The sequence below is a fragment of the Meles meles genome, chromosome 2 (assembly GCF_922984935.1).
Source record: "Meles meles chromosome 2, mMelMel3.1 paternal haplotype, whole genome shotgun sequence".
NCBI lineage: Eukaryota > Metazoa > Chordata > Mammalia > Carnivora > Mustelidae > Meles > Meles meles.
Window position 1 is genome coordinate 204,631 of NC_060067.1, and position 70,369 is coordinate 274,999.

Genomic DNA, 70,369 nt, shown 5'->3' on the forward strand with positions numbered 1-70,369 from the left:
CTCTCTTGTGATTTCTCTCTGTCAAATAAATAAAATCTTTTTTAAAAAAATGTTAAACATAGAGTTAGCATAAAACTCATCACTTCCACTCCCACTCCCAAGAACTGAAAACACATAATCACACAAAAATTTGCATAAGAGTTCACAGGAGCATAATACGTTATAACCAAAAAAAGGAAACAACACTAATGTCTATCAGCTGATAAAGGGACTAAAACATATGGTATATCCATCCGGTGGAATATTATTCAGCCACGAAAAGGAGGGGAAATGTGTTAAGTGAAAGAAGCCAGACACAACAGGTTACATACTGTATGATTCCTTCTGTATGAAATGTCCAGAATGGTCAAATCCATGGAGAAGAAAGTAGACGGTGATTTAGAGTGACTGCTGAATGGGGTAATGAAAATGTTCTGGAATTAGTGGTGATGGTTGCACAATCTGGTGATACACACAAAAAAACACTGAATTGTGCACTTTCAAAGGGGGAACGTACGATATGAGAATTACATCTCAATTAAAAAATAGGATAGATTGATGGAAGTTTGGTTAGATGGATAGACATATGGTAGAACAAACATAGCAAAATGTTCATTGCAGCATTTAGATGATGGTTATATGGGTGTTCACTGTATAATTCTTTCAGCTTTTCTATGTATCTGCAAATTTTATAATAAAATGATAGAAAAATTATGAGTAGTTAACAACTTTTGAGATTAGTCTACCAACAAGTAACAAAGGCCTTTTTAAAAAAAATAAAAAGCAAAATACAAGCAGAGGCTAGGTGACAGAGAGATAGATGATAGATACCATAAGTCTTTGACCCAGCAAGTCTGCTTCAGCAACTTACTCTAAGGAAATAATCATACCTTACCTGAAAAAAATAAGTGTGTGTGAAGAAGGTTCCCAAAATGTTGTTTATCATAACAAAATGTTTGGAAATAAATGAAATGGACACCGTGACAGAAAGGAATCTCAAAGCCTACACTGAGGTATGTACTAAATATAAAAATTCACTAGCATTTTCTACGATTTTTTAAAAATATTTTATTTATTTGACAGAGAGAAATCACAACTAGGCAGAGAGGCAGGCAGAGAGAGAGAAGGAAGCAGGCTCCCTGTGGAGCAGAGAGCCCGATGTGGGGCTCGATCCCAGGACCCTGGGATCACGACCTGAACAGAAGGCAGAGGTACTAACCCACTGAGCCACCCAGGCGTCCCTTTCTACAATGATTTTTATTCTGAGCCCGTTCCATAGAAGGGGTAAATGCAATCTCAGTCGATGAAGACGTTTCCCTCTTCTGTCGTCAGATCCGAGTTCTGGGCTGCACACAGGGGGCAGGCAGGGGTGGGCGGCACCGGTCCCCGGACACCTGCCCCCACCCCCGGTGTCAGCTGGAACTGACATTGGTCCCTCTGCCCCTTGGTGACCTGCAAGCTCTCTCTGCCCGTTACAGCTTCATCACTATTTTGAAACACTTACTGTGAAAAAGTTAGTTATATCTAAAAATCCATTCACTGTATCAGAAGATTCCAGCCTTATCTTGGCCACGGAAGAAAAAGAATTGCTGTGAGAGTCTTTTAATGCAGTAAGACTGCTTTAAAACATTGAACATTGCCAGAGCACCTGGGAGGCTCAGTCACTCCCGCCGCCAACTCCTGATGTCAGCTGGGGTCAAGCCCCAGGATGGGCTCCACGCTCCGCGGGGAATCTGCCCGAAGAGTCTCTCTCCCTCTGCCCCTCCTCCACCGAAATAAATAAATAAATAAATAAATAAATAAATAAATCTTTTTAAAAATTGAAAATTGCTTATTATCTACTTGTGTGAGCAAAATTTTATTAAGAATTTGGGGGTAGAGTGATGGGTAAAATGGGTGAAGGGGAGAGAGAGGAACTGGCTTCCAGTTAGGGGATGAGTAAGTCTCAGGAATAACAAGTTCGGCACAGGGATGTCATCCGTGGTGTTCTAGTGGTGCTGTGCGGTGACAAGTGGTAGCTACCCTTGCCGTGGACCTGGTGTAACATACGGACTTGTCAAATCCCCGTGTTGTACCTCTGAAACTAATGTAACACACTAATGTAATGAAACTAATGTATTTCAAGTTAAAAAAAAAGGGGTTCGAAGAGATTATCATTTGAAATTTTTCATCAAGACGGCGAACAGCCATTTGAGACACAACCTTGGATATTAAAAGTTTTGTTCATGAAATCAAACTCCAGTCTTTTGTTTAAAAAAATGGAAGAGACAATATGTGGAAGTTATTTAGCAAACATAGGCTCTGCATTTATTTTTCTTATCGTAATTATATAACATACAAAATGGAAAGCATTTCTCACCAAGTGTGTATATAGATTTCCTCCGAAGCATTAGCTTCCTGCAGAATGCCCTGCAAATGCTGTAGTTGTGTGTGTGTGTCCCGATACGTGCCAGGTCGGGAGCCTGCGCCAGGAGGAAATGTTACCTCTCATGCACCTCATACAATCTCCTTCATGGATTTAGGGTTAGGCTTTTGGAAAAGAAAGCATTTTTTTCTTTCCCTTTTCACCCCCTCCCCCAGTCCCCGCAATGAGCCTGGCTGACTACTTGTTCGAAAGGGAAGACCAGAAAGAAAAACGAACATAGAGAGGTTGCTGAAAGGTTACAAATGTTCAGCTATAGGATGATGAGGTCCGAGGATCTAGTGTGAAACACGGTGACTACGGTCAATAACGCTGTATTGTATGATTGAAATCTGCTCAGAAAGTAGACTTTAAATGTTCACACACATGCACACAAAGATAAACACGTAAAGTGATGGATGTATTAATTAATTAGACGGGGGAATTTTTCCACAATGTATGCACATATTAAGAAATCACATTGTAGGGCGCCTGGGTGGCTCAGGAGGTTAATTAAGCTTCTGCCTTTGGCTCAGGTCATGATCTCAGGGTCCTGGGATCGAGTCCAGCATCAGACTCTCTGCTCAGCAGGGGGCCTGCTTCCCCCTCTCTCTCTGCCTGCCTCTCTGCCTACTTGTGATCTCTGTCTCTCTGTCAAATAAATAAATAAAATATTTTTTAACAAAAGAAATCACATTGTATACCTTAAACACCTTATTTTGTTGCTATTCCTCAATCATGCTGAAATTTTTAAAAAAATGTTAAGAACATAAGCAATATCTATAAAACAACAGTGGTCCACAGTCCATGAAAAGTCCAGACAGCCTTGCAAGGTCAAAACTCTTTCCACGATAATACATAATAATTTCCATTTTCCTTCTTGCCTTAGAGTACAGAGTAGTTTTCTAGAAGTTACGTATGTAATGTCACAACACATTAATTACAGAGATTGATAGGAGAATCCAGCTGTCTCCTATTAAGCTACATATAAAAAAGACCGACAGAATGTAGAACAAGGCCGCCCTCCACAAATGTCAGAGACTGTAGCTAGGGCTCCTGGTGGCTCAGTCAGTTGGGCCTCCGGTTCTTGATTTCTGCTTATGTTATGATCTCAGCGTCATGAGATCCTGCATCAGGCTCTTCCCTGGGTGTGGGGACTGCTTGGCATTTTCTTTCTCTCTCTCTCCTCTGTGCTCGCTCGCTCTCTTTCTCTAAAATAAATAAATAAATAAAAAGGAGAGAAGATACGGCTATCTCTCATAAAGATTGTATTTATATTAATATCCAATGAGTTCATTATAGTTATTTTTAAATTAATTATTTATAAGTTACTAAGTTTTCTAACAATTCTATTTATTTGAGAGAGAGAGAGAGAGCGCGCACAAGCGAGGGAGGGGACAGAGGGAGAAGCAGGCTCCCCGCCGAGCAGGGAGCCCAGTGTGGGGCTCGATCCCAGGACCCTGAGATCATGACTGGAGCCAACGACAGACGCTTAACCCACGGAGCCGCCCAGGCGCCCTAATTTATCAGTTTAGTATTTAGTACATTAGACATCACAGATATACTGCACACACGCACACAAATTCTTTGGTAATCTTGGTAATTTTTAATTGCATAAAGGGGTCCTGAGACCAAACGCGTTGAGAACGACTGCCAAAGTTTCATTCGGCCGCACATCTAGTATGGCAGAGACCTGGGCAGTCATGGAGACGGCATGAAAACGTATTCTCCGAACGAGCAGATGCCCTCTTTACCCCGTCTTTGCTAAGTGGGTACGATCCCAAATTTCATTAAGACCGCGCGCGCGCAAGGAGAAACGCAGGAAAGAAGCGGGTCCGTTAATGCTGTTGTTTCCGGGCTGCAATCGTGTGGAGATACTTTTTTCCTTTTCTGGTCTTTTTCTGTGTGCACTAGCTAAAATGCTTTTACTGTGGTAAAAACGTCACATGAACCCGTTTCAACTGTCTTCACCTCGGCCGCTGCGGACCGACCTGCAGGGCCTTCCCACTGGCCGGTCTGGGCCTCGGCGGAGCAGCCCTTGCCCAGCCCCTGGCGGCCGCCGTCCCGCCCCGCAAGTCCGGCCGCGGCTTATGTCACTCGTCTTGCTGTCGCGGGTGACGAGGCGCAGCCGTCCCCCCGGTAGGGCCTCACGCCTGCGCCGTCGCCCTGGACGGACGTTCGCGCGCGTCTGGACCGGCTGAGGCCGAGCACAGAGCAGCGTCCGCGGTGAGGAACGAGACAAAGCCGTTGCCCTTTCGGCCGGGGACAGCGTGCTTCCCGGACACACGGGCGACAGAGCCGCCACGCGCGTCGTGCCCCCGTGGCGCTGCCGCGACAGTGGCTCAGCCGCAGAGGGTCTGACGGCGCCCCCGCCCGCGCCCTCTTCCTCCTGCGGGGCGTCCGCGGGCCCGTCCCGACTGCGCCTGCGCCCCGGCCTGCAGCCTGACGGACCAGGGCCGCGGACCGGCGGCCACCACGTGGCTCCGGAAGGTCGCAGGAACTGGCTTGACGCCGTGAACTATCCGTCTCGCCATCGCTCCGTCCTGTCTTCGCTACCGGAGTTCATTGGTCCACGTGGCAGTTCTGAGGCAGTTGCCAGCATTTGGAACAGGTTCCTTCGCAAGTTTCCCTTCAGGAGGAGACGCGCACGGGCCGCCTGCGTGGGCAGATCGGTCCCTGCCAGCGCCCGGGGACGCCCACCCGCCCTCGGATGCAGGGACCTAGGGAGACGCGTGGCTCGCGCCTAGGGTTGTCCGTTTTCCTCTCGCGATCTGCCGGCAAAGTCTAACCGCGCTCCCGCCTGAGCCCCTGGTCAGTAAAAGTTGTAGAAGCAATTGCTTTGCCCGCTCGGTGGCGCCAAACAGGCGCCTCCGCTGCGGCCGGGCGCAAACCCTCGCCCTGACGGGCCCAGTCACCCCAGGACGTCGCTTCCACCGCAAGGACCAGCTCCTTCACGTCTCACCTTCCTGCTAAGCTTTTCACCGCGAGCGCCCGGAACAGGACAAGCTTTCTTCTCGCGTTACAGCCCGTCTTTCTCGTCTTTCTCTTTCAGGGTCACAGTGTTCGTTCCAGTGCAGTTAGCGGCGCGTCCTGATGAGCGCCGGGACACGCAGCGGCGCCACCGTTCTGTCCCTCTCCGGGCGCGCCTCGGGGTCAGCACACTCTTCGCTTCCTCGCTTCCCCGGCTCGCCTCCCCTCCCGGCCGCGAGCCATTTCCAGTAAGTTAAGAGTCTGTCTCTCCGTCTCTCTCTGCTTTTACTTTGTTCGTCGTTTTGTTTCGTAAATTCTGCACATGAGTGAAATCCTGTGGTATTTGTCTTCCTCTGACTGACTGACTTCACTCAGCACAATCCTCTCGAGCTCCGTCCGTGTCGTTGCAGATGGCAAGATGTCATTCTTCTTTGTGGCAGAGTCACTCTCCGCTGTGTGTGTGTGTGTGCGCGCGCGCCACTTCTTCCTTACACACTTATTTACCAGCGGACGTTCCGGCCGCTTGCATAATCCGGCTACTGTAAGTGATGCAGCCAAAAGCAGGGGTGCACGTATCCTTCTGACCTAGTGTTTGGTGTTCTTCGGGCAAATACAAGTAGCACTTGTCCTTTTTTTTAAGATTTTATTTATTTGACAGACAGAGATCACAGTAGGCAGAGAGGCAGGCAGAGAGAGAGAGGAGGAAGCAGGCTCCCTGCTGAGCAGAGAGCCCGATGCGGGGCTCGATCCCAGGACCCTGAGATCATGACCTGAGCCGAAGGCAGAGGCTGAACCCCCTGAGCCACCCAGGCGCCCCCATAGCCCTTGTTTCTCAAGAGAGTCCAAACTACCCGATGCTGGGTCAAAGTCAAGAACAGAGAATCTTGCATGTAAGTGTGTTATGTGATGTGTGGAATAATGCAGTACACGGTATGTGTATTCTGGAACACCTAACACTACGGTAGGACTCCTGCTCCCTCTTTCCCCGTCCCAACCACTTCCCTATTTCCAGTGCATTTCCTGGAACTCTTCCTTTTCTGCCCCATGTTTATATTGTTTACACTGTTTACAGAGCCTGGAGGTAACAGTGAATAATGTCCCACTTAATTCACTTTATTGTGCCTTTTTAATAGGTTCTCCAGGGCCTTCATCATCCCGGAGACAGGAGACCAAGATTGGGCAGTCAGCTCTCCTCTGGGGACTTTTGGATAATCCCTCAGCCTACGCCATAATAACCTGCCTGATTACTGTGTGTGTGTGTGACCTCTGGAACTTGTGAGTCCTTATTCTAAGGACATTTCCTGCTTTCTCCGACACACTCTGGCTCACTTACTGGATCCAAGGAGCCACTTTCCTACAGACACAGAGAAATACGTATGTATAGGATATATATAAACATAAAGTTTTTAAAAAGATTTTATTCATTTATTTGAGAGAGAGAGCATGAGCAGGGAGGAGGGGCAGCTGGAGAGGGAGAAGAAGGCCCCCCACTGGGCAGGGAGGCCCCGCCAGGGGCTCCATCCCAGGACCCTGAAATCACTACCTGAGCTGAAGGCCGACACTTAACAGACTTAGCCACCCAAGCACCCCATAAACTTTTTTTCTTAAGATTTATCTATTTAGAGAGAGAGAGAGAGAGAGAATGTGAGCGGGTGGAGGGACAGAAAGAGAGGGAGAGAAGCAGACTCCACTGAGCCCAGAGCCCGATGTGGGGTCTGATCCCACCACTCTGAGATCGTGACTTGAGCTGAAACCAAGAGTTGGGCACTAAGCGGACTGAGCCATGCAGGAACCCCAGATATAAACTTGATAGAAGAGAATGTAAGCTACTGCTGCTTAGCTGAATGCTTGGCACTTGGTAGGCTCCCAGTAAATATTCGAGTGACCAGACGAGTAGACAAGTATGTGCGAGCAGCTCGAGGAACAGCAGGCACGATGCAGGTTAACATCCTTCTCTCCGGACTCCGGCACGTACTTGCTTTCAGTGTCCCCTTGTTTTACAGTATAGTTTGAGAACCAAAAAATTCAAACTAAAATTTAAATTTAATAAGTCTAACCCAATATCTCAAAACAATGCAGTTTGTGTGAAATATTTAGATAGCCTAAATGGAACAAAAAATGCTTAGGAAATTACCCCCACTAAGGGATTTCTACATTAAGAAAAAAATTTAATTTTCTGTACAGTTGAGTAAAACAATGATTATTTTCTGAAGACACCCCGAAATCAGCCTGTTGTCTCATGAGCATTTCTAGTTGAGTAACTGTTGACCACTTGTTGACCTTGTGTGAGTCCCTCAAAACACAATGCCACTAGAGAAAATCAACCCAAAGGCCACATGGAAATGACACCATTTCATAATTATTAAATGATCCACATGAACTGTCCTAGTTCATTTGAAGTTCTTTTTTTTAAGATTTTATTTATTTATTTATTTATTTGGTGGGGGAGGGGCATAGGGAGAGGAGCAGAGAATCTTTTTTTTAAATATTGGTTGATTGATTGATTTTAGAGAGCACATGAGTGGGAGGGGAAAGGGGAGAGGGAGAGAGAATCTCAAGCAGACTCTGTGCTGACTGTGGAGCCAGACATGGGCTCAGTCTCGCAACTGTGAGGCCGCCACCATGAGATCGCGACCTGAGTGGAGACCAAGAGTCCCATGCGCAGCCAACTGCACACTCAGGCCCCCTGAATATTTTCATTTCTAATTCATTCTCATCACATAACTTGGGAGTCACCAAATCTGTGTGACACGGTGGGAAAACCCTGGACTTGGAATCAGAAGACTGAGTCTAAATCTACTGTACAAGGTTATTGTAAGGATTAAATGAAATATTACTACTGATAAAAACATCTGTTGAACACCTACCTCATATTGTATATGGCGCTAGATGTGTTACATACATTAAGTAAATTCTCGAAATAAGGGTTGTGAAATATGCAGCCTTATTGCCACTTTACAGATGAGGAAATGGGGTTCTGGGAGGCGGAAAAGTGGCCAAGTTTCCACAACCTTTCAAGATGTGGCTAGGATGCATATAAGGGGCTCTCACTAGCGTGTGTGTAAACTGGAGCTTGCCATAAGAATGTGGGTGTCTAATGACCAAAGTGTCTCTGAAAGGATCATTCCTATTAATATCACTTCTCTGGCACAACAGATCAAACCAGCGTAGGTCCAGGAGCCCGACGAGCATCAAATCTCAACCACAGACCATCATATGTGCAAGTTTCTTTTCTTTGCTTCCTCATTTATGTCTTCCCAGTTTCCGTATGAGTGACTTCTTTCTGAACTGCATTGGCCCACATCTCAGGATGTCACGAGGCCTCACTGTTTAGAAAACTTGCAGAGATCCACTTTTCAAATCACTCAAATATTTGAAAGAAACTGTTGTGAGTTTTGTCCTTTGAGGCGGCATCTGGGTCAATGTCATGGCAAAGGCAGAGAAAGAGCCTAGGCGTCTGCTTTCCCACCCCATGTCAACCACCGTATCATCTCCTGGTGTTTACTATGAATTTTTTTCTTAGGTACTGTTTCAGGATATAAAGTTGATTCCGCGTGTAAAATAGTAACGATATACCACACAAACTCCAAACTGTCCCTATATAGTTAACTTTTAAGTTGCCTGAGAATAGAGCTATGCAAATTAGATAGACATTTCAAAACAATCCATTCTTGTTTACCCATTTTTTTAAAGTAAGCTTTGTACCCAAAGTGGGGCTTGAACTCATGACCTTGCGGCCAAGAGCTGCCATACTCTGCAGACTGAGCCAGCCAGGTGCCCCCAGTTCATTCTCATTTATTGCTCTACAGGTGGCGCAAACGCAGTAAAAAACCTTAAGGGTTTTGGTGTCATTCGTTTAGTCCGCAGAGCTGTACTGGGCGGCCACGAGGTGCCAAGCACGAGCCCAGGAACTTGCGCGACAAAGGCTCGGGGCGCAGGGAGAGCCGTCGTGGGGCCTTCCGGGCACAGCCGCGGTCCGGAAGCTGCACTTGAGCCGAGCCGAGCTGCCGCGTGCCCGGGTTGTGCAACCGTCGCGTCCCAGCTGTGGCCCCCGGACACGTCCCTGCCTCGGGGCCGAGTCCGGAGCGTGACGCGTGGCGCCCGGAACCGACGGAAGCGGCGGCGGCGGGGCAAGGGCTGTTCGCACGCGCGCTGCGCCCCGGGGCGACGAGGGGCAGCGGCGGGGTCTGCCCGCGAGGGGGGGGACTTCGCGGGGGGGGGGACAGGGCAAAGCTCCGAATCCGGGAGACCCGCGCGGGCTGCGCGTCCGGGGAGCTTTGAGGCCGGTCTCTCCGTGGCGGGGGGCGCAGTGCGACTTCGCGGGCGAGAGGAGACGCGGGTCCGAGGACGCGGGACGACGTGCTTCAGCCCGACGGGGCGGCAGCAGCGACAGCGCAGCGTCCGGGGACCCGGCGCCGCACCTCGTGCTCTGGGGTCCGTGCTCCGGGGTCCGTGCCCCGCGCTCGCCCCCGGCCAGGCCCGACCCTCCGAGCGGGTGGGGGGTTCGCAAGGGGGCGGGGCCGGCCGCGAGGGCGAGCGTTCAGGAAGTGGGAGTGAGCGGGGGGCGGGGCGGCGAGGAGAGGGAGCGGAGGGAGGGGTGCGGGGCGGGAGTGGGAGGGGTGCGGCGCGCAGTGGGAGGGGTGCGGGGCGGGAGTGGGAGGGGTGCGGGGCGGAGTGGGAGGGGTGCGGGGCGGAGCGGAGGGGTGCGGGGCGGAGTGGGAGGGGTGCGGCGCGCAGTGGGAGGGGTGCGGGCCGGGAGTGGGAGGGGTGCGGGGCGGAGCGGGAGGGGTGCGGGGCGGGAGTGGGAGGGGTGCGGGGCGGGAGTGGGAGGGGTGAGGCGCGAGGGAGAAAAGGGCGCAGCGGCCGGGCCGGAGGCGCGCGCGGTCTTGGCTGCGGGGCAGGGGTGCGGCCAGGTGAGCCCGAGATGCTGCCGCGCTGGAGGCCGGGGCTGCCGCTGGCGCCGCCGCTGCTGCTCCTCCTGGGGCCGCTCGGCCCCTTCTCCCCGGGCGCCCCGGCGGGACCCGCGCAGGCCGAGGACGCCGCGGAGCTGGACTTGGCCACGGAGCGGCCGGTGCAGCGGGTGAGTCCCGCCTTCCTGTCCTTCACCATCGACGCCAACCTGGCCACGGACCCGCGCTTCCTCGCCTTCCTGGGGTAAGCGCCGGCCTGCCCGCCCCTGTGTCCTGCCCTGCTGACACCCGCGCCCGCGAAGCTCGGTCTCCCTCCTGCCCCCTCCCTGTCCCGGGCCTGCCGCCCCCAAACCGCTCTGTCCCGCCTGCGTCCACACAGCGGGTGCTGCCTGAGCGCCAGCCAAGGCCAGGTATTACGGGCAGTTTGGAAAGGAAACTTTCCACCTGCCCCAGAAATACGCCTGGAGGAGGGGACCCAGGCAAGTGCGCCTGAAGGGCTGTGAGCCCTCGAATTCGCAGTGCAGTGCAGGACAGGTTAGATCGCGGACCAGGCTTCCCTCTCGTAAACTCTGTTAGGAAGGTTTAAAAAAAAAAAGTCAGCTGAAAAAGGTCTCAAAGGAAAATAAGTGTGTGTGTATAAACTATGATTTTATATATTTTAAAATAAACTTTTGAAGAGCAGTTGTAGGTTCGTAGCAAAGGTGAGCACAAGGGAGAGATTTCCAGTATTATACCATTTTTTAAAAAATCTAAGTATTAACTAAATGAGAGGAGACAATTGCAGTGAACTCCCGGGCCTGAATAAAAAGATACTTTTCCAACATGAGGCTGCAAAACCAGCCGTAGTTTTTTTCTCGCCCAAGAGAGACAGACTAGTGCTTGTTCACTGGCCGTTGCCCCATGAGTACGGGCTGATCCCAGGGCAGGATGCTGCAGGGACCGTCCCGGGTCATCTGGGCCACTCATCTGGGTCATGAGAGCCTCCAGAGATGGCCACACCGCAACCAGCCCAAACAGCCGAGAATCTCCTCTTTGGCAAACACCCGCACGCTCTCCTGCCTGCGCCCTCGCTGTCAGGGGCCATTGCTAATTTTGCTCATTTATTCTGTAAAGAAAAGCAGTTAGCCTAGTGGTGAAGACACTGGAGGTCAGACCACACCAGCTTGATTCCCAGCTCCACCCAAGATGGGTGGCTTGGTTGTTACAAGTAGCTTGGCAACTCCCCGCTTGAGAGTGGGAGAATCAGGGCCCAGACCTCTGAGGTGTTCAACAGAGGCCTGAGCAGATTTCATCAGATGGCATGGTTCTGGTGTCCCATGATGGCCAAGAGATGTGGTTTTTCTCTTTTCCACATTTGCTATTAGAGAACGTAGAGTACACAGAACTTAAATGCCAGTGATAGAACATTCTAGAATTGGAAAGGAGCATCTTTTCAGTTTGCCTTCTTCCTAGAGGTAAGTAATCAACAACCCAATCAAAAACTCCTTGTGCCTGGGGCGCCTGGGTGGCTCAGTGGGTTAAGCTGCTGCCTTCAGCTCGGGTCATGATCTCAGGGTCCTGGGATCGAGCCCCGCATCAGGCTCTCTGATCAGCAGGGAGCCTGCTTCCTCCTCTTTCTCTGCCTGCCTCTCTGCCTACTTGTGATCTCTCTCTCTCTGTCAAATGAATAAATAAAATCTTAAAAAAAAAAACAACTCCCTGTGCCTGACCGTGGGCATGTTCACCTCCCTGCCTCTCTCATCCTCCACTTCCTTCAAGCTCTGATCGAACCTCCGCCTCAGCACTCTCAGCCTGTGGCCACGTTTCTCTTTCCCAGAGCAAATGAAGTCAGTGGACAAGAACTTCCTCTTCTTGCCACCAAACCTGCACACATACCACGGCCGTGTCTAGCTTTCTTCCTTTCTCTGTCCTCAGGCCAGTGTGTCTCTACTCTCTGTCGTCTCCTGCCTCCCGGAAGACTTTGCTCTGTCCGTCATCTGTTCTCTCCTTTGTCTTTAACCTCTGTTTGGACTGAGTCCTTCCTCACGATGTGGAAACCTCCTCAAGTCTTTCCCATCTCCACACGTGTGCCTGTGCAGGAACGGCCCCTCTTTGTCTTCTCCCCTTGGTGGCCTTCCTTACCACCCACTCCTTCCTTGATCTGCGACCACGATGTCCCTATCGTTGTGTCATAAAATCCATCTCTCCAACATCACCAGTACCTTTTATTGCAAAATCCAATGAACACCTTTCTGTCTGGTGTCCGTCATGGGTTGCCTTCCTGGGTGCTGCCCCCACAATTCACACACTGAAGTCCTCACCCCTCTACCTCAGCGTGTGAGCTTAACCGGAAATAGTGCCATTGCAGATACAATTGGTTAAGAACTAGTTGTAGTAAGGGGCGCCTGGGCAGCTCAGTGGGTTAAGCATCTGCCTTCGGCTCAGGTCATGATCTTAGGGTCCTGGGATCGAATCCTGTGTCAGGCTTCCTGCTCAGCGGGGAGCCTGCTTCTTCCTCTGCCTGTAGCTCCCTCTGCTTTTGCTCTCTTTCTCTCTGTCAACTAAATAAAAGTACTATGGAGTATTATGCCTCCATCAGAAAGTATGGATACCCAACTTTTGTAGCAACATGGACGGGGCTGGAAGAGATTATGCTGAATGAAATAAGTCAAGCAGAGTTAATTGTCATATGGTCTTACTTACTTGCCGAGCATAAGGAATAACACGGAAGACATGGGGAGATGGAGAGGAGAAGGCAGTTGGGGGAAATCGGAGGGGGAGACGAACCATGAGAGACTGTGGATTCCGAGAAACAAACCGAGGGTTTTGGAGGGAGTGGGAGGTTGGATAAGCCTGGTGGTGGGTATTGTGGAGGACACGGATTGCATGGAGCACTGGGTGTGGTGCATAAACAATGAATTCTGGTACACTGAAAAGAAATTTTAAAAATAAATAAATAATTTTTAAAAAAGTCCTAGTTGTGGTGGAATGGAGGTGGCCCTCATCCCTTCTGACTGACGTCCTTACAAAAAGGGGAGATGTGGAGATGCCTACGCACAGAGAGAAGGGGTGTGGAGACCGAGTGGTGGGTGCCGGGCTGCAGGGAGCCACCGGAAGCTGGGAGGGAACCTGGAACAGGTCCTTCCCTGTAAGTGCAGAGGCGGCAGGGCCTTGCCCACACCTGGGTTTCGGATTTCTGGCCTCCACTCCCATGAGAGAGTACGTTTCCTGTCGAAGGCCCCACTCTGTGGCATTCGGTTCTGGAGTCTCTTGGAAGCATTTGGCGAGGTTGACCGTGAAACTTTCTCATCCCTCCGGGTCTGGGTCACTTCCATTTCCGGGGGTCCCCCCACCTCTCTAACACCTCATCACCTCTTTCTCTAGCTTGTCCTCGATGTTGGATGTCCCTCAGACGTCCGGCTTGGGCCTTCTCTCCACGTCACATAATCTCCTGAGGGGTCTCTCCTGCTTCCTGGCGTGAATTGCTGCCCTGTGCGCTCCGACCTGTTCAGCGACTGGCTCTGGGGAAGAAGGGAGACTGGTTTGGGTTTGATTTTTTTCTTCTTTTCTTTTCCTTTTTTTCCTGATTTTTCTGGTTTCTGTGGTATAACACTCCCACCCCAGGTGATTTCAAACCGCCCGCAGCTTAACAGCTCCTCGTCAGAGCCTCACAACCGGCTGTCAGCCCGCGGGGGCGGGTGCCAGCTGGCGGCCTGCTTCGGGCGGGAGAAGCAGCTTGTTTCCACACAGGAGGTAAAACTGAAATGCCCGCAGACTTTGCTTTCCCCTCGCAGACCGCTCCGGGAGCAGAGTACCCGCGGCTGCTTTGATGTGGGTCTTTTTTTATTTGCGTATCGGCTCCTCTCGCGGTGGTGGTGGATCCCCCCATCTCCCCCCACCTCCCCCCACCAGCTCCCCCACACCTTCCCCCTCTCCCTCCCCCCCACCTCCGCCCACCGCCCCCCCAGCCGCGGCGTGTGCCCGAAATAGTGCACCTTCGATGGGTGCTACATTTATGACACGTCTTGCAGCCGTCGAAGCCTGGAGTTTTGCCGGAGGGCATCGCCGTTGTTGCCTCAAAACGAGAAAATGCTCCCTTGCAGAGGAGACAAACAAAAAGGTCTTTAATACCGATACCTTTGAAACGTGATTTCCTTTACTTGGCTGGTGCCGGAGCGTCGGGTTTGGACTGTGTTCGGAGACAGACAGGCTTTGTCTGGCCCCCTGGCCCTTCCGTCAGTCAGGGTGGACTGGCTTGTTCATTCACGTAAGGAGTATTTATTGAGCACCAGCTGTGTGCCCGGCTCTGGCCTCGGTGCTGAGGAGACTCTGCTCAACTGGAAAGACAGAGCGTCCGTGGCCCGGGGCATCGAGAGGGACCCCGCAGTGCTAAGGAAGCGACCTCCGGAGTGCGGAGCGACTGGAGGAACATCGGAGCGCGGCAGTGCGACTGGGAGCCCTGGAGGTGCTGCCCTCACGGCCTCGGGGAGGCTCGGGGGCTCTGGGGTCTGACCCAGCCTGGCCGCAGACGCTGTCCTGAGGTAGATACAGGCCCTCGCGTGTGGTGCCAGTTTTCCTTCCGTTGCCCGGAGAGCATCCGCCGCTGTGGCAGCTGCACAGAAAGTCTGCACGAGCCTCCTCTGTCTTGAGACGCGGTCACGGCGCCAAGGACGAGTCCTGCCTGACCCGGGGCGGCCCCGAGCCAGCGGGCAGGGACTGGGGGAAGCTCCTCGTGGGCCGGGGGTTACCAGTCACTGACTTTACACCGAGGACTCCTCATTCTGCGTCTCCGGTGTGTCCCTCGGCTCGGGCAGCGCACCCGGCCAGACCAGGTGGCAGCTGTCTGGGGTCGCTTCAACACTGGCAGTGTGACAAAGCGGAGCCCCTCCCCGGCCCTCCTCCCCGCCTCCGGCCGTCACCGGTTCCTCGTCCCAGCGGGTGTCACCGGCCTCCGGGGGTAACCTCGGCTCTCCTGTAACCCGATTCGACACCGGGTCCCGTGTTGCTGCGTCCACGGGTGTCTCGAGTTCCCCCCACGGCTGTCACCCTGTCTCAGCCCGTCCCGTCCTGCGCAGGTCAGCGCGACCGCAGTCTGAGTCCCTCTGTCACTTGTCCGCACGGCAGGTGGACTCCGTCCTCCGAACAGAAGCCTGGCGAGGCCCTTTCACTGCTCCCAGTGCGTCCGGAGCTGCACGGCGCCCTCATGTCCCTCACGCGAGGCCGGACTTGGGGGCTCCCGCGGCTCCGGCCGCATCTTCTGCTCTTCGGGGCCGGTTTCTCTGCCACCCCCTTCTCTCCCTCACCCAGAGCGCTGGCTTCCGTCCCACCCCGCTGGCTCTGGCCGGATAAGATAACCCCTAAGCACCCCCTACCTCCAGCCCAGAGCTCGGGTTAGGGTCCTTCGTGCGTCCCCTGGCACCACTTCGGAACGGCCTGTGCACCTGCGGCAACACGCGTGTTTGCAGGGGGGCGCCTGCGGGGCTCAGTCGGTCAGGCGCCCGCTCTTGATCCGGCTCAGGTCACAATCTCAGGGCCCTGGGATCGAACACCACCCCCTTCCCAAACCGGGTTCTGTGCTGAGCAGGGAGTCTGCTTGGGGTTCTCTCTCCCTCTGGCCCTCCCCCACTTGTGCAAGCTACCTTTCTCTCTTTCCCTTAAATAAATACATAATACTTGTCAAATTAGGAATCAGAATCTTATCTAATTCTCATTCATTTGACTGAAATTCAGAAGGATGGTTTTCCTTGAAAGCCAGTGTTAGGGAGAAAAGGAAGAATCTTAACTCTTTTATGAACTTATCTGAGAACATAAACTTTTTTTTTTACATTTTAAAAAGATTTATTTTATTTCATAATTTTTAAAGATTATTTATTTATTGGGTGCCTGGGTGGCTTAGTGGGTTATAGTCTCTGCCTTCGGCTCAGGTCATGATCCCAGAGTCCTGGGATCGAGCCCCACATCGGGATCCCCTCCCCGCCGGCCTGCCTCTCTGCCTACTTGTGATCTCTGTCAAATAATAAAATAAAATCTTTAAAAAATTATTTATTTACTTACTTGAGTGAGAGAGAGAGATTGAGCAGGAGTGAGGAGGAGAGAGAGAAGGAGGCTCCCTGCTGAGCAAGGACTCTCCCCCCTCATGTGGGGCTCCATCCCAGGAGCCTGAGATCATGACCTGAGTCAAAGGCAGGCACTTAACTGACTGAGCCACCCAGGTGTCCCAAGATCTATTTATTTTTGAGAGGGCATGAGCGCAAGTTGGGGGGTGAAGAGGGAGAGAATCCTGAGCAACAGACTCCCCACTGAGCATGGAGCCTGACATGGATCCATCCCAAGACACCAAGATCATGACCCAAGTCAAAATCAAGAATCTGATGCTTAACCTACTGAGCCACACAGGGGCCCTGAGAACATAACATTTTTGAAGACAATCTATTTTTCAAAGAAACACAGAATCTTCTTCAGTTTCTTTCATGACTGTTCTGTAGTTCCTTGAGTACAGATCCTTTACCTCTTTGGTTAGGTTTATTCCCAGGTATCTTATAGTTCTTGGTGCTATAGTAAATGGATTCGATTCTGTCATTTCCCTTTCTGTATTTTCATTGTTAGTGTATAAGAAAGCAACTGATTTCTGTGCATTGATTTTGTATCCCACCACATTACTGAATTGCTGTATGAGTTCTAGTAGTTTGGGAGTGGAGTCTTTTGGGTTTTCCGTATGAAGTATCACGTCATTTGCAAAGAGAGAGAGTTTGACTTCTTCACTGCGAATCTGAGTATCTTTTATTTCTCTTTGTTGTCTGATTGCCGTTGCTAGAACTTCTAATACTATGTTGAACAAGAGTGGTGAGAGTGGGCATCCTTGTCGTGTTCCTGATCTCAGCGGGAAGGCTGTGAGCTTTCCCCCACTGAGGATGATATTTGCTGTGGGTTTTTCATAGATAGATTGGATGAAGTTGAGGAATGTTTCCTCTATCCCTATACTTTGAACAGTTTTTTTTTTAAGATTTTATTTATTTATTTGACAGACAGAGATCACAAGCAGGCAGAGAGGCAGGCAGAGAGAGGGGAGGAAGCAGGCTCCCCGCTGAGCAGGGAGCCCGATGTGGGACTCGATGTGGGGCTCGATCCCAGGACCCTGAGACCATGACCTGAGCCGAAGGCAGAGGTTTAACCCACTGAGCCACCCAGGCGCCCCACTTTGAACAGTTTTCATCAGAAACGGATGCTGTGTCTTGTCAAATGCTTTTTCTGCATCAGTTGAGAAGACCATGTGGTTCTTCTCTCTTCTGTTACTGATCTGTTCTGTCACGCTGGTTGGTTTGCGAATGTTGAACCACCCTTGCATCCCAGGGAAAAATCCCACCTGGTCATGGTAGATAATCTTCTTAATGTACTGTTGGATCTTGGAACACTAGAAAAATAAAATTAAATTAAAAAAAAATAAAATAAACACAGAGTCCTCTTTCCTATAGTGCTCACTCTTTTAACCTCTTTCCTTCCATCCATCATAAAAGGTTATGAGTATTTTGAAAGTTCTGAACATTGTCCTACTTGTCAAATTAAAATATAAGTTCTTGCCAGAGTCAGAGCTCCAAGCCGCCCACAGGCACCTAGACGTGTGACCTTGCCCTAGAAAGGTTCAGGCTGAGAAGACTTCCCTGGTATAGCGATAGGACTTCTCCCTCCAGGCCCCATACAGCTACATGTTAAGAGATAGATCTACCTCGAGAGTCAACATGTTTGACTGGATTGTCCTGGAAAACATACCTTTAGTTTCGTGCTTATCTCCTAACAGTTCTCCGAAGCTTCGCACTTTGGCAAGAGGATTGTCTCCGGCGTACCTGCGATTTGGCGGCACCAAGACGGACTTTCTCATTTTCGATCCCCAAAAAGAACCGACCTTTGAAGAGAGGAGTTACTGGCAGTCTCAAGTCAACCAGGGTGAAACTTTAAAGATTCACAATATTTTCTAATTCACTTGAGTCAGTCTTGAGCGTTCTCAGAGCAGTGTTCCGGCTGACATCTAACCAGTAGTAAGAAATCCAGGGCTCCCGACTGCCCAAGGCGGCACTCTCACAAAAGGGGGGAGCAGGGGGCAGGTTTCCTTCCAGTGTTTTCAGGAACGTGAGACTCACACAAAAAATTGTAACTGAGAGTTAATTGTGCTGTAAATAGAACAATGATTGTAGCTGAAGGACACGGCTGCTTAGTGAGTGTGGGGACAGAAATGTGTCACACTGAAAAGAGTATTTCCAGCTGAAGACACAAGCAATGGATTGAAACCCATTTATTCTGAAAATAGAATGTGAATGGAAGGTACGAGAAGAGGGTGCGGAGATACGCTCTGCTGCGTAGAATGGATTTTACGATTTGATTTGTTGGGCAGTGATTGTCAAACTTTGTTGACCATCGTAGTCCCCTGGGGTGTGTTCAAGTATTTGAGTTCTGTGTTCCAACCTTAGACTACGAGTTCAGCAAGCTCCTCGGGGGATTCTGATATTTGGAAGCCTGTTGGCTCCCCCTGAGAACCTGCTTTAGGGAGCAACGAGGATTTGCCCTACATCTTTCATAAGTGCTATGCAGACATCAAGTGGAAGTTAAATCATTATTGTAGCAATTATGAAAAGTATGCTGTATATATAGTTGAATTATAATGATGTATGCACATATATTAGTGAATAATATTTCAATATTTCATATATTACATACTCTCCTCAGTTAGGAAGTGTCCAGAATAGTTAATTGGTAATTGGGCTAAACTTGATAGAAGAGTAATTAGAAAAAGTGAAAAAAAAAAACGGGAGAATTCTCTTAAAACGACATATTGGAATAATTTATGTTAGACTTGACCATTCCCATCAGTCATGTGTTTGCAGGGTCTCTTCAGTTCAGACAGGAAACTCTCCTTTGCTCATCGTTTTCCTCATCCTGTGTGTATATGTGGTGGGTGGTGGGGGATGTCAAGTGCTTCTGAAACATCTTCTTGAGCAGGGATGGATGAGCACAGGCTGCCAGAGGCCAGAACGTGCCGCTTCCCAGAAAGGAAGCTGTTGGCGGGTCAGCCTGCCCTGCAGCCAGCGCCCAGCAGCTCTGCGGCCTTGTGATAAACACGATCTGCCTTATGGCACAGTGGTTGCCTTGTCCAGTTGTCCGTGTTGTGGTCTCAGAAGCGCTGAGGATACGATATTTGAAGGGAAAAAAAACAAATCGATATTTCCTGTCCCACCATTATGGAAAGAGGAAATCATCACGAAGCAGATAGAGTCCAGCAAAACAAATTTCTGTGTATTTTGAAAGTGAATCTTAAGAGAATTGAACTATGTTTTCTTTGGTGGGGTTGTCTAGCAATTTTAAGTTTCTGAGGAGCCTTCTGAATTGTTAAATAACTTGAATTTATGTCCAGTGTGTCTGTGTCCAGGGTATGTCTAATGTTTCTTAGGAAAACTGCCCTTTTCAGTGTGTGTGTGTGCACGCACGCGTATGTGTGGTGATTGATTAGCCAGCAAATTTGACGTGTGTAACAGAATATATCTTTCTCTGACCTCATACCTAAAAACCAGAAATGTAATTATCCTGCTTTGGTCACATAAATAGGTAATAAAATAAATGTATGGGATTGCAGCCTTACCCCTGTGAAAAGAGATTCTCTAAACTGTTTCTCCCACTTGTAGATCTTTGCAAGTCTGGATCCATCCCTTCTGAGGTAGAGAAGAGGCTGCAAATGGAGTGGCCCCTCCAGGAACGATTGCTGCTCAGAGAACAGTTTCAGAAGAAGTTCAAGAACAGCACTTACTCAAGTAAGGGATGATGTCCCAGCCCCCAAAATACATGGGTAGCTTGAACTTGGGCTTGAACCACGTAAGCCCTATAGCAGTTGTGTCAAGAGTTATGGGAAATCTCGAAACCAAAACTTCTGATTTTTTTATTTCTTCCCATGACTTTGCCTATTAGCCATGAAGTAAAATCTAGAAATCATACATTCATGAGCTGATAATGACCTTTACTGCTCTGAGCAACTAGGAAGCCAGGGGGAAGACACGGATACGTTCCACGTGTGAGAATAAACTACAAAAGTATGAAGAGTAAATAATGGGGGTGCCCGACTAGTTCAGTCAGGAGAGCCTGTGACTTTTGATCTCAGGGTTAGGGGTTCGAGCCCCATGCTGAGTGTATAGATTACTTAAAAATAAAAATAAATGGGGCACCTGGGTGGCTCAGTGGGTTAAGCCGCTGCCTTCGGCTCAGGTCATGATCTCAGGGTCCTGGGATCAAGCCCCGCATCGGGCTCTCTGCTCAGTGGGGAGCCTGCTTCCCTCTCTCTCTCTCTCTGCCTCTCCATCTACTTGTGATCTCTGTCAAATAAATAAATAAATAAAATCTTTAAAAAATAAAATAAATAAAATAAAATAAAAATAAAAATAAATCTTTAGGGGAAAAAAGAGCAAGTTGTGAAAAGCATTCACACATCGTCATCCATTCCATCTCTTCTCCCTAAAGCAACCCCTATGACGAGTTGCTGTACCATTAGGCAGTGGAAGCCTGAGTCATACCAGACAGTGCTGGCCATCGAGCATCTCTCTCTTTTTCTTTCCACTGTGGCTTTGCAGACATAGAACTAGATTGATGAACCAGGAACAGGAATTTATTTCCATTCACTGAAACAGTTATCGAGTCTTCAGAATGGGATGATGTTGTCATGTAGGGCTTTAAAACAACGGAAACAAGCAATCCTTATTTATTTAACTATGAAAAATATTTCTATCTGCAAGTTGATGTTTTAGACCCAACTAAGGGATGATGTTGCCCCAGATCTCAGTTAAGGGTATAACCTGCTCAGATACCCTACAACAGTCTTTTGATTTTTTAAAAATAAATTATCTCGTAGTTAATTTGAGTCACTCGGCATCTCTAAGAGCACATTGTTGGAAGTAGATTATTTGTCTTTGTAAGGTTTTACTGTATACTATCTGGATTTCAACGTATCCAGTGGGTTTTTTAAAATATTTTTTATTTATAAAGTACAGAAAAGATGTGATACCTAAGAAATCAGAAAATGGTTTACATGTTAATAGATATTGCAGTCCTCTAAATTATTTATTGTATTTTAAAGGGGGAAAGGTGAACAACTCTGACACTTTAATAACATGATCTATGATTGAATGGAATTTTGCATAATGCAGGGCCGTCTCAATCCCATGAAGGGAATGACAAGAGTACAAGAGACCATAGCAGTAAGCCGTCACCTATAATAAATCCTTACGATACAGGTCTGCTAAGAGAGGACTACCCTGGTATTAGGTAACCTATTGATTTCTACTTTATTTTGCATCATGTTAAATGTTATACCAGTTTATCAGTTTCCTACTTTACACAGTCTTTCTGGAATCAAGATGGTAGGTTTCCACATCTTACCCTGCCTCTGGGACTAGGACCTTCATAGTTCCTACACCAGAAGAAAATTCCTTCACTAACTATGTAAGTAGGTCATTATAACTGCAGCCATCCTGTTGGCTAAGTATTTATTTTTTTAAATTATGTTATGTTAGCCACCGTCCAGTATATCATTATGGCTAAAATATTTAACAAATATGGATAGTTTATTTATATTTGGAGACGTTTGACTCCTGGTTTGAAATTCGTCATTTAAGCATACATGTCTTAGAAACATAGATAGGAATGTCCTGTGTTTAGTGTAGGCACCAACTCATTATAGGGAGAAGTATCTCAGAAGCCTGTAGGTGTTCCCACACAGTGTTCTGCCCTGATGGCTGAGGTTGGTGATGCCTGAGGAGCTTGAGCTGGCATTGTCCAATGGAAGAGATTGCAGACGTCTGTGGTGGCAAGGACACTGTCCTCAACTGTGTCTATCACGGCACTGACTAATTGCTTAGTCAGTGACCCACACCCTTAAAGCAGGTGTCCTAGAAGATATGGGTAAATTTTCCAATTACACGACCCATTGGATGATGGGTTTCTCCTAAGTAGAAGATGACAAAAACATTTGTCACGAGACTGTAACTGGTGTAAGCCTGTTTGGATAGGAAAAGGAAGCAATGTTCCAGATGTAATTGTGGGTGTGACTGTAGGAAGAAACTTCCTTATTCAGATACTTAATGAGCTAATTCTTGGCTCTCCTTCTCCACCCCTCTTCCGCATGACCTGACTCCTCCGCCTCCATCAGTGTGGATACATTTAAGTAAACAGACGTGGAAAGAATCAGTGCCAGTTTTAGTGTGTCCTTTAGATTATCCTTGTCCCAGGGATCTTTCCACCCTCTTGTACAATAGGGGTAATGATTGGGAATTGGAAAATTAGCTGTGAGTTTTCTTTTCTTTTTAATCTTGTTTTTTATTTGTCAGAGAGAAGGAGAGAGAGAAACAAGCAGGGGGAGTGGCAGGCAGAGGGAGAGGGAGAAGCAGGGTCCCCACTGAGCAGGGAGCCCACTGCAAGACTCAATCCCAGGACCCTGAGATCATGACCTGAACCAAAGGCAGAGGCTTAACCCACTGAGCCACCCAGGCGCCCCTTAGCAGTGAGTTTTCATATTGTTCTTATTTTGAGGACCGAGTAGGCTGACTGGGTTGTTTTTTTTTAAAGAGTGGATTCCAACTCAGTAATTTTTAGCCCTTATTCTAGGAGATGTTACTATTATGCTGTAGGAAGCATATAGTAGAATTTTAAGCCATATAAATTCCAAGTGCGTTTGGAAAAATGAAACCAAGAGTCGAGTATGAGTTGAATAAATACTCTGAAATGCAAGCATTCTAGGTTTTTTGAAAATGCCACAAAGGGACTAGGTAGTGACAGTCCCTAATATCTGTGAAGGTTTTTATGGTTCACAGTGGGTTTTGATCCATATCGTTTCAGCCTTGGTTTTGTGAGTAGACACCTCTTGGTGCTAGTGCCAGGATCGTGGATCCGTGGCTGAGGCGGAGCGGACAGCCCCCGTCACCAGATCACATGGTCTGTAAATGGGAGAGTGTGTCCTGGAGCTCAGGCCTTGGGATTCCTGATCCAGGAAACTTCCTAGAGCATGGTTTTGCAGTATGAAGGTCTAACCTCGAGCTGTGACAGGACAGTCGAGTCACCCTTTACAGCAGGCGCTAGTGAGCACGCTGCCACCAAATAGCTTGGTGGCCTTGGGCAAAGTACCTCCTGTCCTTGGGTGTCAGTTTCCTCGTGGGAAAATGAGGGTGACAGTTTGGGGAGAACTCAGCAGTCCCAAGGCTCTGTGCCTTCCCAGTCGTGGCTCAGGATCCAGTAGAAGCTGGGCCACAGGACTGGAGAGCTTTTCCACCCTGTTGTCCGTAACTGCTCTGCGGATGTGGGTGACACAGCACACCCCTAACACACCTCAGACGACTCGCGAGGGTTGTTCCTGCCTGCCAGCCTCCACTGGCAATATTACATTGAGGGTCGCTCTACTACGCTTGCCCAGTAACTCGCTTAGATTGTTTTAAACGAGGAGAGCTCAAGAGTGGATCTCCAGTCAACAAATAACTCTAAATATACGTGAAAATTATAGGCTTATTGTGCATATGATACCCAACTTGGTATAGATGATATTCAAACGGACATCGTTGCCACTCTCAAGAGGTGACTTTAGACTAGCTGATGGTTAGAAAAGCTGAGTTCAAAAGTTCCCAAGCCTTTATAGCACTGAAGTGACTCTAATTTTTTAAAATTTTTTAATTTTAAATTTATCTTACCTAGTCCCATGTAAATACCTAAGAGTTTCAGTTATTAAGTTGTTAGGTCCAAGAACCTATGAGTAATAGTTCTTGTTGTGTCCAACAAAGTTGATGTTTCCGTTGCGCATCGAAAGCTATTGTGTGAATAGCTGCTTGGTTGAGTCTGAATTTCAGAAAAACAATTTTTTTACTGTAAGTATTTCTCAAATATCGCATAGACATAGAGTAAAAATTATTCCTCGTTTATCCGAAGCCCAAACTAAACTAGTTGTATTTTCATTTGCTGAATCGGACAGCTGTGTGGCGAATTTCTTGAGGCTTGCCAGGATGTCTTGGCACGCATGTAGTTTGGAAACCACAGATCTGTTGCCCTAGGCCAATTTTTTAATGTCGAATTTTACTTATTTAAGGGGCGCCTGGGTGGCTCAGTGGGTTAAGCCTCTGCCTTCAGCTCAGGTCATGATCCCAGGGTCCTGGGATCGAGCCCCGCATCGGGCTCTCTGCTCCACAGGGAGTCTGCTTCCTCCTCTCTCTCTGCCTGCCTCTCTGCCTACTTGTGATCTTTCTCTCTGTCAAACAAAATAAAATATTTTAAAAAAATTTTACTATTTAAGATTAATAAACCTAATACATGAATTTTCAAAAAAAAAAAGTTTTAAATATAGTTAAACTTACCAAAATATTTTGTGACTGAGTTTGTGAGCAGAGATGTTTCAGTTATGAACAGTGTGGCTTACGCTGACTAATGACTGACTGTCTGGCCTGGGCTTGAGTTCCCCTGAGGTCATTTGAACAAAACCTAAGGGCCAGACCAAAGTTTCTGATACTTTATATGGTTCAGCATGGAAAGTTGAGTCAACAGCTGAAGTAAATGAAGTCCTATTGATTTTTAATTATTTAATTTGCCTGTCCAATTTTTGTCTCGTATTTATAATTATAGTCACTCATTAGGACTGTAATTCCTTCAGTTTAACAACCAAAATAGTAGTTCGCTGGAGGACAAATCTAGAGGCCTTCAATATTGTAGTGCTGACCCAGCCATTAAATTGCAACATTTTTCTTCTAGAAAGCTCCGTGGATATGCTGTATTCTTTTGCAAACTGCTCAGGACTGGACTTGATCTTTGGGCTAAATGCTCTACTACGAACAGCGGATTTGCAGTGGAATAGTTCTAACGCTCAGTTGCTCCTGGACTATTGCTCTTCCAAGAATTACAACATTTCTTGGGAACTAGGCAATGGTAAGTGCCCCCAGGAACATTTTATTAGCAAGGAGATTCCCCTTTGGCTTAGTTCTTCCTATTTATGACAATCTTTTTAATATTAGCAAACATGCTTTTGACTCAGCACACCTGTAGCAGTGCTCAACAACGCAATTCTTGGAATTGCTTCTGGCAGAACACTCCTTAGATATCCTAGAACCTATTGTGAATCCTAGTTTATGTTGTGCTTGAACTGAAGACAACTGGTTGGACCCAGATACTTCCACAGCTCCTGGGCTCACTTGACAGTTTCAGGATCGCTTAAACCTATTACGGTTGGCAGGCTAGACTCAGCAACACTGGGAAGCAGGCACTTTGGCCCTTACCTTTCCATTTATTTCTCTGTTTCTTACATGTCAGTTAAATCTCAGCAACTCCATCCCAACCATCATGCTGTACTCAAGCTACAAGTTCCTAGTACAGAATGCGTCAAGCTCCTGATGGTTTCCTTCTTCACTTTTTGCAACCTGAGGTGAATTCTCACTGAAGTACTAATGATTAGCCGCACTCATTTAAACATGAGCCAATGGAACTGAAACGAAAATGGGAAATGAGACGTAGTAATACAATGAGCACATACTACATTCTAGGCACTGTTCTGCACATTTAATAAGTATTATTTTCTCTTTATAACCACCCTGGGACAGATACACTTATGGCTTTCATTTTACAGATGACAAAAGAGACACAGAGATGTTAATTATTGGTTAGCTACTTAAGTTTAGTTTCGCTATTTAGCTATTAGTTAGCTATTTAAGCTGTGTGATGCTGGTCTAACAACTGGAGGACTTGGGGTTTGAACCCAGGAAGTCTGGCTCCGGAGCAAGGTCCCTGCTTTCTTGGGAGTTCCGTTCTAGAGGAAGGGAGCCAGACCGACAAGAGAGCAAACAAAGAAGACACATGTCTGTGGGGCCATGGACTACAGTGATGTCTGCAGGCAGATCTGGGGATGAGGCTGCTGCAGGTAACTGGCAAGGGAAGCGCAGAACACCACATGGGGCAGAGGGGATTGTACCTTAGCGAGATGCTGAGTGACTTCGGATAACAGCAACCACATGCATGACGGATCACCTGAACCTGTCCTTACCTGTGTATCTCCCTCCCTCCCTACTTTCTGCTGTGCCCATCCCCCACTCCTGCTCTTCGGAGGATGGTACAAGAGCCACGCCATCATGTTTCCCTCTTCCTCGGGCCCTCTTTGTGGGGAAAAGGTCTGCTTTCCGGAGAGAAGGAGGAGGGAGCAAGGAGCCTGTACGAGGTGTTTGGGGAAGCAGACTGAACAGTTCTGTGCCTCCCTCCCATGTCTTCAGCTTGGCTGCTTCCCGGCTCACCTGCAAAGACAATTTGTGAATAAACAGTCCCAATAAGGCTTTTAATGGCATTGTAGAAATCGGTTTTTCAACGTCTTCCCCTCCTACCCAAACTTTTTCTCCTTTTTAAGGAAATCACTTTATTAAATACTGGATGTAGACTATTCCCCAAGTATCCATTAGTTTAATAGTAAGTTTAATAATAATAATAGGTTTAATAATAGTAAGTTAATAATAAGTTGTAATACTCCCTCACACTTTAGTAATGTCAACTGCATTTGCGTTTAACTGAAGTATCTTTTTCATAATGCGGGGTTTTCCTTTCCTTGCCTTTGAATTCTTTTTTTTTTTTTTTAATTTCATTTATTTATTTATTTGACAGTGAGAAAGGCAACACAAGTAGGGGGAGTGCAAGAGGGAGAAGCAGGCTTCCCACTGAGCAGGGAGCCTGATTCGGGGCTTGATCCCAGGACCCCGGGATCATGCCCTGAGCTGAAGGCAGACGCTCAAGGACTGAGCCGCCCAGGCGCCCCTTGCCTTTGAATTCTAAGTTTTTGTAACTGGGAAATGTTTTTGTGCTCTTATATGCCATTTTAAATTTGTTTTCAGATATAAAATTCTTAGGTACGTGACTACCTTGAGAACTGCTGTCTTTCAGAACCTAACAGTTTCCGCAAGAAGGCTGGTATTTTCATCGATGGATTGCAGTTAGGAGAAGATTTTGTCAAGTTGCATAAACTTCTAGAAAAAACCACTTTCAAAACTTCAAATCTCTATGGTCCTGATGTTGGCCAGCCCCGAGGAAAGACTGTCAAGATACTGAGGAGGTAGGAACTCGAGGAAGCAGAACTACTCTTTGTAAAAATAGTATTTCTCTCTGGTGGAGAATTCTCAATCCATTTGCTACCGAAGCAGATGTTTTCCCAAAAGAGGAGACATTGACTGGCTCCGAATACCAAGGATCCGAGGGCCAGTGGAACCTACAATATAATTTTATCAGAATTAGGAAGTTTGTGTTTGCCTGAGGCTAAGGCAGTAATCAGCCCATTTCTAGGAAATAAAACCTTGTGCATATGAAGATTAAGTAAAGGTCATAATAGACTTTTTTTTCTAGTTTCCTGAAGACTGGGGGAGAAGTGATTGATTCGGTCACATGGCACCAGTAAGTACGTCTCCTGCTCTTAGCGCTATGAAGCTAGTGCTAGTTTTACTTACTCTTTAGCTTCAAAAAATTATTTCCATTTAACTGCTAATTGACATAGTTCAAGTAAGAAACAAATAATCTCTCAAGCAACACTGTACTAGTCTTTGAATGTTAGTAAAACAAAATTTTAAACTTTATTTTAACTAATGTAGTTTCTATAAGATCAAGGCACACTATCATTGAAATCATAAAGCAGATAAGTAGCTAAAATCAATGTGTTTGCCGAGGGACAGGTAGCCCACAAGCACCTGCACTTTCAGTCTTTTCAAGAGGAATAACTGAGGGGCGCTGGGGGGTGGGGGTTGGCGCTCAGTCCGCTAAGCCTCTGCTATGGGCTCAGGTCAGGTCAGGATCCCGGGGTCCTGGGATCCAGCCCACGTCTGGGTCTCTGCTCAGCAGGGAGCCTGCTTCTCCCTCTACCTGCTTCTCCCCTTGCTTGCACTCTCTTTCCCCCTCTCTCGGTCAAATAGATAAATAAAATATTAAAAAAAAACAAAAACAGAATAGCGGGTCCTCTTCCGTCTTGGACTCTTCTTGCTGGAACTGCTGCCTTTTAAAGATACTCGTGCGTGTACCAGCGGGGTGGAGAGGGGTCAGAGGGAGAGCCTGATAGCCGGATAACTTAAGAGCGGGAAGCACGGTTTGCTATTTTGTTCTGAATATTTTCTGAATGACTTAGCTACTACTTGAATGGACGAATGGCTACCAAAGAAGATTTCCTAAACCCTGACGTGCTGGACACTTTCACTTCATCTGTGCAAAAAGTTCTCCAGGTAACAGTCTTTTTTTTTTTTTTCCCTAAAGGAGAGTGATCCATTATCTCTAGAGGGTATGGCCCAAGACCCTCAGCAGGTGACAGGAACCACAGATAATATCAAACCCTATAAATACTTTTTCCTACAGGTACCTTCCTATGATAAACTTTGATTTATAAATGAGGCACAGTAAGAGATTAACAATAGTAATAAAATAGAACAATTTTAACAATATACTATAATGGAAGTTATGTGAATTTGGTCTCTCTCCAAACACCTTATTGGACTGCACTCACTCTTCTTGGGACATGTGAGATGAGAAGGCGCCTCCGTGATGCGAGGAAGTGAGACGCATGACAGATGTATTGTGACATGGCCTTAGGCTACTAGTGACCTCCTGGTGACGGTTGGAAGGAGGGTCATCTGCCTCCAGACCACAGCTGACCGCAGGTGACAGATACAGCCGAAGGCCAAACCATGGATGAGGAGGGACGTCCATGAAGCCAGTTTTTATTCCGTGGTCTCGCCGATTCTGCGTTCCAGCCGTAGACACGGTTCCATGTTTCCCTTGACTCACTCACCCTCAGTCCCCGGAGCATCAGTCCTCACCCATGTGTATGGATTAAAAATTAAAAACACTTCCAATAGCCCTTTGGTAGAATTAACTCTCCAAGGCCATAGGAAGGGGATGATTTCAACTCCTTCCACACTGAGTATTCGAATAAAAGTAAACTGCCCGAGACCTGAACGACCACGAACGTGATCTGTAACTGTATCGGACAAATCGGTCTGGGAACACAAGGTTTTGTTTTTTTGTTTTTTTTTTTAAGATTTTATTCATTTATTTGACAGAGAGACAGATCACAAGTAGGCAGAGAGGCAGGCAGAGAGAGGAGGAAGCAGGCTCCCTGCCAAGCAGAGAGCCCGATGTGGGGCTCGATCCCAGGACGCTGGGATCATGACCTGAGCCGAAGGCAGAGGCTTTAACCCACTGAGCCACCCAGGCGCCCCAAGGGAACACAAGGTTTTGAACATCATCAATCTGCAGCACCACAGCTGGTCGGCTTGTTTGCAGATATAATGGGGACTGTCCTGTCCACAGGTCGTTGAGGAGACCCGACCCCACAAGAAGGTTTGGTTAGGAGAAACGAGCTCTGCGTACGGCGGGGGAGCGCCCTTGCTGTCCAACACCTTTGCGGCCGGCTTCATGTGAGTGCATCGGTACCCCCATGGGACAGGCTGCGACGTCCTCCTGGCCCTTTATCAAACAGCTTCTGCTGAAGCAGCTCATCAGCCAAAAAGCTGATCAAAGACGGTTTTTATGGCTGAGACCCATAACTCATGCCAGATTTTGCAAGGACATGTTTACTCACGTTTGTTGGGCATCTCGAACGGCTGTCCCAAATTAATCACTGTGTGAATGAGTTGCTTTAGAAGTGCTGTTCCTAAATTATGGCCCATAAATACCCTAAGGGTTCCATCCTCTGAGAGAGATCATCAGAGTGCCTCTCGAGGCTTGAGTCTCAGAGGGATCCTTAGTACACCTGTAGCTCTCTTCAAAGATTCCCAAGGCGCTTAGAGTCTGAAGTGTGAGGTCACCCCAGGGGAGCCACTAGTGAGTTTGAAGACTTAACTAAATCACCCTCGTCATCCAGCCACCACAAACTTGCTGCCTTTAAACAACTGGTTTACTTACATTCCATAACTCGATCAACAGTCTTAATCAATAGTTCTGTCTCCTCACACAGAGACTTTTTCTTGCCCCTGCGCCTAACCTCATTCTTGTGAATCCAGAATAAAGAACAAATCCTTTTTTCTCATGGGGCCGTGAGGAGGAGAGTTAAGAATCAAGATGTTTGTCTTGCTGTTAGCCAAAGATGGAGGGCGTGCAGGGAGATGGTCATGAAAGTCTAGGTGTGATTCTACTTGCTTTATGTTTTACTCCTGGTGACTACAAACTGCCTTTTCTTCTTCAACATTTTCTTCCTCACGTGGGCGTGGGGGTGGGGAGGTGGGGAGAGTATCCGGCAAGATGGAGAGTGACTGCCTGTAGGGTGAGAATTTGTCCACTCTGCTTTGCAGATGTTTTCTTACCCTGAAAGAAACTCCTGTGGCATATTAATAGTATTCTAGGGTTTGCTATCATGCTTGATGTGGGAACATGCGAGGGGAAGGGCAGTCTCCATTTCATTGGAATGGCTTGTTTATAATTATTAGCACTTTTCTGACTTCCTGTCAATTCCTCCCACATAGATGAGTCTATCAGAATAGCGTGTAGTTAGAACTGAGTTTTTTTGGCTTCCAAACCTAAAGCGAGCTGGGCCGCACTCTGTTCCAGGTGGCTGGATAAACTGGGCCTGTCGGCCAGGATGGGCATAGAAGTGGTGATGAGGCAAGTGCTCTTCGGGGCCGGAAACTACCACTTAGTGGATGAAAACTTCGAACCTCTCCCTGTAAGTGACCGTTGTCTCCCCATTGCCGCGATAGCCTGGAGTACACTGAGCACCCCTGGTACCAACCTCCAGGAACAGTCAGTCCTCTGGGTAGTTCAGCAGGTAGCCAATCCGCGGAATGACGAATTGGAGGAAACCTTAGTGGCCATTGGTTTTCATACTTGTGTGTCCCAAAAGAAGAAACTGAGAGGCAGAATAATGTTTTTAATATGGGCCACTTGGGATGTAGTATGGGATTTTAAAATTCAATTTAATTTTATTTTATTAAAGACTTCATTTATTTATTTGAGAGGTGCGGGCATGGAAGGGAAAGGAGCAGAGGGAGAGGGAGAATCTTGGGCAGACTCCACACTGAGTGAGGAGCCGAGGCGGGCTCTGTCTCACGACCCTGAGGTCATGACCTGGGCTGAAATCAGGAGTCAGAAGCCCACCTGAATGAGATACCCAGGCCCCCTACAAGTCTTTTCTTGTTTGATTTGCCATCCTGGACGCTGGCAAGGCAGTGTCTTAGATCCATTTTTCAGATGAGGAAGTTCAAATTGAGACAAGGTTGGGTAATTAGGGGAGGTCACACAACGGTCCCATGTCACTCTAGAATCCCAGGCAAATCCTAGCTCTGAGGCCCGAATGCTTCCCACTCTAACAGTCACCAAACCACACTGAAGTTAGATCTCCTTTGTAAATGCTTAATTCATTCTACTCCTCTCCAGTGAACGAAAAATTTGAACGTAAGCAGAGAAACAAAATGTGCTTGCCCTGCTGAGTCTACATTTCCTCAGCTGAAGAAGGAAGATTTGGGGTATAAACTGAGTAGCATTCTTTAAAACACACACACACACACACACAAACCAGACACACAATTTTTATTATGGAAAGTTTCAAAGTAGAGAGAAAAGCATCTAAATCCCCACTCGTGTTTAATCTCTAGTCCTCCCCACTCCTCACCTCCCAGCCACTGCATTACTTTCAAGCTAATCTCAGCCGTATCACCGTCAATAAGTCAGTGTGTATCTCCTTCACACAAATGTAAGATATTACCCTACTGTACAGTGCTCGCACTCAGCTCTCAGTATCACGGGATGCTTAGTGAGTGGGCGTTGCACCTTTTCCTTATCGTCTCAAATATTTTTAGTCGTCGGCTCGTTCACATCAGAAATCGAACAAGGTCCATAAGCTGCATTTGACTGAAACATCTCTTAAGTCTGTTGGTTTGCAGGTTTCCCCTCCCATCCCCTTTTCTGTCCTGTGGAATTTGCTAATTAAAGAAAGGTGATTTTTTCTATAGTGTTTCCCACGTTCTGGATTTTGCTAAATTCATTCTCGTGCTACCCTTTAGCAAGTTCCTCTGTTTCTTGTAAACTGGCAGTTAGACCTAGAAGCTTGAGCTCATTCAGATTTTTGGTTTTTGTTTTGGTTTGCAATAATTCTTCACAGGAGATGTCACACGCTTCCCACAAGAGGCACGTAATGTCTGGTTGTCCCTCTCTCGCTCTTCCTTTTCTGGTTTTTTTTTTTAAGTCTTGATAGCCGGTAATGACCGTTGCCTCATCCATTACTTTACTCAGGAAGGGGGCTTATAAGCTTCTAAAGTCATTTTAAAGCTGCCTGGCTGACTCAGTTGGTGGAGCGTGTGACTCTCGATCTCATGTTATGGGTTCGAGCCCCATGTTGGGTGTAGAGATTACTTAAATTTTTCTTAAAATCTTAAAAAACAGAAATTATTTTAATCTCTTAAACTGGTAGATGTTTTATGGTAAACACTTGCCTTTGTGTGTGTATGTGTGTACATGTGTATATCTAAAAGTTCTGCTTTGAGCTTTGCTTCGAATTCTGGGATGATAGACAATAAAGAATATTTAAACTCCTTCAGCAATGAATTACATTCTTGAGGTATATATCCTAGTGGTCATGGCCCTCTGAATTGTGCAGATATAGTCCTCCAATGACAAAAAGTAGCAAACAAGAAAATGCCTTCAGGTTCATGGTGGGAACACAGATCAAAAAGATAGTCATTTAAATCCTCTAGGATAATAGACACAGTCTTTGTAGGATTAACTATTTGCTCACACTATTTTTGTTAAATAAAGAAATTTAAGTAAAGGTCTATTTTGGAGGATGTCTGGGTGGCTCAGTGGGTTGGGGGTAAACATCTGCCTTTGGCTCAGGATCACAGGGTCCTGGGATTAAGTCCCACATTGGGCTCCTTGCTCAGTGGGGAGCCTGCTTCTCCCTGTGACACTCCCCCTTCTTGTGCACACGCGCGCTCTTTCTCTCTCTCTGACAAATAAAAAAATAAAATCTTTTTTAAAAAAATCTATTTTTATTCCTCTCTACCCAACCACCATGACTAGGATTACTGGCTATCTCTTCTGTTCAAGAAACTGGTGGGCACCAACGTGTTTACGGCAAGTGTGAAAGGTCCGGACAGAAGTAAACTTCGAGTATACCTTCACTGCACCAATGTCAACCAGTAAGTATGTGTTCACGTTTCTTTCCGTAATACGCTCTTCCTGATAGGATGATGCTAAAATAGTAATTCTAGTCAAAGTAAAGCCACCCATGATTTCTGGTGAGTGGGAACTCTTGAAATACTGAGGACCCATAGGAAGTAGGAGAATGGTTTGGATGGAAATTCTGAAAAGTGTCCCTAGATTTAATTTTCTTACTTGTTTTAGTTTTATCGTAAGGCTAGGAAAAGCTCCTGTTTACATGGCTTATAATTTGAATTCCTAGGAATCCACAAAGTTTGTTGTTTATTACTTAACCCCCCTCGGTTTGAATAGGGCTGACTAGCTTCCTAGCAAGTCAGCCTGACAAAGCAGCAAAGACCTCAGAATGTTCTCACCCAGAAAATGGTAGCATGAGGGGCAGCAGTTTCAACCGTGTGTTCAAATAGGCCCACGTTAGCTGTCTAACGTAATCATGAAAGGAAGGATAAAAAGAAGGCCCAGCATCATTACAGAGACTAATACTTAGTATCCATGATTATGTTTGTAATTAAGTTAGATAAATATTTTTAGGGAGTTAATCTATTTGCTTTTAGCCCAAGGTATAAAGAAGGAGACCTAACTCTGTACGCCTTAAACCTCCATAACATCACCAAACGCTTACAGTTGCCCCGTCATCTATTCGACAAACCAGTGGACAAATACCTCGTGAGACCTTTAGGTCCTGACGGATTGCTTTCCAAGTGAGTAGTTTTCCTTTTTCATTTCAAACTTTTCCCAAACGGACTGGTATTTATCAGAATAGAAGGTGTTGCAAGGGAGGAAAAAAAAAGTCAACTATTTCAAGATCTAACAATTCCTAATATTCAGGAAGTTTATCTATGAATATTTATCAGTACACATATAACTCTCGCAGAGTCCAAAGAAGAACGATATGAACACAAATTAGGAGTTATCTTAGGGAATAGTGTGCATTTCAAAACAATTTGATAGGTCAAGATGCCCTCAAGGCATTTAGATGATCTCCTCTACAAAAACTTATAATTCTTGGTAATGCAGTCACTAAAGCAAAACATACCTATGTTTTAACTGCTACTAAGGGTGTGGGGTCAGTATACATACTACACCATGTGAGCTGAGTGTGACTCTCTTACAGTGTGACCGTAGTGTTTTTATCTGGTTAGAGAAAGAAAGAAAAAAAATGTCCAGAAATGTAGCTTTTCGATGGATTATTTGAAGTCAGTTGTAGCACGTTTTAGTTTTTAAAAGCCAGTCATTGGATATGTCTTATAAAAGACCATATTCAACAGAAGACCCCAAAATGACCATGAGCCTTGAAGAGTCAGGCATCACAAACGTTTTAAGATTCTGCCCAATGGGGCGCCTGGGTGGCTCAGTGGTTTAAGCTGCTGCCTTCGGCTAGGGTCGTGATCTCGGGGTCCTGGGATCGAGTCCTACGTCGGGCTCTCTGCTCGGCGGGGAGCCTGCTTCCTCCTCTCTCTCTGCCTGCCTCTCTGCCTAGTTGTGATCTCTCTGTCTGTCAAATAAGTAAATAAAATCTTAAAAAAAAAAAAAAAGATTCTGCCCAATGCATGTTGGAAGGAATGTTTTTCATCATGACTATTCTCACACTAGAGCATAAAAATTAAGAGTTTACAAAATTCTCACCATCCTCTCCCATCTCTGCAACTGCTAAGTGAGGTTTTCAGTGATAATTAGCATCAGAACCTGAAAAAGAATAGTAAGCTTGCTTTCCCCAAAGACCTGTATTCCACAAACATAATTAACATTGGAACCTTATGTCTTTCCTGGGCTTCATTTTACTACAACTGTAATCATACAATCTCTAAAGGGAAAGAGGGGGCACCCACAAATGTCCTTCCATACATAGCCTTTGTAGACATCTTTAATGGGCTGCATCTTTTATAAAATACCATGGTTTACTTATCCATTTTCCTGCCATTTAAACCTTTTTTTTCCCCTAATGTAAATAATGCATATTTGGTTAACACATTTTTTTTCTATTTGGGTTCTGACTTTTTAACGTGGGTACTTTTGCATCTGATGCTGACAAGGGAAAAGCTTTTCTGAAGTCACAGAATAATAGTTGTAGAGTTGGAAGAGTGTTAGATATTTTAGTCCAAGCTTAGATGGGGCGTTCAAGCCATTCAGCTCTGCTTGATTCTTGGCTGGATCAGGCTGGATCTGCTCTCCCAGCAGCCGTCCTCTCTGGCAAGGGAAACGTCTCTCTCTGCCTTTCATCTGCCATTTTTAGTTCTGTCCTTGAGAGCAGAGGTCAGAAACTATGCCTCATGCCTGTGTACAAGTGGGTTTAGGGGGCTTTTTTCCTTTTTTTTTTTGGGTAGGGGAGGTTGGCATGTACTCAAAACTAATTTTTCAATTAGCAATAATCGCGCCTCGGATAAACCTCATTGGCTACGATACTGCCACTGCGCAAAGCTAAAACTAATTTTTATCTTTACTAAGTTGTCAATATTTAAAAATTGATAATGAAGATGATGTCTGGATTTCTAGCTTTTCTTTAAAAACAGATATTCTAGGGACACCTGGGTGGCTCAGTTGGTTAAGCGGCTGCCTTCGGCTCAGGTCATGAACCCAGCGTCCTGGGATAGAGTCCCATATGGAGCTCCTTGCTCGGCAGGGAGCCTGCTTCTCCCTCTGTCTCTGCCTGCCACTCTGTCTGCCTGTGCTTGCTCTTTCTCTCTCTCTCGGACAAACAAATCTTTAAAAAATAAATAAATAAAAATAAAAACAGATATTCTAGGGGCACCTGAGTGGCTGGCTGTCAGTTAAACATCTGACTCTTGGTTTAGGCTCAGGTCAGGTTCTGGGGTCCTGAGTTGAAGCCCCGTGTCGGGCTCCACAGTCAGCAGGGCGTCTGCTTGGGATTCTCTCTCTCCCTCTCCCTTTGTCTCCCCCCCCAAATAAATACGCAAATCATTAAAAAAAAATTTTAAACAGATATTCTAGGAATCTGGGCTTGTTTTCCCAAACAGATGGAGTTGAATTGTGGTCATTTAGTTTAGACAGGTTCTCCTTAGTCCCGCCACGACCCTGTTATCTCTGTGACCTTGTCCTACTGCACTTGCACATAGAAATTCCTTGGCTCTTGTGGGCACTTGAGTTTGCTACCCTTAATGTGAACAATGCCAAATACCTAATTTTCTCCAGAATAGCTCCCGTGTCTGCAGGACAATTAGATTGTTCTCTCCAGGCTTAATGCGCCCAATTTCTTCAATGATTCTTCTCTTTGCGGTATTTATCAGAGCCCATTGCATTCTGATCACACATTTCATGCTTAATAATGGCAAACTGGTGAAATTGTGGATAATCTTTTATTACCTTAAGTTCTCTTTGATGAAGATACATCACTTATACTTTTCTCTCCTTTAAAGTGTTGTAAAAAAAATAAAATAGGGGCACCTGGGTGGCTCAGTGGGTTGGGCCTCTGCCTTTAGCTTGAGTCGTGGTCTCAGGATCCTGGGATCGGCTCGCATCGGGCTCTCTGCTCAGCGGGGGGCCTGCTTCTCCCTCTCTCTCTGCCCGCCTCTCTGCCTACTTGTGATCTCTCTCTCTCTCTCTGTTAAATTAAAAAAAATCTTTAAAAAAATTAATTAAAATAAAATAAAATGTAAAAGTAACCCAGATTAGTTTGCTGAATGTTCATCTGCACACTTACTCATTCTAATGACCTCAGAAGGTTAAACAATGATCACCTTTTTAAAAAATTGTGTTTAGTTGAACAGCTTGTATAGTGTCTAAAGAAGGTCCTGTGTAGTAAGCGTTTAGTAAATACTTGAGGGAATATATCTTTAACATAAAAGCAGTATTTTATATTTATCTCAGATAAATTTTGCAAAATTTGCAAAACTTTGCTAATTCCTTTCAGCTCTGTTTCATCTGAGACTTGGCAAACATGTCTACTATTTCTTGTCACCATGCTACTAACTTCAAAATACGAAACAAGATACTACCCTTGAGAAACTCCTACCCTGATTTACCCAGCCCGACACAAAATTAATCCACTGCTTTAAGCTTATTCTCAGTGTATTGATACTACCTTTCGCTACTTTTACAGTTGATTGAACAGGTTTCCAGATGGTCTTGTGTATTATCTTGCCCGTATTTCATCATCTGAACCCTAAACCCTAAACACTGTTGATGGACAATGATGAGATTACCTTTAAGTTCTGTGGCCTGTCCTAAAGCATTCCTGCAACTTTTTTTCCCCCTGTAACTTTCTTATGTACTCTTAAAAATGGGTCTCAAAATGTGTGCAGAACAGCGCTGACTACTGGCATTTAGACGTATTTTCAAGGCCTATTTTTGTTTGTGGTTTCCTGATGATGGTCACGGTCTTTCTTCCCCCATCCCTTCTAAAAATGGGTGTGATGTAGGCACTAAAACAACTCAAGCACGTGTGCACCGAGTGTAAATGCAGGGCGGGCTTCATGGGCCCTCGCACAATCATGGTTATCCTCTTCCATCTGCAAGCATAGAGCCCAGAGCTGGGCAGCTAACCAAGGTTAAATGGAAACCAGTTTTTCTGCTGACTGATACTTAGTGAAGATAGAGTTTGAGAGATTTTTAAAGATGAAAATTAAAATAATTCTAAATTGGAAACTAGACAATTACTATCCTAATACGCTCACACGACGGGATCCCGTACAGCCAGCTGTTAAAGTGATGCAGTGGGGGTATGTGAGCAAATGTTAGGATGTGCTCAGGGAAAAAGAATCAAGTTTTAAGAGACCATGTACTGTATGCCTGTTCTTGTTTAAATGAAAATATGAGTATATATACATAAAAGAGATGAAGAGAGATGAAGGAATATATATCAAAATATTAAAAATGGTCATGATGAATTAGCAGGTTACTTTTGTTATATTTACTTGTCAGAATAATGATAATGACAGATAATACTTTTGCAGTACTCGCTATATGTAAGGCACTCCTTTAAGTGATCTACGTGTACACATGTATTATGTATATGACATACCTATAAGTCTGACATTAACCAATTTTCAACAATAAAATTTTTTCGTTATGTAAAAAGCACTTGAGAAAAAGATCATAGAGATGTAAGCATCATTTAGAATTATGGGATTAACTACAGTGGAACTAAAAGCAGACTAACGGTTTTCTTTTTTTTTTTTTTTAAGATTTTATTTTATTTATTTGACAGAGAGAGAGATCACAAGTAGGCAGAGAGGCAGGCAGAGAGAGAGGGGGAAGCAGGCTCTGTGGAGCAGAGAGCCCGATGCGGGGCTCGATCCCAGGACCTGAGATCATGACCTGAGCCGAAGGCAGTGGCTTAATCCACTGAGCCACCAGGCGCCCCAACAGTTTTCTTTATAAGCCCATGTTTGTATTGGATTTATTTCTGTGAGCATGTATTAATTTGATTTAAATAATAATAAATATGCACAAAAAGAGCACTTGTCCTTAAAATATTTTTCACATTTTTTGGACTCAGTTTTGAATTTGAATTCAAAGAAAACATACATTATTTTGGAATCTGTGGTTTAGTGAAACAGAATTATTTTTGTTTCACTCCAGCAATATACATTCTTCCAAAATATCTTAACAACATAAGCTATGCAAATGAATGCATATCACCCCGGGGAATGGGGAGTTAGAGGGTTTATGGACACAGTTATGAGGAGGAAATTTCATTGCCATCTTTAATGTCAAATTTGTGAAATTTACTTCCATTCTGAATCTCTGTTTGCCTTTTACAGGAACTTTTCCCGTTATTTACCATCAGATAAAACTGCCATAAATCCAGAAGTTACATCATGTTTATTTTTTTCGTACCTCCGTCATAGTGCCTCCTATAGATTCTGTGTGTGCCATTTTCTGCAATGGGCCAGCCAGTCAGTATTTCAGGCTTTGCAGGCCATATGGTCTCTGTCACAATGACTCAGCTCTCCCGGTGTAGCTTAGAGATCATCTGGGTCAAATATTTACCCGATATAGCAGTGAAGCATGAGTTCTTTAATATAAGCTATCACACATTTCCTTGGTCTTAAAAAGACATCAGGACTTTTGTAGAGAAGGTGGCGCTCCCACAACCAGCCTAACTTGGGTGTGTCTCTCCCTGTTGCAGATCCGTGCAGCTCAACGGCCGAACTCTGAGGATGGTGGATGGTCACACCCTCCCGGCTCTGACAGAAAAAGCTCTCCGTCCAGGAAGTTCACTGGGCTTGCCAGCTTTCTCTTACGGATTTTTTGTGATAAGAAATGCCAAAGTTACTGCTTGCCTCTGAAAATGAAAGGCGTACACTAGCCCCGAGGTAAAACTTTTCAAGTGTATTTATTGGTGAGAGGAAAGCAGAACCCAGCTACAGGAAGGCAAGGAGGTGCCTGACAATCAGCTGGTGGGACCTGGGACAGTCTCCGTGCGTGGCTCTTTGTTCCAAGTAGACCACTGCTAATGGCCCCTTGTGCCAAACACCAGCTTAGTGCTTTGCGTGTTCCATTTTTACTTAAGGTTATTAAAAAGGTATACGGACGCTCCCAATACAGCCAGAAGGCAAGTAAGTGAAGGCTATATGATTAATTTTAAGAAAGTGCTTAGTTGTTTTTATTTTTAAAAACAGTTATTAAAAGATTGCACAATTCCCTATTCTGTACGCTGTCTCTATGGGAAGAGTTTACTGCTACAGTCTTTAAATTGTCCATAAATGAGAGATAGTCTCTTTCACCTAAATATTCTACTAAAATCCTACTGCCTAAAATTCAGCTGCTGCTTCTCTTCTCTCCGTTCTTTGTCGACAATACTGTGAGATACAACAGACAGAAGTGATAGTACAAAAAAAAAAAAAAAAACAAACCAAACCTAACAACAATTCAGAGGGACTGGATTATGTAAACATCAAGTGAAATTTTACAGTGACTGTAAATGAAAGTGATTTGCCAGGAAGAGAAAATGTAATTCAATACATTTTAGCCGCCTGTTAATGTTTCCTTTTAAACTACCTGTAGTTCTTGTTTTAGTTGGGAAACTTTTGGCTGCAAGTAGCAGAAAACTATGATGCAAATGGCTTAAACCATCAGGACTTTTACAAACCTACATAACAAGAAGTTCAAGTAGCAAGGGCGCAGGATGTCACCAAGGAACCAGGTCCCTTGCATCTCTCTGCTCTGCCACATTTAGTGTTGGCTTCAGTCGAAGCTGGTGGCATGATGGCTGGTGGCAGCGAGAGATGAGCAACTTTTCTGCCTCTCCTTCATAGACTTGAAGAACTCTTTCCTGAGGTTCTCTCAGCAAACCTCTCCTCATGTTTCCTCATGTCTTATTGGCCAGGAATGGGTCACATGGCCATTCTCCCCAGTCACTGCCAACATCATTGAGATCTTTATAATTGTCTCCTCATAAAAATCTTTTGGAATGAGAGGGTTCTGAAAATTCTATGGCACTGACCACTATAGTTTTGTGCTTTTATCAGTGACAGAAGGAATTATTTTCGCCTGTGTCTTAATTTTTAGAAATATAATTATCTTTATATTTATGCCTGCTAGGAATATTGTCCCAATCAAATTTAAGTACAATTCTAAGGAGCTAAAGACAGAACCTAGAGTTTGGATGTTTCAATACCCCTGAATTTTATATATAAGCAGTTTTTATATTTTCACATTTAAAATAAAGTAATTTTATAACCTCAATATTGTACGATTATTCTTTTAATAAAACTTAAGCCTGAAAAAAAAACCCTTAAGCCTACAGATCCCTACATTTACAAGCCCTATTTTCTTTTGGCACTGCTAACACCTGCTACCTTTTATAGGTCCTTTTATAGGCCACTTCCCCTACTCAAGAAGAGTTGACCTTGAAAAGAGATGTTCAGGTACACAGTTTCCTCCTTTGTCATGTAGATTCAATCATGATCAAAGTCTTGTCCAATTTTTTTCCCTGTCCCCTCTGCCACTTAACAAATTTAAAGCCTAATTTTTCATTGTATTATTATAATAATCTCTTAACTGTTCTCCCTGATTTTGCTTAAAATTCTTAAATGGCTCTCCAATTCTTATTGTCACAATAAGGTGCTCTATAACCTGGCACCTGCCTCTTTCTTCAGCCTCAACTCTTACTCTTGCCAAAAATTCTGTTCTCCTGGGAACCTGACTGGCTCAGTCGGTTAAGCATCTGCCTTCCACTCAGGTCATGACCTCAGGCTCCCGGCATTGAATCCCACAACACATCTGACTCCCTGTTCAGCAGGGAAACTGCTTCTCCCTCTCCTCTTACTACCCCCATCCCCAGCTCATGTTCTCTGTCAAATAAATAAATAAAACCTTAAAAAAAAAAAAAGAAGTATCTGTTCTCCTGCCCCCACATTGGTTGGGGGTCTGAACTTCCAGGCCCCCGTACCTTTGGTGCGCTCCGTCTTCTGTTCCTCACCCAGACTGATCCAACTCTCCGTTCTTGGTGGCAAACTTTTCACATTTATTAAGACGTTCTCGAACCTCAGTTTCCACAATTCCCCTATCCTTTAAGGAGCTCTAGTCCCATTTCTTTGTTCCTTTAGCAGTTGTACATTGATGGTGGCACTTCTGGAGCATTTTAATTGTATCCTTTTCTCTTTCTAACTTGACTCCAGGTGCGTAAGAAAGAGGTACAATAGCTTAAGTCATCTCAGTATTCCCCGTCCTTCGAGTCCTGTCTGGCACACAGCAGCAATAATCCTTCAGATGTTTCCTTAATGACAGCAAAGAACACATTTGAAACTAGCTTAGGTATTTTGATTTTTAATACACAGAATAAGTTAATGATATTTGAACCTCAGAAGGTATTGCCTGTTACCTTTAAAGGGTCTTTTAGAAACTCTCTCTAATGAGGCTCTCCCGCCGAGGTCGAGGGCACCCAGCTGGAGCAGGAGGCAGCTCGGCTGCAGCGCCGCGGGAAGGGTAAGGACATGCAGAAGAGAGAATGACCCAGAGGGGCACGCTGGTGCATCTGTTTGTTGGGGGATGTGGTGGCACAGAAGAAGCTATTCTGACATGTGCAGTGGAAGTTGTAAAAACACGGCTGCAGTCATCTTCTGTGACACTTTATATCTTCGAAGTTCAGTTGAACACCATGGCTGGAGCCAGTGTCGACCATGTAGTGTCTCCCGGACCTCTTCACTGTCTAAAAGTGATCTTGGAGAAAGAAAGGCCTTGTTCCTTGTTCAGAGGATTAGGTCCCAATTTAGTGGGGGTGGCTCCTTCCAGAGCAATGTTCTCTGCCGCTTACTCAAACTGCGAGGAAAAGCTGAACGGTGTATTTGATCCGGATTCTACCCAGGTGCACATGATTTCAGCCACAATGGCAGGCATTCACTGCACATTTCTCCCGGGAAAAGAGTGAGACCGTGTCATCTCATGCTCCCCATCCACAGGTCACTTCCTATAGAAGTATGGACAAACTTAAACCTCGTTTTACTGCAATCACAGAGCCCAACCCCATTTGGCTTGTAAAGATTTGGTTACAACTTGATGCAAGGAACCGTGGAGAAAAGCGAATGGGTGCTTTTGAAGATATTTGTAAAGTGCATTGGACAGGTGGACTTAGAGGATTTTATAGGGCGTGTCTACTTCACATGCATATCAGATGGTTATCCATTTTGTTATCTTCCAAGTATTAAGCGAAAGCTACTGGAATATAAGATTGCTTCTACAACGGAAAATGATGAAGAGTCTGCGAAAGAAGCATCGATTTTGTGGGAATGATGCTGCTGCCACCTCAGAAACTTGTGCCACAGCTATTGCATAGCCACATGAAGTTGTAAGAACAAGACTACGTAAAGAGGGAACAAAATACAGATCTTTTTTTCAGACACTATCTTTGGTTGTTCAAGAAGAAGTTTATGGGTCTCTTTACCATGGTCTAACAACTCATCTGGTGAGACAGATTCCAAACACAGCCATTATGATCCCACCCTGAATTGCTGGTCTGCCTTCTCAATGGATAGCAACTTCAGGCTGCTGCCCTATGAAGAGGGAAGACCAAGAGATTACAGTGGACCATGCAGTATCGAAGCCAGCATGGTGGACAGAAGTAAAACGTTTGGGAACATGTAACTACGCCTAAGTGGAAGTTTGACTGTAGGAATTAAAGTAATCATAACCACATTACTTGGTCTTTTTCAGTAATATGAAAAAAACAAACAAAAAAACAAACCAAAAAAACCCCTAGGCTGCCTCTAAGAAAAAGCCTTTAGAAGCACACCTTTCCCCAAACTGCCATTTTCTCTACCATGTCCACAGGACACAGTTGCATTTTGTTGATTTATGGCAGAGTACAGTGTGTATTCCATGAGCACTTCCCCTGTCTTCTAAACAAAGCCATCCCTAATTGTATAAATATTATAACTATCCAAGGATAGTACTGACAGTCATAAATGTCTTACCTCTGGCTTCTGTGTAATTCATGTAAAATTGTAAAATAACAGGAATAAGTGAGACCCTTAGTATTACTTTTCCATTTCCTTGAGAGGATCTGGAATATTTTAAAATTAATTATTTGGCATTAATAGTCACTAGTTTTGACAACTAATGAAATAATGTCAAAAGATCTTGCATATTTTTAGCTTTAAAATATTTCGGTTTCCACTGCTAACAGGTGCTTGATGTTGAGCATGATGTGGACACTTAAATTGTTCATTAACATATCAAGCTCAGTGGTAATGGTTTGGTATAGAAGAAACCAGTGAAATGTTGATTCCTGGCTGTTTGAATAACTTGAGCACATCCTCATATCTTCTCTAACTTAGTAGTCACAAACTTGAATTATCATCTCTCATACCTAGATATTTTCTTAAAGTGGAAAAAATTCACCACTTCTGAATCTTTGTTTGCCTTCACATTAGAAATTTGAACCATTAAATTATTTCCAGAAGATCAATATAGATTGCATTTATTTTGTAAAGAAAATGGTAATTTTCAGCTTTGCCCTAATAGGTTTCTTTTTTTAAGGTGACATTATAAATATCTGGGGCAGTATAAACAGAGAAGAGGGGCCCTCTGCTGTCTGATTGAGCAGGTAGTGATTCTAATCACAGTTTTGTGAATGAACAAACTGCTTTTTACAAGAAATTTATGTTATCCTGATTTCTTGAATGGTAAATCATAGAAAGACTCAAGTAATTTAGATTAAGTTTCCTAACAGGATATAGCTTTTACATTTTGCTGTTGAGTTTAACTGTACCTTTAGTATCTAAATGTATATATGTATGGCCCTTATGAAGATGTTTGCTGTTAATCTGTTAAGAGACTTTTGCTTACAGATGTTGCTATACTGGTGTATAAAACATCTACAATTAAACTTCAGTGTGGCACTCATTTCAGTATAGATGAACTGTACATTTTGTGCAATGGCTTTATTTTAAGAATGACTCTTTGTGAATGCACTTTGTGGCCTTTTTTGGAGGGGGTTGAGAGTAGAGTATTCCATGTTGAGATTTTTTTTTTAAACATTGGTCATGTATTAGGCAGAAACCATGTTCAAAACATTTTTCTGGGTTTTAGATACGGTGTTTGGAGCTCCTTAATAATATAAATGCTTTTGTACATAGAGCGTCTATGTACACTCTAATGCCCTTAACACAGAAAATTGTAGCATGTCATTGCAAGCTTTCTCTGCTATCACCGATGAAACACAGTGCCTCTTAAATTCCTTCACCTTCTTAACTCCTTATAATGAACATAACTGGATGTTTTTGAGGTGCTTTGATTGGGATTATAAAAATATTCCAATCCCTTTGGAGACCAAAGGCAAATTCAGTTTCGTTACCTTTGGGATTATTTGTACCTTTTATGGTGAGTTTTAGCTTTGACATTTATTGTGAGAAATATGCCAAAAAAAAAAAAAATCTAGGGATTTCTAACTTAGATCTGTAGAGAAAGTCTCATCTATAGTGTCTGCCTTTTCAGGTGCCATTTATACTGCCTAATATAGTGCCATTTGCCTCGTAAAGATTTGTAAACATTAGTTGTGTTGAATGTAAGACAGATATTCTCCCTACTGGTAATGATCTCAGTACACCACAAAATGATTAAGAATGCTATGAAAACCAGCAGCTACGGTACATCTTATTGTTTAGTGTTAGCACATTCATAATAAGTGTCCTTCCAGGATGAACATGTATTCTTTTCCTGTTTGTATTTACCAAGTAAAAGTTATGTTGACCTTATATTCAGATTTTAAAATCTGAATCCAGTACCCAGAATATGCCAAATTGTCATTTTTTTGGCATTTCTCTGGGTACTGGAAGAAAAGATCTTAGAGTCTTAGATTTTGTTTCTTTGTGCAACAACTGGAAAGAAGCAGTGAAGCTTTAGGTTTTTTTTTTTTTTTCCAAAGCACAATCTGCCATCGTTTACGTTATGTACGGCAGATAATTTTAAAAAGAAAACTATATATAAAAGTTGTATGTAAAGTTTGTCTCTGGAACATTTCTTTGGAGATTTTTTTTAATTGATGCAAATGTTCAAAAAGAAAAACACATACTTAAAGCACTGAATTTTTTTTTTAAGATTATTTATTTATTTATTTATTTGACAAAGATCACAAGCAGGCAGAGAGGCAGGCAGAGAGAGAGGGGGGAAGCAGGCTCCCTGCCAAGCAGAGAGCCCGATGCGGGGCTCGATCCCAGGACCCCGAGATCATGACCTGAGCTGAAGGCAGAGGCTTTAACCACTGAGCCACCCAGGCGCCCCAAAGCACTGAATTTTTTTACAAAGATTTTATTTTTATTTATTTGACAGACAGAGATCACAAGTAGGCAGAGAGAGGAGGAAGCAGGCTCCCCCTGAGCAGAGAGCCCGATGCGGCCAGCTCCCAGAACCCTGAGATCATGACCTGAGCCGAAGGCAGAGGCTTTAAACCACTGAGCCACCCAAGCGCCCCAAGCACTGATTTTTTTTTTTTTAACTTGTGGAAGATCTGATTTATTGCATACCTTATAAAACAAAAACCAAATGAAATTTGGTACAAGTTCATAATCTCTGTTGCATTAATTAATTCTGTATTCCCTAATGAAGTCTAATAGTAATAAATTAACTTATGCGCAACAAATATTGGATCATGAAATGATGTTTAACTTTTTACCTTGTCCCTAGAATTTAGAGTGGGAATAAATAAAAGGTCATCTTGTCTGGTCTGTTTATTTAAGGATGACATAGCTAAAGCCTAGAGATAAGATGGAATGTAATTTGTCCAAGTTTACATTTCTGAATATCTGGAGGAAAAAAAAATACACATTCCATTTATTCATTCATCCATTTGTTCATTCAAAATATATAAAAGTCTCAGATTTTTTTTTCTTAAAATATGTTCCTAAGACCAAGTGCATCGGAATTGCCTAAGCAGGTTAAAATGAAGATGATTAGCTGTTGTAAAAGACTTACAGAATTAAAATACCCATGGGTGACACCCTGGAAATTACATGATTATTAAGCCTATTAAGATTCCAAGGTGATATCATGTAACATTGATACCCACAGCTCCAAATCAGTGTTCTCACTTTCATATATTGTCCTCTATCTAGGTCATATTCTTCCCTCCTGGGCTCCATGAAAGCTGGGACTCATTCTGTTTTGTTCACTTATTTCTTATATATATATATATTTTTTAATTTTTTTATTATTTTAATAAACATATAAGGTAATTTTATCCCCAGGGGTACAGGTCTGTGAAAAGCCAGGTTTACACACTTCACAGCACTCACCATAGCATATACCCTCCCCAATGTCCATAACCCCACCACCCTCTCCCAACCCCCCTCCCCCAGCAACCCTCAGTTTGTTTTGTGAGGTTAAGAGTCACTTATGGTTTGTCTCCCTCCCGATCCCATCTTGTTTCATTTATTCTTTCCCTGTCCCCCAAACCCCCCATGTTGCATCTCCACTTCCTCATATCAGGGAGATCATATGATAGTTGTCTTTCTCTGATTGACTTATATCATCATGACTAAGCATGATACCCTCTAGTTCCATCCACGTTGTTGCAAATGACAATATTTCATTTCTTTTGATCGCTGCATAGTATTCCATTGTATATATATACCACATCTTCTTTATCCATTCATCTGTTGATGGACATCTAGGTTCTTTCCATAGTTTGGCTATTGCAGACATTGCTGCCATAAACATTCGGGTGCACATGCCCCTTCAGATCACTACGTTTGTATCTTTAGGGTAAATACCCAGTAGTGCAATTGCTGGGTCATAGGGTAGTTCTATTTTCAACTTTTTGAGGAACCTCCATGCTGTTTTCCAGAGTGGTTGCACCAGCTTGCATTCCCACCAACAGTGTAGGAGGGTTCCCCTTTCTCCACATCCTCGCCAGCATCTGTCATTTCCTGACAGGTTAATTTTAGCCATTCTGACTCGTGTGAGGTGATATCTCATTGTGGTTTTGATTTGTATTTCCCTGATGCCGAGGGATGTGGAGCCCTTTTTCATGTGTCGGTTGGCCATCTGGATGTCTTCTTTGCAGAAATGTCTGTTCATGTCCTCTGCCCATTTCTTGATTGGATTATTTGTTCTTTGGGTGTTGAGTTTGCTAAGTTCTTTATAGATTTTGGACACTAGCCCTTTATCTGATATGTCGTTTGCAGATTATCTTCTCCCATTCCCTCAGTTGTCTTTTGGTTTTGATGATGGTTTCCTCTGCTGTGCAAAAGCTTTCGATCTTGATGAAATCCCAATAGTTCATTTTTGCCGTTGCTTCCCTTGTCTTTGGCAATGTTCCTAGGAAGACGTTGCTGCGGCTGATGTCGAAGAGGTTGCTGCCTGTGTTTTCCTCAAGGATTTTGATGGATTCCTTTCTCACATTGAGGACCTTCATCCATTTTGAGTCTATTTTCGTGTATGGAAAGGAAATGGTCCAATTTTCCCAACACCATTTATTGAAGAGGCTGTCTTTTTTTCCATTGGACATTCTTTCCTGCTTTGTCGAAGATTAGTTGACCATAGAGTTGAGGGTCTATTTCTGGGCTCTCTATTCTGTTCCATTGATCTATGTGTCCGTTTTTGTGCCAGTACCATACTGTCTTGATGATGACAGCTTTGTAATAGAGCTTAAGTCTGGAATTGTGATGCCACCAACTTTGGCTTTCTTTTTCAATATTCCTCTGGCTATTCGAGGTCTCTTCTGGTTCCATATAAATTTTAGGATTATTTGTTCCATTACTTTGAAAAAAAAATGGGTGGGATTTTGATAGGGATTGCATTAAATGTGTAGATTGCTTTAGTTAACATAGACATTTTCACAATATTTGCTCTTCCAATCCATGAGCATGGAACATTTTTCCACTTCTTTGTGTCTTCCTCAATTTCTTTCATGAGTACTTTATAGTTTTCTGAGTATAGATTCTTAGCCTCTTTGGTTAGGTTTATTCCTAGGTATCTTATAGTTTGGGGTGCAATTGTAAATGGGATTGACTCCTTAATTTCTCTTTCTTCTGTCTTGTTGTTGGTAGAGAAATACAACTGGTTTCTGTGCATTGATTTTATATCCTGACACTTTACTAAATTCCTGTACAAGTTCTAGCAGTTTTGTAGTGGAGTTTCCCAAATATAGTATCATATCATCTGCAGAGTGAGTTAGCCAACGTGGGCGCGGATGAGAACGTCGCGTTTGCCTTGGCGAACATGCTGCGGGAAAACAGGAGCATCACCACTCTCAACATCGAGTCCAACTTCATCACGGGAAAGGGAATCGTGGCCATCATGAGGTGCCTCCAGTTGAACGAGACGCTCACCGAACTTCGGTTTCACAATCAAAGGCACATGCTGGGCCACCATGCCGAAATGGAAATCTCCCGGCTGTTGAAGGCAAACACCACTCTCCTGAAGATGGGCTACCATTTTGAGCTCCTGGGTCCCAGAATGGTGGTGACCAACCTGCTCACCAGGAATCAGGACAAGCAACGGCAGAAAAGACAAGAGGAACAAAAGCAGCAGCAGCTCAAAGAGCAGAGGAAGTTGATAGCCATGTTGGAGAACGGGTTGGGGCTGCCACCTGGAATGTGGATTTGGATGCCTTTAATTTCTTTTTGTGGTCTGATTGCTGAGGCTAGGACTTCTAGTACTATGTTGAATAGCAGTGGTGATAGTGGACATCCCTGCCGTGTTCCTGACCTTAGCAGAAAAGCTTTCAGTTTTTCTCCATTGAGAGTGATATTTGCAGTGGGTTTTTCATAGATGGCTTTGATGATATTGAGGTATGTGCCCTCTATCCCTACACTTTGAAGAGTTTTGATCAGGAAGGGATGCTGTACTTTGTCAAATGCTTTTTCAGCATCTATTGAGAGTATCATATGGTTCTTGTTCTTTTATTAATGTGTTCTATCACATTGATTGATTTGCGGATGTTGAACCAAACTTGCAGCCCTGGAATAAATCCCCTGGAATAACTTGGTCATGGTGAATAATCCTTTTAATGTACTGTTGAATCCTATTGGCTAGTATTTTGGTGAGAATTTTCACATCTGTGTTCATCAAGGATATTGGTCTGTAATTCTTTTTGATGGGATCCTTGTCTGGTTTGGGGATCAAGGTGATGCTGGCCTCATAAAATGAGTTTGGAAGTTTTCCTTCCATTTCTATTTTTTGGAACAGCTTCAGGAGAATAGGAATTAATTCTTCTTTTAATGTTTGGTAGAATTCCTCTGGGAAGCTGTCTGGCCCTGGGCTTTTGTTTGTTTGGAGATTTTTGATGACTCTTTCAATCTCTTTACTGGTTATGGGTCTGTTCAGGTTTTCTGTTTCTTCCTGGTTCAGTTCTGATAGTTTAATATGTCTCTAGGAATGCATCCATTTCTTCCAGATTGTCGAATTTGTTGGTGCAGAGTTGCTCATAGTATGTTCTTATAATTGTTTGTATTTCTTTGGTGTTGGTTGTGATCTCTCCTCTTTCATTCATGATTTTATTTATTTGGGTCCTTTCTCTCTTCTTTTTGATAAGTCTGGTCAGGGGTTTATCAATCTTATTAACTCTTTCAAAGAACCAGCTCCTAGTTTCATTGATTTGTTGTATTGTTTTTTTCATTTCTATTTCATTGACTTCTGCTCTGATCTTTATGATTTCTCTTTTCCTGCTGGGTTTAGGCTTTCTTTGTTGTTCTCTTTCTAGCTCCTTTAGGTGTAGGGTTAGGTTGTGTATTTGAGACCTTTGTTGTTTCTTGAGAAAGGCTTGTATTGTTATATATTTTCCTCTCAGGACTGCCTTTGCTGTGTCCCACAGATTTTGAACTGTTGTGTTTTCATTATCATTTGTTTCCATGAATTTTTTCAATTCTTCTTTAATTTCCTGGTTGACCCATTCATTCTTTAGAAGGATGCTGTTTAGTCTCCATGTATTTGGGTTCTTTCTAAATTTCCTCTTGTGGTTGAGTTCTAGCTTCAGAGCATTGTGGTCTGAAAATATGCAGGGAATGATCCCAATCTTTTGATACCAGTTGAGACCTGATTTATGACCCAGGATGTGATCTATTCTGGAGAATGTTCCATGTGCACTAGAGAAGAGTGTGTATTCTGTTGCAATGTTCTGAATATATCTGTGATGTCCATCTGGTCCAGTGTGTCACTTAAGGCTTTTATTTCCTTGTTAATCTTTTGCTTGGATGATCTGTCCATTTCAGTGAGGGGAGTGTTAAAGTCCTCTACTATTATTGTATTATTGTTGATATGTTTCTTTGATTTTGTTATTAATTGGTTTAATAGTTGGCTGCTCCCACATTAGGGGCATAGATATTTAAAATTGTTAGATCTTCTTGTTGGACAGACCCTTTGAGTATGATATAGTGTCCTTCCTCATCTCTTATTACAGTCTTTGGCTTAAAATCTAATAGATCTGATATAAGGATTGCCACCCCAGCTTTCTTCTGATGTCCATTAGCATGGTAAATTGTTTTCCACCCCCTTACTTTAAATCTGGAGGTGTCTTCGGGTCTAAAATGAGTTTCTTGTAGGCAACATATTGATGGGTTTTGTTTTTTAATCCATTCTGATGCCCTGTGTCTTTTGATTGGGGCATTTAGCCCATTAACATTCAGGGTAACTATTGAGAGATATGAATTTAGTGCCATTGTATTACCTGTAAGGTGACTGTTACTATATTGTCTCTGTTCCTTTCTGGCCTACTAATTTTAGGCTCTGTCTTTGCTTAGAGGACCCCTTTCAATATTGCCTGTAGAACTGGTTTGGTGTTTGCAAATTCTTTCAGTTTTTGTTTGTCCTGGAAGCTTTTTATCTCTCCTATTTTCAGTGATAGCTTAGCTGGATATAATATTCTTGGCTGCATGTTTTTCTCATTTAGTACTCTGAATATATCATGCCAGTTCTTTCTGGCCTTCCAGGTCTCTGTGGATAAGTCTTCTGCCAATCTAATATTTTTACCATTGTATGTTACAGACTTCTTTTCCCGGGTTGCTTTCAGGATTTTCTCTTTGTCTCTAAGACTTGGAAATTTTACTATTAGGTGATGGGTATGGACCTATTCTTGTTGATTTTGAGGGGGGTCTCTGCACCTCCTGGATTTTGATGCTTATTCCCTTTGCCATATTAGGAAAATTCTCTCCAATAATTCCTCCAATATACCTACTGCTCCCCTCTCTCTTTCTTCTTCTTCTGGAATCCCAATTATTCTAATGTTGTTTCATCTTATGGTGTCACTTATCTCTCGAATTCTCCCCTCACAGCACTGAATTTTTTTAAGCTATGTTTTGTCATCTATTTTCTATCAGATGACTTCTTATTTCCAGTACAGAGATTGGCAGCACTCTTCAGATTTGTCTGTACTTTTATTACAGAATTTTATCAGGAAATTGAATTGAACTTACTCAAAGCAGTAGATATTGAAGGAATATGCTCACAAAGCAGCAGATAGAACTTTGGTACTAGTGGCTCATAGACAGTTCACTAAATTTCAAAGTCCAGATCTGAGAATTCCCAACCCTGTGACTGTGTGTGGAATACAGAGCTTTTGAATCCAGGAGGGAAAAAAAACAAAAAAACAAAAACCAAAAACCAACTATCACCAAAGCTTTGTCTTAATTTTCATTATGTATAAATTTTGTGGAACCAGTGTTACTAGATGGGGGTCACTAATAATTTATTTGTAATTTTGAAACCAGGATAGAATATTGTTAGATTATTCGATCCAGCCTTTGTCTCCTAAAACCTAATGCCTGTTGTGGAATAGCATGACTGTATTGGGATCAGAGTGTTAAAAATAGCGAGTGTTTATTCTTTTACCGGAGTATAAGCATGTTGGCATTTTTAGATTTAAGTCACTAAAAACACTGATTTGAACTTAAAGAATTTAAGTGCTAGTAATCGATCTATCCTTTACTCTTCCAGCATTGCTCATGCCTGTCTTTCATTGTTTACATGCTCTTCTGCCCAGACTACTAGCACTGTAGGGACTCGTTTGGGGCTGATAAATAAAATAGTTGAGACTTTCTATCTACTGATCATGACTTAAACATTCCCAAGAATAAAGGTATTTCTGAATGATATAAATTAAAAGGAATTTTAATTATATGAAAATATTTCATACAATGTGCTAACTTTCTGCCCACTCAGTTCTCTTCTCCATCATGCACTTATATTTCTAGTTAATCTGTACACTGCTTTTTATGCTACTCCTTTTAGAAACAAAATTCTAGTTTCACTCAGGTTTTTTTTGTTAATAAACACTTGAATGTGTACCCTTCATATGTGAACAATTAAATTACAATCTACTAGTCATAGTTAAATAATCAACTTCAAAAGAAATGATATCTTTTGGGGCACCTGGGTGGCTCAGTGGGTTAAAGCCTCTGCCTTCGGCTCAGGTCATGATCCCAGGGTTCTGGGATCGAGCCCCGCATCGGGCTCTCTGCTCAGCAGGGAGCCTGCTTCTTCCTCTCTTTGCCTCTCTGCCTACTTGTGATCTCTGTCTCTCAAATAAATAAATAAAAATCTTTAAAAAAAAAAAAGAAAAGAAAAAAAAAGAAATGATATCTTTTGACCATTTATGTGAGGTTTGCTATTCTCACATTTTGTGTACATGTCTGTAAATTATGTGCATTTATTCTATTTATGTTAACTAGCTGAATTTTATTTGAATTGTTAAAATTAAAAAATTAAAATATCCTTTAAAAAAGTATCACTAATGAGCTCTCACCCATGGCAGATGATTACTGAAAAACTGGGGGCATAGTTATATGAAGAAAGGAATGTTCCTAGTTATACATTAATGAACATTTTAAAAACATTTATTTATTCATTTTGGGGAGGCAGAAGGAGAAAGAGAATCCTGACACCAACTCTCCACTGAGTGTGGAGACGCACACAAAGGCTCAAACCCAGGACCCTGAGCTCATGACCCAAGCCTAAATCAAGAGCCTGCCACTTAACTGACTGAGACATCCAGGTGCCTCTATATTAATGAATATTAAATGAACTAATATTAATGTTTTAAATTTCCTTAGAGAAAGCTCTTGCCTGCCCTCTCAGTGAGATGTTCTGAGCCCACACCCTTCCATTGGTATTTAATTCGTCAAATACATTTACTTCCTCCAACTTATCATATTGGTTCCAATTTATTTTTGTCTTTTATTTTGGTCCCTTAGGTCACTTCATCTCCCAGTATCAGAAAATTCCGGGTCCTGCTGTGAAGCTTGTGTATTCAGTAATGGCACTCATTTTCCTTCCTTTTTTTTTTTAAACTGAGTGTGTTTCATCAGCTGTTGAATCACCTCATTCTCATGATTGGTAAATCTTCTAATTATCTTCTAACCAGAATTTTGATTACTAACGAAACTACTAAAAACACCCACCTGTCTCATCTGACAGTGCAATACAAAATCAAAGCAGGAGTGTTTAAAAATAAATAGAATGAGTAACTAGTGTCAACTGTAAATATCTTTAGTGATCTTTTAGAAAACGTTACTGAGGATGTGTAGACCAGCTCGTGCAGTGGATGCCTTAGAAAAACATAATAGCAATAATAATAATCCCTATACTTGCTCCGTGTCCGGGTCAGAGATTTGGGGTTACTTTCAATGATAAGATACTCAGTCTTGTCTTTGTCCAATTTTATTCCATTCTCAATTTCACCGACATGGGTTGGAAAACCTTGGAGAAATTTAGATACTTAAGAATTTAACTGTATTTTTACAAAATCTTTTCTATTATTTGTCATTTTTATTATTACAATATTAAATGGCTATCAAATGTTGTAACTTTTTATGACACCCTTGATTTAAATCAACCTTATTCTTTATTTTCACACATTTGACATAGCCCCCTAGTTTTTAACTGGTTTTTAGGTTAAATTTTTTTGAGGGGGGATAGGTTACTTTGTTAAATCCAACCTACCTATTTATTTAGGTTCCCGTAGACCTTTCAAAGGACACCACCAAGGCTAGTCTATCCCGTGGCGCTTTAATAAGGCAAACTTGCATATTATTTTTAAACACACTCTAAAAGCGCTTATACATCTAGCAAATCACACACGAACCTAGACCAAGTTCCCCATTGATTTTTTTTTTTTCGGTTCCCTAAACATTTTTTATTACGTTACGGCAGTCACCACACGGCACGTCGTCGGCTGCTGACCCCGCGCTCCACGCAGTAGTTCCCCCGCGCATTTAAGCCTCTTAAGGGGCGCTCGATGGGTTGAGCGTCTGCCCTGGGTTCAGGTCACGATCCCCGAGTCCCAGCACCCAGCCCCGCATCGGGGCTGCTTCTCCCTCTGCTCCTCGCCCTGCCCTCTCTCTCTCTCTCATCCTGTCTTTCTCTCAAGTAAATGAATAAAATCATTAAAAAAAAAAAAACTTTAACAAAATGGGAGTCACATCTATGTAAGTACTCCTCACGCAAAATGTCACTTCTCTGTGCCAGTCACCAACGTACCCGCCGGCCAGAGCCGACAGCAGCGCCGATTCTTAGAAACAGGACCAGAAGCGCCGCGGTGCTGGGCTCAGCCTCCCTCCTGGGTCGGCGTCCGACGCTGGGACTGTCCGAAGAGGCCTTGGGGATGGCGGACTCAGGAAGCAGGGGCGCGACAGGTGCGGGGACAGTCACGGCTCGTTCCCGAGTTCACCGCGGCGCGCAGTGGGCGCTCAGCCCCCCGGTCCGACTGCGCAGCGCACGGAGTGCGTCTCAGAAGCCTCCTTTCCTGTCAGCCTCTATCATTTTATCGCTTTTGGAAGATTTCACTCACTTACCTGTCGGAGAGACGGAGACGGCGCCACCTGGAGCGGCAGGCAGCGGGCGGAGCCGACCCTGCGCGGAGCATCAAACCTCAGGTTCCGGCCTGCGCGGGAGCCTCCCTCAGCCCCGAGCCCGGTTTGACCTCACACTCGGCGCTCGGGGCCTTTTCGCTTCACCGGGAAGCACCGCCGGCGAACGAGCGTCCTGGAGGCGCTGCGAGGCCTCCTCTCTGTCCCGGTACAGCTGCTCCCATGAGCGAGCGCTACTCCCGCTCCCGGCCCTGGAACCCTCCGGACACGAAGGACCCCGGGAGCGCCGCCCGGGGACTGCAGCGCCCACCACAGCGCTCCCGCACCCGCACCACAGACGCTCGGACCGCACCGCCGCCCGCTGACGTCACTGCGCATGTCCGCCGCGGCCTGACGCCGAGGCGTGACCTCGGGCCGGCGCGGGCCACGCCCTCGCAAGCGCCATGCTGGGCGCTCGGGGTGCGGCGCTCGCGCGGGGCCTGCGGGGCCTGACGCACTCGTGGCGGCGGGACTCCCGTGCCCTGGCCCTGGTGCGCGCGGCTGGCGTGTGCCGCGCTGGGCACGGGCAGCCTCCGGCCGGGCCGGAACCGCGCAGGCGCCGGCTCAGCCTGTCGGCCGCGGCGGTCGTGGACTCGGCGCCCCGCCCTCTGCAGCCCTACTTGCGCCTCATGCGGTTGGACAAGCCGGTCGGTGAGTGCGCGCGGGGGGCTGCGGCGCAGGGGCGGGGGGCTGCGGGCGGGCGGCCGGCCTGCTTTCCCGTCCCCCGAGGCCGGTCGCTCTGCGGCCGCTGCCGCGCGGGTCCCGCCCCCGTTGGCGCCGGTGCGCGGCGTCGTGTGCGCTGCCCGCGGCCGTGAGCGCAGAGCCGGAGCCGCACCGGGGGGCGCAGTCCGGACGCTGAGTCCCGGCGCCGCCCGCCACACGACCCCTCGGTTCGGTGGAGTCCGGCGGGCTCAGCGCCCGCGGTCCGCCTGGCGGCTCGCAGTGGCCCCGAGACGTCCGTCCCCCCGTTGACGATGACGCCTCGCGGCCTGTAGCTCCGCCCTCGGGCTCGTCGCGGACCGACTGGCGGGCGCAGCGGCCGCGGGCTTCTCCGTGCGGTCCGCGCGCGCGTTCTCGACCGTCCCCATCCCGCGCCCCCCGCGGAGCCTGGCGGTGGTGGCCGACGAGCTCCTCCACGCCGCTGGCCTCGGGGACGGGAGGGCCCGGGGTTGTCCCGCTGCAGGACGCCTGGCCTGGCCGGAGGAGACTGACGGCCGGTTGCGCTGCGACAGGAGGGGTCGAGCTCGCGGCGTGCGCAGTGGACAGTGCGGCGGTGGAGAGAGCAGCTCGCGGGGGGCTCCGAGGCTGGGACGTGTCGGGAGCAGACTGACCCTCGCAGGACAGGGGGTGCTGCAGGAGAGGAGGGAAACCCCGGCGGGGCGGGAAGTGTTGCGCAGAGACGCGCGGCGGAGAGCGGGAGCGCCCGGGGCGGGAGCTCACCTGGAATGGCGCGTGGTGCGGGAACGCCTGGGAGGCGGGGCTGGATGGGAGTGGACCAGGATGGACAGTCGGGAGCGGGGACGGAGCCGGAGCTGCAGGCCGTCTAGCGATGGCATTTGCCGGGCAGTGCGTGGAGAGCCCTCCGGACGCCCGGATGGCGTCAGGCCAGCTCCGCCCGGCCGAGACCCGGAGTTCGGTCTTGCTCGTGGTGTTCTAGGTTATGTACCACGTATTTGGGATCAGAGCACTAAGTGTTACAACACTTAGCTATTAAGTTACAAAAGCAGATTAAAAGTACAGCCCTGCCACCTGACCCTTTGCATTTTGGGGCCAGATACAAGTTGATAGGCGTAAATTTCCAAGCCCAGTTCTCCTCCGAAGCGTAACCGAAATTCTGCTTTGGAGCCTGGGTCGCGGAGCGGCGCTATAGGCCTGCACACCTCCAGGACAGATCAGCAGCTGCCTCATTCCCATTTCCGTAAACCTCTGGCTTTTACAGATGTGGCCAAACCACCCCCGCCACAGAATGCGAGACTGGCCACTAAGAATATGAATAAAGGTCTGGAACCAGATCTCTTCGTTTCTCATCTATAAAATGAAGATACTAGTGGTACTGACTTTGTAAGGTTGTCATGAGAATTCATTTATATATGTGTGTGTGAAGTCCTTAGAACAGTGCCTGCTGTAGTAAGTGCTCAAGAAATACTAGGCAGTAGAGAGAATTAAAGAAGGCTGGGTTAATAGTTCCGTATCTTAAGGAGATCCCAGCCTGCATGCTTTAGTTCTAAATAAGATGATGGTTGCAGGGTTTTTTAGACAATTTACTCATAGTACTATGTTATCATTCATTCAGCAAACATTTTTTCAGCCCCTACTATATGCCAGGGACAGTAAATTGATAGTAGAATTGCAGGTTTGATGTTTCTTTATTTAAACTATTCTTTCATGGGGCAATTTTATGTTCATTGTTTTACGTTTTTGAAATTGGATCTCGTTTTTATAAATCAAAGCGGAATTCATTGTTTTTCAGAATGGATTACAACTTCGTTCAAATTGTCACAAACTACAGTATTTCAGAAAGTTTCAGCAGGTGGCACTCTTTACACTAAATTGGTGTAATTTTTGTTTTACTCCACTTATGGGTGATTATGTTGTCTGGAAGATAGTATGTAATTGGTAAAGAATCTTAGGTTCCATTTTCATAGGCTTTTTGGTCTGCCCACCACCTCTCAGAAATTGTTCATTTTATTTCATCTCCCAGAGAATTTCTCCTTTTTCTACAACAGACATTTCTTTCTGAAACCTGTTTGCATCCTTGTCATCTCTGAATCCTTCACAGAGGAGAGAATAACAAAAGTGCCATAGGGACGAGAGGGAAGCACTGTGGCTGAGAATCAGGATTGCAGCGGAGCCATAAGAACTTAAGTATATGTGGAGCTTTAGGTATACTGAGTGATAGCACTGGCCTGAGACAGACTAGAGCTGGGCTACCTGAGTTTAAATTTCAGCTCTGCCACTTTTTGCCTTTGTGATCTTGGGCAAATTACTTCTTCCTCTGTGCTTCAGTTTTTGTATTTGTTAAGTGGGTATCATAAAAACTCTTGCCTATTTCATAGGTTTGTCATGAGAATCAAGTGTTTCATGATAGCACCTGGGACATAGTAACAGTTACATGTTTGCTCTTACTGTTTTTATTTTCATTATCACTAGTTTCCTTTGCTAATAACAGTTCTGAGAGGTAGTCTTTCCTCTCATTTATATATTAAGAAGACTAAACCTTAAAGTTTAGTATACTATAGTGTCTAGCATCACTCCCTTCTTAGTGGCAGACATCGAACCGAATGTCTGACTTTTCCCTTCATTATAGGAAGCCCCCCCTCATCCATGGGGGTGCTCTACAGATTCCTCTATGTAAATGAATATAGTTCCCATAACGTAGACTAATGGCAAAGGAAATGTTGTTGCTGACGCAAAAATGGTGGAGGTGACTGCACTTTTTTTCTCCCCAGAATTTTTTTTAAAGATTTTATTAAAAAAAAAAAAAAAAGATTTTATTTATTTATTCAATGAATAGAGATCACAAGTAGGCAGAGAGGCAGGCAGAATTTTTTTTTTTTAAATAGTCCCTTCAGTTCTAGTTGCACCAGGAAAATCATGTCTTTGGAGTGGTGTTCTTTTGCTTCTATCAGGGCAGGGTCAGTCTGTCCCTCTGAGCTATACTGGTAGATCCAGGAAAAAGGAGGTAGTTAAACACTTTACCTCTCTGAGTTTGTTTCCTCATCTGTAAAACAGGAACAGTGCCCGCTCTGTAAGGGTGTGGTGGGGGAATTAAATGAATTTGTGTGTGTAAAGCATTTAGAACACTGCCTGAAAGCTAACATTTCAGGCAGTGTTAGCTGTTGGTTGCTTTTGTTTTATATGGGACACACCAAATAGGAGTCTGTCCAGTACTCCTGAACCTGAATTCGAGTCTGAACTGGCCCTTGCTTGTTTTCAGTCTCTCCTTGCCTTTTCTGCTGTGTCCTCTCTGGTCCCCCGCCCCCAGTGACTTGGGTGGGACTGTTTTATGGCTTTGAAGGGCGCTGTATTTGCCCTGTTTTTGAATTGATCTATTTTATTGTTATTGTTTAACTGTGTTTCTTCCTTTTTATTTAGAAGCCTCTCTCCCGGGGCGCCTGGGTGGCTCAGTGGTTTGAGCCGCTGCCTTCGGCTCGGGTCATGATCTCAGGGTCCTGGGATCGAGTCCCGCATCGGGGTCTCTGCTCGGCAGGGAGCCTGCTTCCCTCTCACTCTCTCTGCCTGCCTCTCTGCCTACTTGTGATCTCTCTCTGTCAAATAAGTAAATAAAATCTTTAAAAAAAAAAAAAAGAAGAAGCCTCTCTCCCTTAGTCACTGCTGTATTCTCAGTTCCTGTATGTGCTTTATAAATACCTGTGAGTAAAACTTGAACTTACAAAATTTTAATATGATCATAAGCACTTTGTCATTCAGCCGTTTTTGTGTAGGATCTCATCTTAGCCACATCTCCTTTTTCTCTGATGTGTCTAAATTGGGAAGTAAAGCTCAGAATTTATCGTAATAGGCACCATTTCCAAAGATTTGTTGAAAGACTTTCTTTTGAAAGTAGAATATCAGAGTTTACATGTGAAACCTCTTTTCTGTACAATCTATTTGGTTTTAGCTTAATTTCATCTAGTTTATAGGCTAAGGACCAAGAACTAATGCCATTTGCATTGGCGCTACATGGCAAAATACTTAAAAAACAGTAGGTTTATGTCCACCTTCCCACAAGACAATTTTATTTTATTGTACTAACAACAGAAGAAAGTTTTGCTAACTTTTTTTTTAGCAGGTAATATGTGCATATGATACAAAATTCAGAAAGTGCAAAGGTGTAGAGTGAAAACTAAATCTTCCTCCCCTGTCTCCTAGCCACCCAGTTCCCTTCCCCAGAGGCAAGTATCCGTTTCTCCTGTGTCCTCCCTGGCATGGCCTGTGAACATACTGACATTCAGATGTATGTGTTTGGAGTGGGGGAGTGCACACGCACAGTAACAATAGTCTGGTAGCCCTCCCTAGGGGTGGACTGCTTTGTAACCTCACGGGCAGTGTGTGCATATCTCACTCCCCAGGGTGTGTACCAAGAATGTTATCTCAATGTCATTTTGATGTGTATTTCTGAAAGTTGATCTTTCATATAAAGAAGAGTCATTTGTATTTCTTTTTCTGTGAACTTCTATAATCCTATTAGTCTGTTTTTCCATTGCAGTATTGATCTCTTTTCAGTTTCTAGGAACCCTACATAGGGCCAAAGAGTCCTTTATGATACGAGCTGTTCATGTATTTTCCCGGTTTTGTCATGTGCTTTTGATTTTGTGTTCTTTTCTTCTTGGGGATATAATGTTTGAACAAGTGAAGATAGCTGACTAACTCGACTGTGTACCTTTCTGTCTTTTTATTTTTGCTTAGGCACCTGGCTGCTGTATCTGCCATGTACTTGGAGCATTGGGTTCGCTGCCGAACCAGGTTGTTTCCCCGATTGGTACATGTTAACCCTCTTTGGCACTGGAGCTGTTCTGATGCGCGGAGCAGGCTGTACGATTAATGACATGTGGGACCGGGACTATGATAAAAAGGTAGTTTCTTCCTGGAAAAGGATAGGGAGCCTCCTCTCAGTTCTGCACAGTGGCATGGTGGCATCGCTGTTGCAGTCCACAGAAGGCAGGGGGTCTTTAGCGGGCTCGCTGAAATCCAGCGTGGGGAGTGCCGTTTTTCAGTAGAGTGGCTGGCATCGCACAGTGCGGCGACCCCCTTTCTCCATGCAAGAGCGGCCGCAGGCAGGGCGTGTACTTCATTTTTACAAAATGAGTTAGAATTTAGAAGGCCAAGGTAAGGACATGAGGATCAAAGTGAAAAGATCATCCTGAACCTTTGTGCATCCAAGAGGACTGTTGTTCTTTCCTTTGGGATATATACTGGAGTTGCGACTGTTCTATAAATCAAATCTTCACTTAAATAAGCCAAGGAAGCCCCTGTTAGTGTTTGCTAAAATTATTTCATTAAAAAAAATGTAATTTTATTCCTTTTTTTCTCTTTGGAAAAACAGTACATGTTTAATCTGAAAAATTCAGACAGTACAGAAATAGCAAGTATAGAAAGTGCAAGTCTTTCTTATCTGCTCTCCCAAACCCCCAGAGAAACTTCACTTAACAGTTGGATGCATTATATTTCTCCAGATTATTTTCTATTCGTATTCCAATGCATGTGTGTAATTATTTCTTCCTCAACGGTTATTTTCCCAAGGGAAACGTCCATCTTATTTGCCTTTTATCCTGGCGACTCTGCCGCAAACAAGTGTAAGATCATTCATTAAATGCTTGAGTAAATAATCAAGTAAACTTTCAGTTTAAAAGAAACCCATGCTGAATTATGTAAAATGAATAATCTTATATACATATATATAAAGTGAATAATCATGCCTAGTTTGCCTTTCATGCTGGTCCAAATTTTCCTTTAGCAAGACACACTTGTAACGATTTTTAGTTTATAAGAACAGTACCACAACGTCTTTTTTTTTTTAATATTTTATTTATTTGATAGAGAGAAATCACAACTAGGCAGAGAGGCAGGCAGAGAGAGAGGAGGAAGCAGGCTCCCTGTGCAGCAGAGAACCCGATGTGGGGCTCGATCCCAGGACCCTGGGATCATGACCTGAGCCGAAGGCAAAGGCTTTTAACCCACTGAGCCACCCAGGCACCCCCACAATGTCTTTTTTAATTCAAAAAAATATTGATTGAATATTTGCTGTGTGTGAGACACAGTGACCTGCTTTAGGAGGATTGTGTGGATGAAGGACAGCACTCCTGACCTCACAGTTTCACAGCTACACTCCAGCAGCACAGTGGTGAGAATGCTGTCTGCAGGGGAACTTAACTGAAGACCCCCTACCTCAGCCAAAGGGAGCAGAGAGAACTTTCCAGGGGAGTGACTGGACTGTGTCAGAGTAAGTTGGCCGGAAAAAGGTGGGCTGGAGAGTGAAGGTCACTCTGGACAGAGGGAACAGCAGATACAGAGGTGTGGCTGTGAGATAAAGTATAAAGCTTAACAGCTGCCGGATGTGGTTTGTGTGTGGCTGGAGGGTAGGGTTGTGGCAGGTGGCAGGAACTGCATGCTGAACACATCCTTCTGCCCCCCTGCTTCATGCCAGGAGAGGTGCACTTCCTGATTTGGGGTTCATAGCCCGGGTCAGTTGTTGATTCTGCATAACTGTTTGAGGCTGCTGGTATGCACTTCAACATAATAACTGGACGTGTTTAGAGCAGCTAATATCAAAATCCTGCGTGTAATATTTTATTGAACTGTAGTTTTGCAGATGTTACTTTTGGGGGAACTGGATAAAGGGCACGTGGGATCTTTATATTTTTTTAAAATGCCGAGATAGTCTTTAAAAGCTGCATTTGAATCTACAATTATCTCAAAAGGAAAAGGTTAATTTAAAAAATAATATATTCAAACTAACCAACTTATAATTAACAAAATATGACCATTTTAGTTTCCCCTGAAGTGATTTTTTTTTTCTCCTTAGGTAAAAGATTACTGATGAGATACCTTTTATCTCCCCTATGACATTTTTCTCGATTAGGGAGGTCCAGATTCTATATACACATATAACAAAGCTCTTAAATGAGTGTTTTATAGCTATTGAGGAGGTTTTGCTAACAGGACCCCGAGATCATGACCTGAGCCGAAGTCAGATGCTTAACTGACTGAGCCACCCAGGTGCCCCAGTGATTTAGTTTTATAAGCTATAAGCAAATGGTTTCATTAAAAACCACATAGAATATGTTTTAATCATCATATCATTTTTAGTGTTTTGATGGAGTGCTAGTTTTTTTTGACTTTTCCAAAGTTAGCCAGGGGATTATCAGTACTGAAGGAACGGTCTCATCTGTGGTTAGTAGTGTGGTCAGGGGGACTAGACAGATTGTGCTCCCTGCCATCCATGATTTGGGAAGTTACCAAGCCTCTGCTAAAACAGAGATGGCAAGAACTTGTGAGTGGCTAAAAGTCAGTGTTGTTACGAGGATTCAATGATGTGATGCATACAAAGCTCTTAGAATAGTGGCATATCGTAAGCACTCTCATACTAGCTGGAATAATCATAATAATCTAAAACAAATACAAGACATAATATATTTGTAACTAAAACTATAGGGACCAAATCAAAGATAAAAGATCCAGGTCTGGCAGTCTAACCAAGGTGAGTCATTATAGTTTTTGACAAACTGTGTATTGCACAGTGAATCATGCTATGAAATGGGTCAGCAAATTTTTTTCTGCAAAGGAACAGATAGTAAATATTTTAGTCTTTGTGGGCCATACCATCTTTGTTGCAACTATTTGATTCTATTCAGCATGAAAGCAGCCATATCAATATGTTAACAAATGGGTATATCTCTGTTTCAATAGAATTCTATTTATGGACACTGAAACTTGAATTTGATATTATTTTCATGTGTCGTAATACAATACCCTTTTTTTTTAACTGATTTTCAATTGCCTAAAAAAGTAAAAACTATTCTTATTCGCTCACAGGCCATATAAAAATAGGCAGTGGGCTGGATTTGGCCCATAGGCCATAGTTTGCTAATAACCCTTGATATAAATAAAAATCAAAATAGTTAACATTTATTGCATGCTTACATGCTTTTTAGACACTGCATTTACTCTTTGAGGCAGTGCTCTTATCTCTTTTCTTCTTTTCCCTCTCTCTTCTGTTTTTTTTTTAAACAGGTAAGTAACCAAAGTCCAAGAAAGGTTAAGTAATTTGCTAAAATTCACACAGCCGGTAGGTGATAGAACAAATTCACATGCTGGGCTCTTGGAACCCAGATCCTGAGTTCTAACAATGTTGAAAATTTTGGTTATGCTCTTTTTTATGCTTCAGTTTAGAATAGTCACATTTCATGATTTTTAGACAGGAAAAAAACAACTAATGTATCTTATTTGTCCACATAATGGCTCTGTCTGTTCATATTCTTATATTGAGTCTGCCCTTTGTATTTGGGTACAATTAATATTAGATTATAAGCCCATCCTTAAATAGCCTTGGCAAAAGGACTCCCGTTTTCAAACCCAGATAATTTGTCTCCTTTCTTTATTTACATTTGATTGCTGATTGCAGTGCTTCCTGTAATCAAAACATTCACTGCAATTTCCTCTTTCCTGAGAATTGCCATTATTGTTGTCTCTCTTTTCTCTATGGAAATTAAACATATACTTGCTAATAAGCTGGGTACCTAATTAGCCAGATGAGGAAGTTGCTCTGTTTTGTGTATTCAGAAATGGGAGATGGAAAGAAAGGGGAATGAGTGGTGGGAATTTTTAGTGCTTTTCGTAGCTGTTTTGAATACGAGGTTTTGATTTATGGCAGTGCTTCCAATGTTGGTTTCACATTTTAGTCATATTTTGTCTCAGTGCCTGGCTTGGGCCATTCTCTTCATTACATGTTTGAATCCGTGATCAAACCATTACATGAGGCTAAGGTTTGTGTTTTCATTTATTAAGGTTATAAGAACAGCAAATCGCCCAATAGCTGCTGGAGACATTTCAATTTTTCGATCCTTTCTCTTCCTCGGGGGACAGCTGACGTTGGCACTGGGTGTTCTTCTGTGTCTGAATTACTACAGGTAGAGTAAGTGTGTTTTTTCAGAGTCACGTATAAGATCTCTGTCTTTTCAGATGGAGAAAGTAGGAATAAATAAAATTGATAGATCTTTATCACAAAATTATTTATTGGCTACCTACGGAGCATCTGTAAGTTAGCAAGTATAAAGAAATCACCACATGTCGTAAAACCAAGAATGTTTTCTACCAAAGGAATGAGCAGATCAGCATTTAATTTATTCTGAACCATGGTTACACTTACATTATGTGTCCCCCAGAAACACATGGCACTTTCGTAGCTTTTCCAAACGCGTCCATGGATGTGTACCTACACCCTTATGTATAGTTTATTTATCCTGACAGTGTCTCTAAGTTAGATAGAAGTGATTATACTCATTTTGCAAAAATATTGACCAGGTCTTTCCTAGAGTCATGCTCACAATCGATGACAGGGGAAACGTGGAAAGATTCATTTCTGTGTCTCTTAAATAGAGACAAAATCAAACTTTGTGCATCAGATGGCTCCTTACAAAGTATGTAAATGAGGAAAACAAGACAAAAAATTAGTGTCACGTTATAGAGGCTGGACTTAAGTACACACTTTGCCCTGACAGCATCCCATGAAAATGCTTTTAGAAGGTTTTTCCTGGAAGGATGGTGTTGGGTGAGCTGGGAGAAACCTGAGAACACCTTGTGCTGTTACCCTTTAACAGATGCTCTGTCCTCTCCTAGAGAAGTTAACACCCATCGTGCGTATCGGGAGGGAGATCTGGACTCTTAATTCTGTTGGGACATTTCTGTTTATTAGCTGTTTAATGTCGCAAACAACATTTAGTAGCATATGGTGGGTATCAGGCTGGACTCTAGAGCTGTCCTCCTAGCCCTGCTACTGCCTGGCTGATAGTCAACAAATTACTTAATCTCTCTGTGCTTTAGTTTCCTCACACGCAAAAGATAAGTAGAATAAAACTGTCTGTCTCTTAGGTTTTTGGTGAAGACTCTAATGAGTTAACTAATGTAAAACAGAATAGCTCCTAACGCATGAAAGCACTGTATGTACTATTACTTCGTTCCATTGTTTTGTAACACTTAAAATATTTTCTGATCATCTTTTATCCTAACTAAAGTCTAGGAAAATTTACATAACAAAAGTTATAACTTAAGAAAAGTCATTTTCCAATTAGTGTTACTACCATTGTCTTCTTTAGCATTTCTAAGAGATGGTGATACTGATCTTCAGTGGTTTTTCTTGATTTCAGTATAGCTCTGGGAGCAGCGTCCCTGCTTCTTGTCATCACCTACCCACTAATGAAAAGAATTACATACTGGCCTCAGTTAGCCCTGGGTAAGCTTGAGATAACTACAGGTATTTCCTTCAGTTCCCTCAAACTCGTACTTGCGCGTGTGTATGTGTCTAATGTGGCAGAGATAAAAAGTCAGTCGTGAAATTTTCTACACCAAGAATAGATTCTCATATTTTAAGGGAGGGCAATTAGCCATTTTTATTGTATAAGAAATGTTGCATACTTACTAAGATTGTCACCATTATTATTTTCGGAAATGCTCTTTTAAAAATCAAGGTATGTCATGAAGAAAAAATTAACTGATTGGACCTTACCCTTTTCTTTAAGTTACCGACCTGGATGCCCTGAGGACTTGGGGGAGCCGGGTAGAAAGCACAGTCAGGCAAGAGAACTGGGGTTAGTATGTGAAAGCTTAGCTAGCCCATTCCTGTGAGGCCTTCCTTAAATGTTCCAGGAGAAAGTAAGCCAGCTTGCCTCCAGCTCCGACGGCACTCTGGTGTGGCGCTTACTCGTTTCACCGGCAGTAACTAAAGGAGAAGATGCTGAGGGCCGCCTCCATCCCCCAGTTGTAAACTGTGAATGTCTGACAGATAAAGCTCTCTTCGCATGTGGAGGGCCCAGTGTCTAGCACAGCCCTTGGTATATCCCAGCTATTCCACACATACTTGTTGGCAGCGGGAGCCGAAGGTAAATAGGTCACAAAAATACCTACTCCTAGAATAAGCTAGAGTGTTCCTAGAACTGTTCTAGTTGTTTGAGCTACTTTTTTAGTGAATAAAAGAAGACAAGACACGTGGGACCCCCTGAGTATGAGGTACCCGAGGGACTTGCAGGTGGAAATGTCCAGCAGGCAGTTCAGTGTCCAGTCCGAAGGGCCGCACGAGCAGACTGAGGAGCCGTTCACATGGAGGTGTCTGTTGACAGCCTTCAGAGAAGATGGGCTGTACCCACCCACACTCCTGTTTCTGTAGCGTGTGGGGGAAGTCAAGTCATACACAGAAGAACACAAGGTTTTGACTCAGGTAGGCACGAGTTGAAACCCCAGCTCCTACTGCTCGTTGACTGCTCCAGGCACCATACTAGGTAGGGTAAGTGTTCTCACAAGACCCCCTGTTTACCAAGGTGACATTATTCTTTCTGTTACCTGTGTTATTTTAATTGTCTGTTCACTTCTCTGAACGTGTCTCCTTTTTTGAGCAGTGTAGCTCTCACGGAGAGCCGAGAGAATTTCAGGAAGAGACATAAAATACAGTGCACAGAGCCTAATGCCTAGAAGTACTTACTATGTGTTGATTCTCCCCCCTTTGGGACTCTAAAGTGCATTTAGATTTGTCCTCTCTGTCTCACGACTTGCAGGGTTGACTTTTAATTGGGGAGCATTACTTGGATGGTCTGCTGTCAAGGGCTCCTGTGATCCATCTGTTTGCCTGCCTCTTTATTTTTCTGGAATTATGTGGACTCTAATATATGATACTATCTATGCCCACCAGGTAAAAAAAAAAATCTTTTTTTCTTAACTTTGATTTAGTTATTGTTGCCACTTAAGAACTTTATGAACCACATTAAAGGGAAAGTTTTTTTCTTCTGAAAAAATCATTCACGCTTCCTTGGCTCCAATAAAATATTTTTATTTCATGTGTATATGTGTTTACCAAAGAGATCCACTCTTATTTACAAGCACTTAAACAGTATTTACATGCCAGGCATGTGAATACCTCTGGTGTTGTTATTGTTTTCTTTTAAAGATTATATTAGAGTGTATATGAGTGGGGGAGGGCAGGGCAAAGCGAGGGAGAGAAGCAGACTCCCCTCTGAGCCTACAGTATGAAAGGAAAAACATACACTGACCCCACACTCATTACCTCAATTTGGTGCCGAGATAGCCTATCAGATAGCGATCTGCCTGCAGGTGGGTGTGGAGCTCAGCACGGGCCTCTGATAACACAGGACTATAAGCTCGACAGTATGTGGAAATGCTTAGGAATTAAACTGCTAGAGACGATCAGTTAGCTGGATGTGTGTATCACCAAAACCTAGCTCTGCTTAAACAGCAGAGATTTGATGGGAGAGGCAAGGGATAGAGTGAGCTAGAGGTGAGACGTGAAAGGGTGTGGGTAAGTGGCAGTTGAAGATTTTTCTGCATCTGTGATTGTAGCAGGATCGAAACTAAAATGTACAGGAAGTTGTTGCAGTTCGAGAACTCTGAGGTAAGGAGAAGCCCTGGGAACCATTAGACTTGAGTTTTACTTGGAATGTAGTCAGTGTGTAGTTAAGAGTCACTAGACGGGTCATAAGAAATACAACATGTGCCCTCCTTAGTACCCACCACCTGGGAGGGCACGTGCTGCACGGAGCGCTGCTGTGGCGCATAAATAATGAATCTTAGAACGCTGAAAAAATAAAAGAAAAAAAAAGAAAAAGGACATGTGGAAATGGAGCTGGAAGATAATCTCAGCAGGGACACTTAACTACCATTCGGCCTGCACATTCGTTCCCAATCAGCCTGTGTCTCTGAGTTAGTCGGCTTTCACAGCTTACGTCCTTTGAAGGCTACTTTCTTCCGGGATTAGATAGCGGTGACGGTTATACAACCAAAATGGTGAGTTTTATAGCATGTCAATAAAAACTGGACAGTTTCTTACTGCTTTCTGGTGTTAGGACAAAAGAGATGATGCCCTGATTGGTCTTAAGTCCACGGCGCTGCGGTTCCATGAAAACACCAAGCGGTGGCTCAGTGGCTTCGGTGTGGCGATGCTGGGGGCTCTGAGCCTGGTGGGAGTGAACAGTGGTCAGACGGCGCCCTACTACGCTGCCCTGGCTGCTGTAGGAACCCATCTGGCCCACCAGGTTGGACCTTTTTCTTACTTTTCCCCCTTATTTTTCCTTGGTATAAATTTGTAAAAATTATTTAAACAAAACAGCCTCTGTGTTTCCCGAGCAAGGTACTTTGTAAAGCAGCTACTTGACTTGCGCTGCCTTGAACCATCAGCTCTCCTCTGCCGTGTCATCTAAAAGAGCTAGCTGTGTCATTTTAGAGAGAGACGTTAAAACTAACCCTTGGCGCAGGTGTCTTCTTGGCACAGTAGACAGCACTCAGTCTCATAAAACTAACCTAGATTTATTTTTTTTCCTTTGATGTTTCTGGAATTTCTTCGGATTCGTGTCTGGAGAAATTTCAGCAGTGTCTGAAGGTTGTGGGTTGAGTTGAATTGCTCTGAAAGCAAACTGATCAACATAACTATATTTTTACTATGCCAGCTTCAGTGATGGACATGGTAGTTAGCGAACTAATCATTCGTAAGTTTGGGTCCCCTGGCATTAGCCACCGAGGCCAGGAAAGACATGAAGTGCTAACATGTCAGAGTTCTGTCTAGATAGAGGGATTTTAGGATACCCAACCAGCACCCATAAGCTTATATTGTGAATCTACATTAGTGGCTTTTGTAAAATGAATGAACCAGATCTAAGCTTAATGAAATAGATTGCTTGTACATGAACTCCAGCTTTGTATCAGTATTACTTTTGTTTTCTTCAGATAGATCCAAAAACATGTTAGCCTATATGTAGATGATCTGTTTTATACAGATTATTGCAAATTACTTATCAGTGTAAGCCAGATTTGCATAGCAGTATGAAGGAAACTAAAATCCAATGCCCATAAAGTAAACCCCATGCCGTATCACCTTCATTGTTTTTCTCACAAGGAAAGTTAAAGGCAGGAATTGGTGATCCTCCAGAATTCTCTAGATTTCGCCATTTTCCTCCTCAGAATTTCGCAGCATCTTGTCTTGCTCATAACTCAGCTCTGTGGGATACTCA

General features: G+C 44.3%; 3 protein-coding genes and 2 pseudogenes across 4 annotated transcripts in view; 4 read left to right on the plus strand and 1 right to left on the minus strand.

Moving 5' to 3' along the window:
* Window positions 1–4,326: 4,326 nt before the first annotated feature.
* Window positions 4,327–6,719, plus strand: LOC123932595. The gene is made up of 4 exons (XM_045990989.1): window positions 4,327–4,519; window positions 4,583–4,991; window positions 5,433–5,598; window positions 6,484–6,719. The coding sequence occupies exons 1-4, from the start codon at window positions 4,327–4,329 to the stop codon at window positions 6,580–6,582; spliced, it is 867 nt and encodes a 288-aa protein (XP_045846945.1). The 3' UTR covers window positions 6,583–6,719.
* A 3,411-nt stretch (window positions 6,720–10,130) lies between these two features.
* On the plus strand, window positions 10,131–41,560 carry HPSE (heparanase). The gene is made up of 12 exons (XM_045997707.1): window positions 10,131–10,504; window positions 18,035–18,180; window positions 19,911–20,036; window positions 24,997–25,170; window positions 27,160–27,328; window positions 27,616–27,663; window positions 28,385–28,478; window positions 29,563–29,669; window positions 30,799–30,913; window positions 33,265–33,383; window positions 33,957–34,103; window positions 39,491–41,560. Exons 1-12 carry the CDS (start codon window positions 10,275–10,277, stop codon window positions 39,648–39,650), a joined length of 1,635 nt encoding a protein of 544 aa, XP_045853663.1. The 5' UTR covers window positions 10,131–10,274; the 3' UTR covers window positions 39,651–41,560.
* Window positions 35,623–35,822, minus strand: LOC123937664 (annotated as a pseudogene).
* Window positions 41,561–41,664: 104 nt separating the features above from the next.
* LOC123937109 lies at window positions 41,665–43,337 on the plus strand (annotated as a pseudogene).
* Window positions 43,338–56,002: 12,665 nt separating this feature from the next.
* The window catches only part of COQ2 (coenzyme Q2, polyprenyltransferase), a 15,977-nt gene continuing 1,610 nt past the window's right edge, over window positions 56,003–70,369 (plus strand). Inside the window, exons 1-6 of one of the 2 annotated variants that reach the window (XM_045991790.1) lie at window positions 56,005–56,291; window positions 61,050–61,216; window positions 65,148–65,269; window positions 66,506–66,591; window positions 67,907–68,040; window positions 69,209–69,397. In XM_045991790.1, the coding sequence (XP_045847746.1) occupies window positions 56,045–56,291; window positions 61,050–61,216; window positions 65,148–65,269; window positions 66,506–66,591; window positions 67,907–68,040; window positions 69,209–69,397 (945 nt within the window). In that variant the 5' untranslated portion in view covers window positions 56,005–56,044. Of the gene's footprint in view, window positions 56,292–61,049; window positions 61,217–65,147; window positions 65,270–66,505; window positions 66,592–67,906; window positions 68,041–69,208; window positions 69,398–70,369 lie in introns of both variants that reach the window. The other variant, XM_045991800.1, reaches the window with a different exon arrangement.

Excerpts from the sequence above, each read along its gene's own strand:
- LOC123932595 (XM_045990989.1), top strand. The coding sequence starts at position 4,327 with ATGAACCCGTTTCAACTGTCTTCACCTCGGCCGCTGCGGACCGACCTG. Across the intron at positions 4,520-4,582 it reads GAGGCGCAGCCGTCCCCCCG|GCCGAGCACAGAGCAGCGTC; the intron begins GTAGGGCCTCAC and ends GGACCGGCTGAG. Across the intron at positions 4,992-5,432 it reads GTTGCCAGCATTTGGAACAG|GGTCACAGTGTTCGTTCCAG; the intron begins GTTCCTTCGCAA and ends TTTCTCTTTCAG.
- HPSE (XM_045997707.1), top strand. The coding sequence starts at position 10,275 with ATGCTGCCGCGCTGGAGGCCGGGGCTGCCGCTGGCGCCGCCGCTGCTG. Across the intron at positions 18,181-19,910 it reads GCAGTCTCAAGTCAACCAGG|ATCTTTGCAAGTCTGGATCC; the intron begins GTGAAACTTTAA and ends TCCCACTTGTAG. Across the intron at positions 34,104-39,490 it reads CCTGACGGATTGCTTTCCAA|ATCCGTGCAGCTCAACGGCC; the intron begins GTGAGTAGTTTT and ends TCCCTGTTGCAG.